Source organism: Nicotiana tabacum, chromosome 13 (assembly GCF_000715075.1).
Source record: "Nicotiana tabacum cultivar K326 chromosome 13, ASM71507v2, whole genome shotgun sequence".
Classification (NCBI taxonomy): Eukaryota; Viridiplantae; Streptophyta; class Magnoliopsida; order Solanales; family Solanaceae; genus Nicotiana; species Nicotiana tabacum.
The window spans coordinates 7014381-7086151 of NC_134092.1; the positions used below are offsets into that span (position 1 = coordinate 7014381).

At 35.5% G+C, this 71771-nt stretch overlaps 5 protein-coding genes and 1 pseudogene across 11 annotated transcripts; 1 reads left to right on the plus strand and 5 right to left on the minus strand.

The window, feature by feature from the left end:
• Window positions 1-6573: 6573 nt before the first annotated feature.
• Window positions 6574-13409, minus strand: LOC142168384 (uncharacterized). Of its 2 annotated transcripts, XM_075229070.1 has the most exons (4): window positions 13292-13409; window positions 12684-12818; window positions 7762-7831; window positions 6574-6920 (listed from the first exon to the last, which is right to left on the minus strand). In XM_075229070.1, the coding sequence occupies exons 1-4, from the start codon at window positions 13337-13339 to the stop codon at window positions 6859-6861; spliced, it is 315 nt and encodes a 104-aa protein (XP_075085171.1). In that variant the 5' UTR covers window positions 13340-13409; the 3' UTR covers window positions 6574-6858. The 2 variants fall into 2 exon arrangements, with proteins under 2 accessions (XP_075085171.1, XP_075085172.1); XM_075229071.1 differs by lacking the exon at window positions 7762-7831.
• Window positions 13410-21129: 7720 nt separating this feature from the next.
• Window positions 21130-24695, minus strand: LOC107828305 (beta-amylase 1, chloroplastic-like; annotated as a pseudogene).
• A 2452-nt stretch (window positions 24696-27147) lies between these two features.
• Window positions 27148-38797, plus strand: LOC107828304 (uncharacterized). 4 transcript variants are annotated; one of them, XM_075227700.1, is made up of 16 exons: window positions 27150-27513; window positions 29186-29338; window positions 29440-29556; window positions 29866-29950; window positions 30030-30138; window positions 30429-30496; window positions 30581-30706; window positions 30781-30832; window positions 30902-31709; window positions 31966-32169; window positions 32304-32364; window positions 33833-33946; window positions 35829-35942; window positions 36048-36134; window positions 37079-37133; window positions 38248-38797. In XM_075227700.1, the coding sequence occupies exons 1-15, from the start codon at window positions 27410-27412 to the stop codon at window positions 37103-37105; spliced, it is 2229 nt and encodes a 742-aa protein (XP_075083801.1). In that variant the 5' UTR covers window positions 27150-27409; the 3' UTR covers window positions 37106-37133; window positions 38248-38797. The 4 variants fall into 4 exon arrangements, with proteins under 4 accessions (XP_075083799.1, XP_075083800.1, XP_075083801.1 ...); XM_075227701.1 differs by having other exon boundaries at window positions 37079-37126; XM_075227698.1 differs by having other exon boundaries at window positions 27148-27513; window positions 30781-31709.
• A 10424-nt stretch (window positions 38798-49221) lies between these two features.
• On the minus strand, window positions 49222-53233 carry LOC107806444 (amino-acid permease BAT1 homolog). Its single transcript, XM_016630604.2, has 8 exons — window positions 52999-53233; window positions 52594-52851; window positions 51775-51793; window positions 51325-51544; window positions 51035-51216; window positions 50209-50498; window positions 49982-50111; window positions 49222-49713 (listed from the first exon to the last, which is right to left on the minus strand). Exons 1-8 carry the CDS (start codon window positions 53091-53093, stop codon window positions 49366-49368), a joined length of 1542 nt encoding a protein of 513 aa, XP_016486090.2. The 5' UTR covers window positions 53094-53233; the 3' UTR covers window positions 49222-49365.
• Window positions 53234-54372: 1139 nt separating this feature from the next.
• LOC107806446 (26S proteasome non-ATPase regulatory subunit 13 homolog B-like) lies at window positions 54373-59768 on the minus strand. Its single transcript, XM_016630606.2, has 6 exons — window positions 59512-59768; window positions 58137-58583; window positions 57020-57100; window positions 55853-56049; window positions 55663-55762; window positions 54373-54910 (listed from the first exon to the last, which is right to left on the minus strand). The coding sequence occupies exons 1-6, from the start codon at window positions 59659-59661 to the stop codon at window positions 54725-54727; spliced, it is 1161 nt and encodes a 386-aa protein (XP_016486092.1). The 5' UTR covers window positions 59662-59768; the 3' UTR covers window positions 54373-54724.
• A 2737-nt stretch (window positions 59769-62505) lies between these two features.
• LOC107806443 (transcription factor MYB78) lies at window positions 62506-64087 on the minus strand. 3 transcript variants are annotated; one of them, XM_016630603.2, is made up of 4 exons: window positions 63921-64087; window positions 63673-63802; window positions 63249-63378; window positions 62506-63002 (listed from the first exon to the last, which is right to left on the minus strand). In XM_016630603.2, the coding sequence occupies exons 2-4, from the start codon at window positions 63800-63802 to the stop codon at window positions 62534-62536; spliced, it is 729 nt and encodes a 242-aa protein (XP_016486089.1). In that variant the 5' UTR covers window positions 63921-64087; the 3' UTR covers window positions 62506-62533. The 3 variants fall into 3 exon arrangements, with proteins under 3 accessions (XP_016486089.1, XP_016486088.1, XP_016486087.1); XM_016630602.2 differs by having other exon boundaries at window positions 63895-64087; XM_016630601.2 differs by having other exon boundaries at window positions 63673-64086.
• Window positions 64088-71771: the final 7684 nt, after the last annotated feature.

Below are 71771 nucleotides of genomic sequence, written 5' to 3' on the forward strand. Positions count from 1 at the left end.
GCTCAAAAATGGAAAAGAATTGAAAATGGGTCGAAACCCCATTTCCAGAACTTAAGTTTTGTTTCTGGAATTTTTACCCTTCGCGTTCGCGAAGGTACTCTCGCGAACGCGAAGCACAAATTTGTGCTGTCTAATTTTTACTCTTCGCGAATGCGAGGGCTACCTCACAAACGCGATGCTTGCCTGGCTTGGCCTTCGCGAACGCGAAGGCTAATTTTTCCTGACCAGTCTCTTTCCCTTCGCGAACGCGAGGCTTCTTTCGCAAAGGCGAAGTTTTGAACCTCAAGCCTTCGCGAACGCGGTCGCTATGTCGCGAACGCGAAGCACAAAACGTGCCAGCCCCAATTTGCTCTTTACGTTCGCGAGAGTACCTTCGTGAACGCGAAGAAGAACACACCAGAAGCCTGAAGTCTGCAGAAAACCAGATTTCCTAAGTCTGAAATCATACCGTAGCCTCTCCGAAACTCACCCGAACCCTCGAGGCTCCAAACCAAACATGCACACAAGTTCTAAAACATCATGCGAACTTGCTCGCACGAACAAATCGCCAAAATAACACTTAGAACTGCGAATCGGATACCAAATCAAAGGAAGTTTTCAAGAAAACTTTAAAACTTAAATTTTTACAACTGGATGTCCGAATCACGTCAAATCAACTCTGATTCTCACCAAATTCGGCAGACAAGTCATAAATATTATAGTGGACCTATACCGGGCTCCGGAACTAAAATACGGACCCAAGGTCAATAAATCCAACATCAGTTATTTCTTAAAAATTATTAAGCTTTCAAGCTTTTACTTTTTCATCAAAATTCCATATCTCGGGCTAGGGACCTCGGAATTCGATTCCGGGCATACGCCCAAGTTCCAAATCACGATACGGACCTAGCGAAATTGTCAAAATACTGATCCGGGTCCGTTTTCTCAAAATGTTGACCAAAGTCAACTTAGTTGAGTTTTAAAGCTCTATTTCACATTTTAATCCATTTTTCACATAAAAACTTTTCGAAAAATTGTACGGATTGCGCACGCAAGTCGAGAAATGATAAATGGTGCTTTTCAAGGTCTTAGAACATAGAATTACTTATTAAATTTAAAGATGATATTTTGGGTCATCACATACATCAACCAACAAAAAATTCAAATAGAGTACACTTGCTATGAACTTCCAAATATAGATATAGATATCATGTACTACATTAACTAATAAAGCAAATTGCTCAAACGTGCATCCTAGCAATGAACTTAAAATTTTTAAATAAATGTATCATCATAATACTTTAAACACATTAAACAGTTGAAGCTAGTATCTATTAGAAACCCCATTTGCTATCCCCTTAGCTACATGCATGGGCGGAGCTAGGGTGTCGAAAGGGGTACATTCAACCCTCATTCGTCGAAAAAATATATTGTATATTTAAGATGAAGATTATTTTTTATATATAAATAGTAGATATTGAATTTACTTGGCTTGTTTGTGGGTTTACTTTTCAATATTCTGAATCTCCTTTTTGTATATGATCCTTTTTTGTAAGCTTGACCTCCCCATTAATCTAAGCAGCATGTGAGCTTTTCTTTGTGTGAGCTTATATACTAGCTATACTCACGTAACGTATGCTGAGAAATGACATAAAGAAAATGGAAATGTAAACTAATACCAATCTTGCAAAGTGCAAGGCTAACCATTTCTCTAACAAACTTTCACGCCAATTTTTGCACTCCCAAATTCTAGCCACTAATTTCTGTATGAGATCTTTACACAAATAACCAGTCGGATTTATGGATCACATTTTCTAGCCGATATATATGAATTATACATTGATTATGTATTATTATACATTATAAATAAATTATATATATATTACACATCTACCAACTATTTTTAATTTAAGTGGTTGAGTGAACGGTTATTTATGTTAATCCTTCTTTTTGTATCAATAGCATACTGACTTTATGTGTTATTTAGACAAATTTAAGTGATCTTTTTTGGTTACTAAAAGTAATTTAGCAATTTTCGTGATAATTGGAGTGGATTCTATCTATCTATCTATCTATCTATCTATATATATATATATATATATATATATATATATATATATATATATATATTATTATAAAAGCACGAATATTTCATGCTAAATGTTGAACGACTAAAATATTCCCGTAATATTGATTGACTTTATTACCCTTAAATATTTATATAATTTAAGGATGTAATTGTAAATTATCTAGTGATAGAAATGGCTGACCCTACAAAATTGATATCGGGTATAATTCGTGGACTGCTAATCATCGCCACATCAAACTAACCCTTGTCTTACACGGCTGAACAAGACCAAGGAATCTTTCTTATTAATTCACTTGGCGATAGAAATTGTGTAGTTTGAAAACGGTAAGGAAATACTAAGTTATAATTTAATTAGAATAGGTCTTACCTTTATGCAACTTCTGATTAAAGAGAACATGGACCCTAAAAAATCTGACGAAATCAACATATATTATTCCGTCAAATTATATAGCACGACAGTTAATAATTTTTTCAATCTTCTTATATTTGCAGATTTATATAGATATAGAGACGACTGCATCATCGCTGGTAATCAAGGATTATTTCGACTACTTTTGATCTATTAATTATTACTGTAGTTTTTTGGTGTTGGTCCTTTTCTATAATGCAAATAGACCCATGGACGTTCTTGCAACCACGTCAAGCGGCACACATTCTTGGAATGTTGGAATACAAAATTGAAAATATTTTTGTTTCTTTTGGAGAAATTGAGGTATATTAAGGAATTAATATTTTATGTTACTTTACAGTTTTTATCTTTAATAGGAAAAAATAAGATATGGAAGGGAGTGCTTATCTCTTTGGAGATCAACTTAGAAAAATAGAATCGATTTGCAATTTTTGATTCCCTTCATGCTTTAATTTTTATGTTGATTGTGTTTAGTTTCTTATGTATTAGATACTACCTGAAGGTGGTTTTCTTTGTTTTATTCTTTTGGTTTTGTCTATTTAATCTTTTGTTTAGTTCTTTTCTAAATGGTTATTAATGTTATGTTGTCTTTGTGTAGGTCAGCACTTTGGTCATAAGATTTTGCAAGATTGGGGCCGACTCCGGGTATCAATATTACAAAAAATAGCTATATTATTTTTATCACACATTTTATTTTTCATATAAAATATTTTTTCATCGAATAAAATAAATGTACTTTAAACTTTCCATTGCTCAAAAACTAGTGCTGCACTTAACAAGGCTAACCTATTCAAATATTAGGTTTCTGCCCGGAATCATGAATTCCTTCAGTAATTCAGATTTCTCTTTTGTAGTGTAAATTTGCTTGAGCTCATGTTTCTATATCTTTTTAGATAACACGACTGAAATTATTAGATTTTATCACATAAAGCTTACTTCTTCTTTTTTAACATAGAAAGCTTTACTTCATACTTATTTGAAGAGAAGTGATTAGAGGTTTGACTTAATCATTCAATCCAACTAAAATAAAGATTGCAGGTTACAACAACAAGTACAAAATTTGAATCATGCAGAGGTGTGGGTCAATCCTTATACATGGTATCTCATACTGTCTTAATGATAAAATTTCATTAACTACCGTACATGTAGTTGAATGTTTAATATCTTTGATAAGATATTTTGTGCATCGCACAAATCAATACACAAGGTCTCTTAAACCTGACATCGACCTTAGATGATGCCAAAAACAATACCATCTTACTTTAAACATCTAAACCCCTTTCCTGCTCATCCGAGCTCATGACATCCTTATTAACACCGAACCGAAATCTTAAATCCTCAACTTTCGAATCCCATGCTACTTAGTGCACTTAACCACGCCAATGCGCAGGAGTACAAGAATTTCATCATAACTCCCGAACCACTAATAGGGTAAACACTTCATCATATAGAAACCTTCTTCTTAACTCATTTCAAGAGAACCATTACAACACGTGACTGCATTCCCATATCCGTAAAAAAAAATACCGAACTCAAGTAGTGGTCTAAATCACCATAACTCTTCTGGGATCCCTATACACATAACATGTCATAATACTTGAATTTCTCCAAATAAAATCAATTACGGCGGCCGTCAAGCCTCGCACGTACCGCCACAAATCACATGCATAATTCAATGCGCTGAAGGAACTGATCATTGCCACCATCGTGCCGATTCAACCATTGTTAGCCGATCTGTCTTTTCTCAATTTACTCTCAACTTGACTTAAAAATAATAATAGCTCCATTCATTATATCACGAACTCAAATCCGCACTCATCCCAAGTGACCTTATTTCACGAGACCACGCTATTTCAAAACCCACTAATTATCTCATATCCCTTCTTGTGCGCACTTTTTACATCTTCAACTGGTACACCCATTCTGATACTTCTTTTATGAATCCGAAATTATTTTCTTCCGTTTCTCTAATACTACACCACAACCTGAAGATAACGCAGAGTACTCCAAGCCCTGTTTCATAATCTGCTGCAAAAGCTCGATACTCAACCATACTATAGACTCGAGATCCTTAGATACCACACTTTAAATTGTTGAATCCACTAGGACCGTTATTGAGAGTCACTTGCTTTGACTTGTTCGAAAACATGATCAATTCCAAGACCCTGCTAGCACATGGACACTTTATCAAGGAAACATACGACTATTTCACTTTCTTGTGCATTACATCTACACGAAGAATAAACTCTGAGTCTTCCAAAAACCTGAATATGAATTAATAAGGCCAAATATGGCACACATTCCCCAAATTCTTTGCTCAAATTACCACTAATATTTTCTTTCCTTAGTTGCAATGACCCACCAATACACCGATAACTAGAAACTGTACAAGTTGACACTACGCAATCCAATCATAGACGGTGGGGCTCTCCTACTTAGCTTGAAGCTACAATTACAAAATTTTGGAATCCACCGAGATTCTTTCTTCATTGTTGACATGATCCTGCACACGCAACTCGCCAAATTTTCTCGAAATCCTTCTATTAACCTTTAATAAATACTCTGAACCACTAGCCACATTTACATATTAAATCTCTTACCGGGTAGCCAGTAGAATTCTTCGCAGAAGTTTTGTCAATACCACGCAACCGCTAACCTGCTCATAGGAGATAACATACATGTGGAAATTACATGCTGACATATTCCAATGTCACTGCACTGGGTGCAATTACTATGAAATCAGTAGATCATCCTGAGTCCGAGCTCATTCACCACCTGCACCAGTCCGTTCACTCCTCATGGACGTCAACTAGAGGTATGACAATACATTCCAATCTAAAGTCATGTTGTATCCTTCTTCATATCAAGCAACTCTCTCCTGTCACACCAAATCTTCCTCAATATAGCAGTCAATATTCCAAATTAAGCCCGTAAACATAGTCACTGTCCACCATGAATCCCAAATCACTTCAAACTTTCCTCAAGCCATGTAGTTATCCTACCACGTAACCCATATGCTACTTTGACACTCTCCCACTTTGGTCAAACCCTTCTCCTTTAAGCAACTACTCGACTTCTGTTTTCTTACACTTGGCCTTCTAGGAACTTAACCACCACAAGACACCTTCCACATGTCCTTTCTCATCCTTCACTGCCCAGTTGTTGCCTTACTAAAAATCCCTCTCTGTAGCACTTGAACCAATAGCTCGTTACCATCTTTAAACCTTTCTGACGATCATCCTTCTCGAGACATCAATACTAGGAACGCTACTTCGATCCTAAATCACTACACACCGCGATCTCTAATGACTGCTTCCCCTATACAAATTCCTAATGCCCCGTCGTGAAGGCGAGTTAAAGAAAACCATAACACTAGCGAACCTTAACACATTTTACAAGGCGATGACACCACATCAAAATTGAGAACTCTACCACCCTCGGAAATATCAAGCTTCGTTACTCCATCAACCCCAAACCTGAACATTCATGGTCCGATTGCCTTTTCTCTGCTGGAACTAAAACATGAAACCTCTGAATCATGTACTGAGAAAACCTTCTTTCAAGTCGTTTGCTGCCCTGCACATAGACGGGCATTTTTCCATTTCATAAACATTGTGCGATAACAACGCACGAATCGTCATAAAAATCAATGCCAAATCTCAAAACCTTAGGTAGTACTGATACTTAATTGTAAATAACAGAGTGGCCTTTCCCAAGGCGAAGACAATAGCCCAATTAATTACACAGGGAGAAACATCCTGTACTACCTCTGTAGTACAACTAAAATTTTCTCGATCCCCAATTTATAACAAGCGTTTCACGTCGCATAAAATTGAATAGGAAGGAAATGTAGGCATAAGCCTCAAAGGAATCGAATCGCACGATGAGGAATCAAAAAGGGAAGTATTCCTAACAGCCCTGTAGCCTCTCGAAGATAAGCATAGACGTCTTCGTACCGATCCTCAAGACTCTACTAGACTTGCTCATGACTCGTGAGACCTACATGAACCTAGTGCTCTGATACCATGTTGTCACGACCCAAAATCCATAAAGGTCGTGATGGCGCCGGACACCGCTGTCAGACAAGCCAACAACAAATACTAAATAAATTTTTATTTTAATATTTTTGAAGTCATAGTTGTTCCCCTCAATTAAATAGCAGAAGATGAAGTTTACAAAATACGTAATAATATCTTTAAAAATTTCCAATACAGTGCAACCCATAATCATCCCAAAACCCGGTGTCACAAGTGCATGAGCATTTACTAGGGAATTAAAAATAAAATACAGCATCTGTCCAGAATATAAATTAGACAGGAAAATATAATATTTCTGAAGGAGACTCTGTTGGCTGCGGATCATAATACAGAATGCAGCTCACCTATGTCCCCACAATTATTAACCACACCTCTGTGCCCACAAGGCTGCTAGACAAATATGTACCTGCACAATAAAATGTGCAGCAAGTGCAACATGAGTACGAAAATAACGTGTACCCGGTAAGTATCAAGCCTAATCTCGAAGAGGTAGAGACGAGATGGCCGACTTTGACACTCACTATGGGTCAATAATATTAAATAATCATCAAAATAGTTAACAATAATTTTATTGATCCAGCGGAAGTAATTAAATTCCTTCAGTTCTAATAAATTTCCAGTTTATTAATTAGCCTCATTTACAGGAATAACAATAATTCCTTAACAAGCAGAGATAATTAAATTCTTTAAATTTCAATAATTTCCAAATTTCAATTGGCTTCACAAGCTAATATAAACTATCAAAGTATCATGTAATTATTATTATTATTAAGCCCGATTTCTGTCGAGGTCATTCGGCCCGATCCAGAGTGTCATGTACACTACTAAGGGACGTGCGACACGATCCATAGATGTATCTATCCTGCCGAGGCGTTCGGCTTTTTATGTACCTCCGGGAATGAGAGTATGTTTATTATAAGATAAATTCGAGAGGAAGAACAATTTCTTTTAACAATTAATTAATTTAAACAGAAAGTCAAGCATATGGGATTTCCATCCTTTAATATCTTTATCTAACAATTCACAATATATTCATATATATCAATTAATATTAATTAAAAAAAATATAATTTACACAAGTAATTCATGCTTTGAGTCCTAAACTATCCGGACTTTAGCATTAATAGTAGCTACGCACGGACTCTCGTCACCTCGTGCGTACGTAGCCCCAGCAATTAGCAATAATTATTTAATTTTAATCCCTATGGGGTAATTTTTCCCCTCACAAGATTAGACAAGAGACTTACCTCGTCTCAAAATCCACTTTTCGATTACCACGTCACGTTGAATTCTCGAGTTGATGCCGAAAATCCAAAACTATCCAAATATTATACAAAATAATTAATATATGCTAAATGATTCAAAATTTATCTATTAAATAAATTACCTTATCCAAAATGGTAAAATTTCTAAAATTCACCCCGGGCCCATGTACTCGGATTCTGGAAATATTCGGATGAAAACGTTACCCATAATCTCAAGAACTTAAATATATAATTTCTACCCAATTCCATAACTATTTTCGTGGTTAAAATCTCATTTTTATAAAAATCTAGGTTTTTTATCTAAATCTTTGATTTCTAAGATTTACTAGTTCTAATCTACCTATAATCTATGTATTTAACTCAAGGGGTGTAGAATTAACTTACCTCCAAGTTGATAGTTGAAAACTCCTCACAAAGAGCTCTGAAATCGCCCAACAATGGATGAAAAATAGAAAGGAATGGACTAAGTTTTCGTTTGTTTTAATGTTTTGCCCAGACAGATTTTTCGCACCCGCGGAAGGAGTACCGCACATGCGGCTTTCGCACCTGCGGAAATTCCTCGCAGGTGCACATTTTCCTTCTTTTCGTGGTTCCGCACATGCGGAAGAAATGCTCGCTTCTGCGCAAGCGCAGGTGCGCCCATCCTTTCGTACCTGCGCATGTTTCCGCTTCTGCGCACAAGGCCATCGCACCTGCGCGTTCGCAGGTGCACCAAATGCTTCGCATCTGCAATGGCTGGGCAGGCTTCTCTCGTTCGCACCTGCGATTGGTAGCTCGCACCTGCGGCTGTCCAAGCGCTGATGCGATTATGACAGTAGCTGGGAGCTTCAGTCCTTGCTCAATTCCCCAAAATTGGTCCGAGCCTCGTCCGGTTAACACTCGGGACCCCCGGGCCCCCGCCCGAACATACCAATAGGTTTGAAATCATAAAATGGACTTGCTCGAACTCTCGGAACGCGTAAAACAACATCAAATCTAAGAATCATACCCTAAACCAAATTGATTCAAACTTAAGAATTTCAAGTTCTTTAATTTACTTCCAATGCACCGAAATATACTTAAACTACTCGGAATGACACGAAAATTTGCGTGCAAGTCAATCACTATACGGAACTATTCCCAAACTCGGAATTCCAAACGGACTTCAATTACTCAAAATCCTACTCCAAACCAAATTTAAAGAATTTTAAACCTTCAAATAGTTGATTTTTACTATTAAGTGTCAAAACGCTCCCGGGTTATCCAAAACCTGATTCGTACATACACCCAAGTCCAAAATCATCATACAAACCTATTGAAACCGTCAAATCCCGGTTCCGGGGTCGTTTTCTCAAAATGTTGACCGAAGTCAAACTTGTCCATTTAAAGCTAACTTAAGGAACCAAGTGTTCCGATTTCACCTCACTCTTTTCTAAATGGTTATTAATGTTATGCTGTCTTTGTGTAGGTTAGTATTTTGGTTATAAGATTTTGCAAGATTGGGGTTGACTCCAGGTATGAATATTACAAAAAATAGCTATATTATTTTAATCACACATTTTATTTTTCATATAAAATATTTTTTCATCGAATAAATTAGATGTACTTTAAACTTCCCATTGCTCAAAAACCAGTGCTGCACTTAACAAGGCTAAAAGGATATTCTATAATTATTTGCCTATTCAAATATTAGGTTTCTGCCCGAATCATGAATTCCTTCGGTAATTCAGATTTCTCTTTTGTAGTGTAAACTTGCTTGAGTTCATGTTTCTATATCTTTATAGATAACACTGACTGAAATTATTAGATTTTATCACATAAAGCTTACTTTTCTTTTAACATAGAAAGCTTTATTTCATACTTATTAGAAGAGAAGTGATTAGAGGTTTGAGTTAATCATTCAATCCAACTAAAATAAAGATTGCAGGTTAGAACAACGAGTACAAAATTTGAATCATGCACGGGTATGGGTCAATCCTTATACATGGTATCTCATACTGTCTAAATGATAAAATTTCATTAACTACTAGTTGAATGTTTAATATTTTTGGTAAGATATTTCGTGCATCGCACGAACATGGGGTTTCTTCTCAACAAAATTTGAGTAACCTTTTCCTTAAAAAATAGTATAAAAATTTATTGACTTTAGTAACGTTAGCAAAAACAAATTGCTGATGTAAGTGGTGATGTATGACGTAAAAATGAGTAAATCCTGAATCTAATTATTTCAAAACATTAAATTTTGATCATATCTCGATTTTAAAACCATTTAATTAGTCAGCCTTGTTTTACAATTGTTGATTTACAATTGTTGAGCTATAAAAACTAGCTGGAGTATATAGAAGTTGACACAAACAAATCCAAAAATTAGTTCCATTATCATGATAATTAAAACATTTTTTATTTTACTAATTGTCTTATATATCATTAACGTTCGTCAAATTATAGCTGATGATAATGGTTTACAGTACGAGTTTCATATCGTTGATGCGCTTCCAGATAATAAAATACCGTTGGAGTTTCATTGTGCATCTAAAGATGACGAACTTGGATATCATAAACCTAAAGTGGGCGATGATTTTCATTGGCGTTTTCGTATGAATGCTATTGAAAGTACTCTCTTCTTCTGTCATTTCTGGTGGGGTAAAAAACAAAGAGCGTTTGAAGTTTTTAATAGGCATTTGGTTAAATATTGTTCAGGTGATTTTCCTACTCATTTTTGTTACTGGAAAGTACAAGCAGATGGTTTTTACCTAGGTGAGACACTTAGTCAACTACAGAAATGGTATGATTGGTCGTAAGAAAAGAGATGTATCAATATATATTGGAATTTGTAAGATTAATATCCATATTGATGTTTTTTTTATAAAAAAATTTAAGCGTTATTTTATGTTTGGATGAAACGCTTATCATCATACCATAAACTATAGATGATAGTATGCACGTATTTTTTTAACCCAAGATAAAGTCCGTCCTTTATGAAAACTTTCTAATACGTAGTAATAAAAAAGAAATATTTACAAATTGCATCAGTTCAATGGTAGTTTGAACAATAAATGAAGTAAAAGAAAAATAAACAAGAAGGGAGTTAAAGATTTACCCTCTATTGAAGTTTTTGTGTTATAGAGAAGTTTGATATATATATATATATATATATATATATAACGTCGTCTAAGTCATAAATATCGATAATAATTAAAATCGAACCGAAAATGGAGAGAAAAAGAGATTGATCGGAACAATTCGAAAAACAAAAAGACTAATTTTGGTCCAAAGGTACTGATTTCAAATCTTAGTTAATCCTTGATGATCATTCCTTCAAAAATAGTTTTGTGATTGTCGTCATATTTCATTAATGTTGAATTACTTTTTCGTTACAAAAATAAAATATAGTAACTTTAGAACAATAAAGTAAAAATTGAATGAAATAATTTTTTTATAAATAAAATAATAAAGAAAAACATAAAGCATAAGGGGCGTAAGTCGCATTACCTGCTCTTGAGATATCCACACCACATTGAAAAGAATGTAAAGATAAGAACAATTGCTAATCTAAGTAAAAAAGAGTAAATCCTGAATTTAATTCTTCCACAACAATAACTTATGATCTTATCTCAAATTTTACAAAAGGCAAAAACCATTTTAATATGATATTCGTATGCTCATTTTAATATTTATTTGAGGGTCTTTTTTTTTTGTTTTTCTAATGGCACAGCGAAATTTGACTTTAATTTTTTGTCGTAGAGCAATTAAGATAAATATCATGAAATGTAAATATATTCAAAAATTTATTCCTTTAATAAAAATAGCTTAACTACATAGAACCTCAAAGTCAGACTACAAATTTCCCTGCTCTTAATCCCTAATCCCTTAATCAAGCTTACTAATCCACTGTCATTGACTAATGGAGGTTAGTGAAATAATGGTGTCTAAGCGAGTTTGTTCATTGGGTTTGTGTATGTCATAATACTCCACATGTATTTGATAATTTTAACCGTAAATAAACGACTTAAAATTGATGGATTTAATCTTTGAGATTTTTTCAGTTAACTTGTATTTAGATTTTGAATAACATTTTAACTTTTCTTTCCACATATTAGTGCAATGGCCAATGAACAAGAGAAAGGCAATAAAAATTATGAATTCCCAATACCAAATAAATTTACTTATAGTATCTTTATTACATAATCATGAGAATTATGATACCATAATCTCAATCAACTGTCACTTCACTAACACCAAAAAGGAGGACTCTCTAATTTATCAAAACCAATGAATTGGATAATCCAATATTAAATCCTAAGTATTTTAGTCAAGCTATTTTTAAATCCTAAGTATTTTAATCAAATGAGAAATCTAACTATTACAAACTAAATATTTAATCAAATGAGAAAATGTTTTAACTTATATACATTTATAGTATACGGAATCTTTGCACTATCAGTGTATTTTAATTTGTTAAAACAAAGTGACTTGTTTTATTTTCAAGTTACTAATCCCAAATTTATGAACGCGTTGGTTATCTAAAAGGATTTAAGTTATACACAATGACAATGTAAATACTTTTACACCATCTTTATAATTTAACATGTTAAAACAGACTATCTACCATTTATTCTAGGTTAACACTCAGTGCTAAGTACATAAAGTTATATGCATCCATTTGTTTGTTCTTTTTTCTCAGATATATGGTCAGAACTTTATTTGGATTGAATCCTAACTAGCGGTCCACTAAAGATTAGAAATTATTGAAGATACAATTACCGTTAAAATGACCTAATTGTATAATACTTTTACCTTTGTAATTATATTTAAGTGACTTGATAATGCAAAAATTCTTTTGTCCTATCGGTATTTAGAAATTAAACAAACAATTGAATATAAAAACCAAAAGAGTTATCTATAATGTGCATTAGATTGATGACCTGTTGGAGCAATCCAGAATTTTGGTCCTTGTTTTGTTCAGCTGTCTCACTAGCTCTTTGGGTAGCATTTTCAGCCTTGTCTACAGCAGAATTTGCTATACTCTTGCCTGAATCTACCCACTGCTCTGTGTTGGCCTATTTTTATAGATCATCAAAAGAAAAATATATTTATTTCTTATATATGAAACTTGAAAGTAACAAGAATGATACGAATATAAATAATTAGTTGTATTTTGAATTAAAAAGGGCAGCCCAGTGCACAAATTATTTCGCGTGGGGTGTGATGTATACAACCTATCCTAATGTACGCATTAATGACTGTTTCCACGGCTTGAATCAGTGACTTATAGGTAACACAAAGATAATTTATATCATTGCTCTAAGACCACCCTTTTTGTACTTTGAATAAAGAGAGTACATAAAGAATTGCCTCATGATGGTCTAGCGGTAAGAGCGTGACACATAAAGTACAAAATTCTTGCCTCAGACAAAAGCCTGATATTTAAATGGAGAAGCATCAAGCAACGGGCGCTCGAATTGTGCGCCACTGACCCTTAGTGATTTCTACATTATCAAGAAAACAAACAACACAATACAGTTTTTATTACCTGAGCTTGGCCATGGGATTCACCAGCATTGTATTGAACACTTGACATATTTATTTGTTTTTACCTTAAAGAAGTTATTTATGTGGTAATTCAGAAAATTTATACTTAACTTGGTTTTTGATATTATGAAAATTGTATGCGTATGGGATATAATAGAGAGGTTACTGATTTAGTTCCTTGATAATGCGTGTGTTGCTGCTTCTGATCCTCCTTCATATGGATATATTTGTTTAGCCTTCCACAGAATATGTTTATCCATGCAATTTATTTTTTTTATTTTTTTGTTGATAAATGATCAGATTTCTCTTTTTTCTTTGATTTCTGTTATTTTAAAGATAAAATAATTCCTAGATACCAAAAGGCTGATTTTATATTGGGTTGGATTTGGTGTATATATCTGACAAACCAACATAGTTAATGTGATCATATTGTAGGTAAATCTTGGCCTAAACAATACCGCAAATACCCCTAATCAACCAATATTTCTCTCTTTTTTTTGTTTCCCCCGATTCAGAACTTGACTAATCAAGATTCGCATCGAAATATCACATTTTAGAGATAAAGTGTTCCCTCTCGAAGGCGACTCAAACCTAAGATTTCTAACTAATATATCTTTTGTTATTCCCGGTCAATATTGCTGTATTTGTAAATATTAATTCTGCAAAATATAAGTTAACGTAATGAAACAATAATAATAAATTCGAGCCCACTGAATTCACAGTGTTTCCTTAAGGAATTTAATCCCCTCCTAGTACCCAAGGTAATGGATTATTTCTTCCCAGGATAGAACGAATAACACACTGGTGTAGCGGTACTTCAAACCCCAGTGTTTCGGCGAACACAAAGTTCGGTAGCAAATCACACTTACAGTTGCTTTGTTTGAAGTTAAAAAACAATGCAGAACGAAGGAGTATATACTCAGAAAAACGTATGGAAGTTCTGAGAGGAAGGAGTGCAATGTATAGCCAATTTGTTGAGCGAATTGTATGTTGAGTTTTTGGTATTTCTTCAACATTTGCTGCTCATATATATAGCAGCCAAGAAGGAGTGCAAGACCAAACGTCCACCCTTCATGGTGGATCAAGCATTACATATTTGTGGAGCAAGCACTTCATATTTGTGGAGCAAGCACTTCATGGTGGGAAGACCATTATCCGGCTGCCAAATTATCAATACACGGATTGAAAAATATCCGTTACAAATACGGATAATCTTACGTTAATATTTACTATTAACAAATAAATTTGGTCCAAAAAATTAATCAATCAATCGATCATTTGACCAAATCCAAATCCAAATCCAAATCCGAAGCCGAAGCCGAAGCCGTAGCCGTAGCCGTAGCCGAAGCCGAGCCGAGCGAGCGACGACGACGACGGCGCGAGGCTTGCTTTCTTCTTAACTCTTTAAGAGCTACAAGAAGAGCAATTATATATATACCCACCAAAAATGTCTTCCACTTCCAATATGGGACAATGTCTCATTGTTAAGAGGGAGAAACTTAAAATTTTACTCAAAATTTCATTTTCCCTCCATTTCCCATTCACCCTCATTTTAAGAATATTACATCTTAAAAAATAAAACCTCAACAATCCCCCACATGAATGGGGAATGGCTATATCACGGAAGTATGCATGAAAAAACTGTGTGATTTACAAGCAAGGATTAATTGCATCTGGATAAGTAGGTTTCCCTTTGAACTTTCCGTAGTAAACTTATGTCGGATATACTCGGTCAATCGGTAGATTTGATATCTTTGAACCGTCGATCTTTGGTGTATACCTAGACAACCATAAGTCACACAATCAACCCTTAACCGTCTTTGGTTCTCATTGTTGTGTTCGTTTCAGCCATGAACACCGCCTGGTTTCATAAGTGCGTAGAGAACTGGCCTTACAAAGTTCTCCTTGAAGCGGCTCACACTTCACACTTAAATAGGTGATTCCTAAACGTGTCATCCTGTAGATACACTATTTGATATACCCCGTATCAAATTTAGAAATCATTAAAAAGTCTTAATGCTTTATCCTTGGTACTGAACATTGTCTCATCACGAGAATGGACTAAAATTTTATTTGACAATGTTGAACCGTCATTAATGACTTTGTTTGATCTCTTTGAACCTAGATCTTGGGATCTCCAGTCTTCTAGGTAGAGTTACCGCCACAATGACTTGTTCTCGGCCATAGCCCCATTCCCCTTGATGATTTCTCAACTACCTCTCTAGTTAGGCCTTTTATAAGTGGATCCGACACATTATCACTTGACTTTACATAGTCAATTGTGATAATTCCTCTAGAGAGTAATTGCCTAACGGTTTTATGTCTTCGTCGTATATGACGAGATTTACCGTTATACATGACGCTCCCAGCCCTTCCAATTGCCGCTTGACTATCACAATGTATGCATATTGGTGCCAATGGTTTGGGCCAAAATGGAATGTCTTCCAAGAAATTCCGGAGCCATTCAGCTTCTTCACCGGCTTTATCTAAGGCTATGAATTCAGCCTCCATTGTAGAGCGGGCAATACATGTTTGTTTGGACGACTTCCAAGATACCGCTCCTCCACCAATAGTGAATACATATCCACTCGTGGACTTAGAATCAGTTGAACCGGTGATCCAATTTGCATCACAGTATCCCTCAATCACCGCAGGGAAATTACTGTAGTGCAATTCAAAGTTCTGGGTATGTTCTAAATATCCCAAAACTCATTTCATTGCCATCCAATGAGATTGGCCTGGATTGCTCGTATATCGACTCAGTTTACTTATAGCACAAGCTATGTCTGGTCGTGTACAATTCATGATATACATTAAGCATCCCAATACACGAGCATAATCCAATTGTGATATGCTTTGGCCTTTGTTCTTTGCTAATGCAAGATTCACGTCAATTGGAGTCTTTGCAACTTTAAAGCCCAAGTGCTTGAATTTTTCAAGTACTGTCTTAATATAATGAGATTGTGACAATGCCAGACCTTGAGGAGTCTTATTGATCTTAATTCCCAGAATTAAATCAGCAACTCCCAAGTCTTTCATATCAAACTTGCTATTGAGCATACGCTTAGTAGCATTTATGTTGGCAATGTCATTACTCATTATCAACATATCATCCACATATAGGCAAACAATGACTATGTGATTTGGAACATTTTTAATGTACACGCATTTATCACATTCATTTATCTTAAAACCATTTTACAATATTGTTTGGTCAAATTTCGCATGCCATTGTTTGGGTGCTTGTTTTAGTCCGTAAAGAGACTTAACAAGTCTACATACCTTCTTTTCTTTACCTGGAACCACAAACCCTTCAGGTTGTTCCATGTAAATTTCTTCCTCCAACTCTCCATTTAAGAAGGCCGTCTTAACATCCATTTGATGAATTTCAAGACCATACACTGCAGCTAATGCTACTAACATCCGTATGGACGTAATTCTTGTAATTGGAGAGTATGTATCAAAGTAGTCTAGACCTTCTCGTTGTCTATACCATTTGACTACGAGCCTTGCCTTGAATTTATCAATAGTGCCATCATCTTTGATTTTTCTCTTAAAAATCCATTTAGAACCCAAAGGTTTATTTCCAGGAGGAAGATCAACCAATTCCCATGTATGGTTGTTCAATATGGATTCTATTTCACTATTGACTGCCTCTTTCCAAAACAATGATTCCGAAGAAGTCATAGCTTCTTTAAATGTTTGAGGCTCATTCTCCAATAAGAAAGTCACAAAATCTGGTCCAAATGAAGTAGACGTTCTTTGACGTTTACTACGTCTTGGATTCTCCTGATTACATGTACTTTCTTTTGTTTCTTCCCGAGGTCGTTTAGATCCTTCACCAAACGACTCACATTCCTTTTTATACGGATATATATTTTCAAAAAACTCAGCATTATCTGATTCTATAACCGTATTATTATGAATGTCGGGATTTTCTGATTTATGAACCAGAAATCGATATGCTTTACTATTTGTCGCATATCCTATGAAAACACAATCAACGATTTTCGGTCCTATCTTTACCCTTTTGGGTTTAGGAACTTGCACTTTTGCCAAACACCCCCACACTTTAAAATAATTCAAGTCGGGCTTCCTTCCTTTCCATTGTTCATAAGGAATGGATTGTGTTTTGCTATGGGGCACTCGATTTAATATTCGATTAGCCGTAAGAATGGCTTCCCCCCACAAGTTCTGTGGCAAACCAGAACTTATCAACAACGCATTCATCATCTCCTTTAATGTGCGATTCTTTCTTTCCGCAATCCCATTAGATTGGGGCGTGTAAGGGGCTGTTGTTTGATGAATAATTCCATATTCTAAACATATTTCTTCAAAAGGAGATTCATATTCACCACCCCTATCACTTCTTATCATTTTTACTTTCTTGTTAAGTTGCGTTTCAACTTCATTTTTGTATTGCCTGAATGCGTCTATTGCTTCATCTTTACTATTCAGTAAGTAAACATAGCAATATCGAGTACCATCGTCAATAAAAGTTATGAAATACTTCTTTCCACCGCGAGATGGTATTGACTTCATGTCACAAATATCTGTGTGAATTAAGTCTAAAGGATTTGAATTCCTTTCAACTGACTTATAAGGATGTTTAACATACTTAGATTCCACACATATTTGACATTTTGATTTTTCGCATTCAAACTTGGGCAGTACTTTCAAGTTAATCATTTTCCGCAAGGTTTTATAATTGACATGACCCAAACGTACATGCCATAAATCATTTGACTCAAGTAAGTAAGAAGAAGCTGAAATATTATTATTATTTTCAACAACCATTACATTTAGGTTGAAAAGGCCCTCGGTGAGGTAACCTTTTCCCACAAATATTTTATTCTTACTAATTACAACCTTGTTGGATACAAAAACGCACTTAAAACCGTGCTTAACAAGAAGTCCAGTAGAGACTAAATTCTTTCTCATTTCGGGAACATGAAGGACATTGTTCAAAGTCATGACCTTGCCAGAAGTCATTTTTAGAAATACCTTCCCATATCCTTCAACTTTTGCTGTTGAAGCATTTCCCATATAAACTGTCTCTCCGGGTTCAGCAAGAGCATAGGTAGCAAAAGCCTCTCTAACTGCACAAACATGGCGAGTGGCTCCTGAATCAAACCACCACAGTTTAGGATTTTCCACCAAGTTACATTCAGAGAGCATGGCACACAAGTTATCAACATCATCATGGTTTACTACCATGTTTGCTTGACCCCTTTTCTTGTCTTTCTTCGGACCACGATACTCCGTAGATTTGTGTCCGGTTTTCCCATAGTTGTAGCAGTTTCCACTGAACCGCTTCTTGCTTGGGTTGTATTTCGGACCAGAAGCCTTCTTCCTCTTTTTGTTAGCTTCAACAATATTTGCTCCCATTATTGTTGAATTTCCACGGCCTCTCCTTTCAGCAGCTTTATTGTCCTCTTCGATTCTCAACCGAACAATGAGATCTTCAAGGGACATTTTCTTTCGTTTGTGTTTCAAATAATTTTTGAAGTCCTTCCACAACGGAGGCAACTTCTCAATCATTGCTGCTACTTGGAATGCTTCGTTGATTACAAGACCTTCAGCAAGTAGATCATGAATAATCACTTGCAATTCCTGGACTTGAGTAATAACAGACTTGCTATCTATCATTTTGTAGTCCAGAAATTTTGCGGCAATGAATTTCTTCATCCCGGCATCTTCAGTCTTATATTTCTTTTCAAGTGCATTCCACAATTCTTTGGATGTCTCCATGCTACTGTATACATTATACAGATTATCATCCAGTCCGCTAAGAATATAATTCTTGCATAAAAAATCAGAATGCTTCCACGCTTCAATCACGAGAAAGCGTTCATTATCTGGAGTTTTATCCGGCAGATCAGGAACATCTTCCTTGATGAACTTCTGTAGACATAACGTAGTTAAGTAGAAGAACATCTTCTGCTGCCAGCGTTTGAAATCAATCCCGGAAAATTTTCCGGGTTTTTCTGCCGGTGCCAACGCCGGTGTTCCGCTTGTCGTTGCGTTGGCAGTCGCCATCGGAACAGCTTGGTTTTCGTTTTCAGTCATCATCTTTTTCAGAAAAGAATGACACAAACAAACGTTTAATACATGTTTTCAAACTGGAGTAAAAATCACGTAGATTTTAATATCCAACAAAACGCCACGAAGGCTTAACTCTCCAAAACGGGAGTACACAAACCACAAAGGTTTTAGTTTGCAGAATAATAAGAATAACACAAGTACAGAAATAAATATTAAATTCCTTAAGATTGTTATTCCCGGTCAATATTGCTGTATTTGTAAATATTAATTCTGCAAAATATAAGTTAACGTAATGAAACAATAATAATAAATTCGAGCCCACTGAATTCGAGCCCCGAAGCCGAAGCCGAAGCCGAGCCGAGCGAGCGACGACGACGACGGCGCGAGGCTTGCTTTCTTCTTAACTCTTTAAGAGCTACAAGAAGAGCAATTATATATATACCCACCAAAAATGTCTTCCACTTCCAATATGGGACAATGTCTCATTGTTAAGAGGGGGAAACTTAAAATTTTACTCAAAATTTCATTTTCCCTCCATTTCCCATTCACCCTCATTTTAAGAATATTACATCTTAAAAAATAAAACCTCAACATTAATATCAGTAGTAATTTGTGGCAACCTAACAATCAATTATTTACCAACTACAATAACAACAACAATCCTAACTACAATAAAGAGACATTGTTTTATATATATATATATATATATATATATATATATATATATATATATATATATATGAATGTATATTCTTTGCTTTGTTCCTAATTCTCCATGTGTTCATTTACATTTCATTTCCTTTATTTTAGTTCCCCGTACTTCACTATTAACTTTAGAATTATCATTTTATATAAATGGAGCTTTCCCTAATTAAAATATTGATGTTAAACTTGGTGCATGAACCTTCGATACGATAAGTCAATAACGTAATTGGCTGGAAAATTTATATATCTACCGACCAAAGATCACCGAGGAACAGATATCTCGAAAAAAAACACAAGAAAACCTTTTAGGCTTTGATAAAATTACTCTCCCCATAACAACGTACCGCCTAACTAAGTTTACGGGATATTTCCTATTTTCCACCGGCACATGTATTGGTTAATTCTGTCCACTAAGGGATCATTTGATTGGGAAATAAGTTATCTCATGATTAATTATCCCGGAATTAGTTATCCCACCTTTCTATAGGGATAAAAAATACTATAATCCCGGAATAATTAATCCCGGGATCAATTATACTACGATTTATCCTTACCAAATGTGAGATAAACTCATCGCAAATTTACTTTCGGAATTAATTATCTCATATCGCACGTACCAAACGAGCCCCAAGGCTTTAACAGACAGAAAGAAAAAAAATCACAATTTCACTTATTTTCTTTTGTTCAAGAGTGAAGTCATATTTTTCTGGATCTAAAAAACATACCATGTGAGGAGGATTGGCAAAACCTAGGCACTTTCCACTATGCTAGCATTGGATCCTGAAAATAGTATAAAAAGAAAAAAATTAGGCTCGTATTCAAGAGAAGTTTGCATTTCTCTGATAACATGGGACACCACAAAGAAAGATGTAATTACTATTTGCTTTTGTCCTTTTCCTTTATCGTTTTCTAATAAACAAATTTTGGTAATTAAATACTGTTACTATACAATTGCTTTGCTTAATAAAATATACTCCTATAGTAAGAACTGACTTTCAATTAACAATTTAATAAACTCCCTCTACGCGTATTTGACTTTGCAAGATCATTTATTTTTTCTTTTTAATTTTTTAGTTTTATTGGGAGAAATTAGTGGAGAAGGAAGTTTGGAGAAATCATTATATTTGTTCGTGCAATGAATACGATTAAGACAAAATACAGAAAAATAAAGTTTTTGTAGTTGTCGGGATGGAAAAGGTCTGGATTCATCCTCAGATAAGTAAATGCACACATTTGTCTATCGTCTGATTGGCTGTCGATATTCAATGAGGATGCTTGGAGGATCTGCTCATGTGCAAACTCATCGTATCGTGGCAAAGCATTCTCGCCAGCTAGTGGAACTTGAGCTTCTCGAGTTGCTAATGCTACTTGCCTAACCAACTTCTCAGGTGCACATTCCGCGTCCTGTGGCTGCTCGTGGTCTCGCATCTCAATACATGTGAAGTTGAAAATAGCATCGTGTCGAGCAAGCATCTGAGCAATTGGAAGGTAACCATCTCGGAAACGGGTGTTGTAGTACCCTGCTGTGAGTTCAGGGGCATGGGACCGGGTTCCATAGTGCCAATGTATGCCTGCAACCTTAACTGATATCTTGACGCCCTTCTTCTCGAATATAGCTTTGGTGGACTGCAATATTCCCTCACCATGATCCAAAAGCATTTGAGAATACCATGTGAGGAAGAACTCACCGTACGGACAATTCCAACCACCACTTTCTTTCTTGAAAAAGGTTGTATCTTCTGGCCAGTTGTTATACTCGCCTGCATCCGTCGGACCAGTGTAACCCCACTCAGGCTTGCCAGCTTCTTCTGCTGCAACCTTTAAGCTGCTGAGCATATACTACAAAACATAAGATTTGTGAGAACAATTCATCAAAGATAAGGCATTCAAAATTTTTTCAAGGAATACAGAACAAAAGGAAAACGAAAGGAGTTAATGTGTACCTTGTCATAACACTGAAAAGCTCCAATACCGGGAAATTTCCATATTCCATCTTTTACAGGGTAGGATGGATAACGTAGCTCTCCAGCTGGACCCATGCCAACTTGAATTTCCTATATTACATTAGCCGTTTAAGAAAAGCTTGAGCTTCCACACACTTGGATAAGCAATTTCATTCAGCATAGCGTAAGGTTAAAAAATGTGAACACTTACCACAATAGTGTCCCCTAGCAGATTCTCAAATCTATCTCTAAATGCTCTCATGAAGTCGGAGTAACATTCAACAGGAGTCCTCCCTTTAAGGACAGGAAGAGTATCACAACCAAGCGAGATATATTCATGATTCCTCCTTCCCCATTGATCCGAATATGCAAGGTCGGGATCCTTGTCAATCTCTTTAACGACCCACCCTGGAAGAGGGATCCTAAAATATCAAAATATCCTAAAATATCAAAATTTACTTTTAAGATAAGAAACCAATAACAGGTGATTACTAAATAGATGGGAGATATTGCATTCTCCAGTTATCACCAAATTTGAGAAGTTAATCCACAATAAAGTGGTTAACAATGTGACTATGAATTTTTTGTGGATCCATATGTTCAGAAGAGCTCTATACGCATACATTCGGCAAGACAGGATTACAACAAGCAGTTTCAAACAACTACTAATATTAGCAGTAGTCATCAAGTCACTAATCAACATACTCTTCCAACTCAAACACTTCATCACCATTCAATATTTCTATACACTGCAAATAACTTTGCGGTGTTGATAACCAAAATATCAATGACTTTTGACGTCTTCATGTTTTCCGACAGACCAAGTTAACCAAATTCAGCCTGCTTGATACATGATTATCAGAAAAGCTTTGTTCAGACTCCTTTTTCAATAAAGCACAGATCTTGACGAAACAACATAGAAACCAATTTGTACTTAGCTTGCTTATTCCATCCTTGTAACATAATGTAACTACCCCTTTAGTTCTAAAGCAAAATAGACATATGAATGAAACAGAAATATTGTTGCATGTTTCCCGGAATGTGTAATTAAACACAAAAATAATAATGTCCTCTTTACTGATACCCTATCAAACCCCCATCAGGATATAAAGGAGATGCTAAATGTTGTTAGTACCTAATCCCACCCAAAGGAGTGCACCAACTAAAATTGATCAGAAGTTCTAAGATTATGAGGATACTTGAACAACTCTAGGCTTTAAACCCCCATTTAAGTTTAAGGACGAGATTGACATGTTTAAGTTTAAATTGTATGATTATGCAACTTTTTGCTCGTCTTCCCCTGTTCCCCTATTCCCCCCTTCCTCCTTCCTCCTTCCTCCTTCCTCGGATCCTATAAATCAGCTATCGAAAAGTACTCCTACTTAAAAAGTAATACATTTACATTATATTATACACTACACTATTAAATGCTTAATAATAGTTACATAAAAAGAAAAGAAAAAGTAAATTAGCTTCTTTAACTAGTTCCAGCTTGAATCCAACATGAAGTAATGTAAGTTGAAAACGTGCTTCAAAATACGGAATCTTCAAGAGAAGATTACAAGAACTAACAATTCAAATTATCTTCAAGTAATAAAGAAATAACAATAGTTACATAAAAAGAAAAGAAAAAGTAAATTAGCTTCTTTAACTAGTTCCAGCTTGAATCCAACATGAAGTAATGTAAGTTGAAAACGTGCTTCAAAATACGGAATCTTCAAGAGAAGATTACAAGAACTAACAATTCAAATTATCTTCAAGTAATAAAGAAATAACAATTCGAAAGAATTTAAGTTGTATACACTAATAGTAAAGTTGAAATGCAATAGCGAGGTCACAAGTTCAAGCTGTGGAAATAACAAGATGTAGAAATTAAGGCTGCATCCCGGAACACGCACATAGCGAGAGCTTAGTTTAACTTACTGTCCTTTACACTAATAGCGTACAGATCTTTTAATACTATCATGAATTTTAACATGCAATAGCATGTTAGAAACTATGTTTAGCAGGTTATATTAATTAATGTTTATCGTGTATAAAACTTAAAACTCATTCAAAATAGTAGTTATTATGCTACTCACGAACAAGAGTCACCGACGTTTCCGCCACACTGATGAAACGACATACACAGCCTGAACTTTAAGCCCTCGCTTTTTCGCCATTTCCAAAACCTCCGCATAACCACCCCAATTGTACTCTCCCGGTGCGTCCCGCTCCACCAATCCCCACCACACGTCCATCATTATCCCTTCAACTCCAGCACTCTTCAACGCCTGTAAACTCGCCTTCATCGCCTTCTTACGATTCACCGTATTATCCGTTTTCACACTGTCCAACGGCATCATCACGTATACCGGTACTCCTTTCCCCAATTTGTGCTCTTTCTTCACCTCCGCCGTCTCCGCTAAAGCATCACGCGCCTCCGTTAGCGCATGACACGTCACCGGACTCAAAGGCGGTGATGGTGACGCTATATCTACTTGACTTCCTGATTTTTGCACCGATACTCGGAGATTTGTTACCGGAGCTCTCCATAATGCTGATGTAGTAAGTGTTGTTTTTGCCGGAGCTTCGCCGGAAACACTTTCAGTTTCCGATGATATTGCCGTTCCTGATAATGCTCCGATTTGATGCGGCAAACTCATTGCCATAAGTAAAATGTATGAAAAATTGAAAGAATATAAGAACAAATTTTGAGTATTTTTTTCTGTGTTTTACAGTTGAGTTTCGAGATACAAGAATAACGAAGGTGGACTATTTATAGTGATAAAGAAGTACGGATAATAAGATTTAGTCAACATAATTATCTTAAACTGGGTTTTGCCACGTGTAATTTAGAAACGTGAGAATAAAATTTAGAATTTAGTTATTTAACATTTGAAGTCCTCTGAAAATTAATACTCACCCGGTCCAAAATAAGTGATTTTTTGAATGTTTTCGCATAAATTAAGAAATTCACCTTTTAACATTAATGAGCAATGAAATTGACCATATTAGTCATGCTACTCTCCTTATCCCCTCTCCAAGTCTCTAAAAATTCACACAAACTCAAAAGAACTAATTTGCTGCTTTACTTTTTTACGCAAAAATAACTTGAAATTTGTACTCCATAACTAAAAAGAAAATATTTATTTTTTTGGTTGAAAAAGAAAGTAATCTTTCTACAACATGAAAATAATATACTCATTTTATTGAAATAAAAAAAAATACTCTTTCTAAATCATGGAAAGAAAATACTCATTTTATTGAAATAAAAAAAAATTACATCATGAAAAGAAAATACTTTTTTTGTTGAAATGAAAAAAATACTTTTTCTACATCAAATAAAATATTTTTTTGTTAAAATGAAAAAATATTTTTTTATATCATGAAAAAATAATACTCATTTGTTGAAATAAAAAAAAATCTATCTATAACATGAAAAGAAAGTACTATTAATAATATTTTTATTTAGGGTTGGGGTGGGGCGGAGGTTGGGGTTGGAGTGGGGTGGGGTTGGGTGGGTGGAGGTGGGGTGTGGGGTGAGGATGGGGAATAGGGTATGGAAGGTTGAGAAGGAGTTTCGGAAAATGTTTTCTCTTTTCTTATTAGGGAAAATATTTTCCTCCAATTTGAGGGAAATGAGTTCATGAGTAAAATGTTTTCCAAAACATTAAGGCCAACCAAACATGAAAAAATAAAAAAATATTTTCCTTCATATTAAACACACCCTTAGTTATTAACATTTGAAGTCCTCTGAAAATTAATAACGTAAAAGGAACAACATATAGGGTGTATTTGGTACGAAGGAAAATATTTTCCATGTAAAATATTTTCCTATAAAATATTTTCGTGAAAATGAGTTTTCCCTTGTTTGGTAGGTAAATGAAAAACTTTTTCCGAAAAATATTTTTTAGTGTTTGGTTAGAGAGTAGAAAATATTTTTTTAGGAAAATATTTTTTTATGGTATTCTCTTCACCCCATTCCCCAAGAAAATACTCATTTTGTTGAAAAAAGAATATTTGGTTGAACTTTTTCTATATCATGAAAAGAAAATACTCATTTTGTTGAAATGAAATAAAATACTTTTTCTACATCATGAAAAGAAAGTATTTTTTTGTTAAAATAAAAAAAAATACTTTTTTATATCATGAAAAGAAAATATTCATTTGTTGAAATGAAAAAAAAATCCATCTATTACATAAAAAGAAAGTATAATTAATAATATATTTATTTAGGGTGGGATGAGAGCGGGGCGGGGGTGGGATCGGTAGATGGGAGTGTGGGGGTTGGTAGAGATGGGGAATAGGGTGGGGAAGGTTGAAATTTTGGAAAATATTTTTCCTTCTCTTGACAGGGAATTGGAGGAAAATGAGTTTATTGGGAAAATATTTTCCAAAACATTTAACTCAACCAAACATGGAAAAATTAAAAAATATTTTCCTTCATACCAAACACACCCATAATCTCTTAATTTCATTTTTATCTACTGCAAAAAGATTTCCACTTTTTATATTTAAATAAATAATTGCTTGACTTTAACATTTGTACTTACCAATATAAATGCTCTTACAAATTTATATTAGTCGATCCAATAATTTTATACAACAAATGCCAAAACACAAGTAAAAATAATCCAATTAATGAATCCACAAGAGCTCGCGTTGGGATAAAATCAAAATCTCACTCAAATTAATATCGGAAACAATATTAAAATATACCTCTAACAAATTTGAAATATTATACAATATATCAAGCCTTTCTTAAAAGTCTAGGTTCAAGATTTTACCTGTTCTCCAACTTTAGTTTATTACCTCATTTTAATGACGTTTTCATTTTTTTAAATATTGAGTAAATACTATAAGTTGATATAGCTTTAGAGAAATTAGATTCCAATTTCTAGAGCTAATTAATTCTTTGCCTTAATAATCATTCTTTAATTTTTAACTTACGATCGAGCATTTCTCTTTTTAACGAGTCTTACATCGTAAATTTAAATTACTCCGGACTTCAATTCAAATATCAAACATGGAGGGGAAACGAAAAAATATATATTCATTCATTAACTTTTTTTTTCCATGTAAGTTTTTTTCCAATTGGATTTTTTAATTTATTTTTTAAGTTAGTAGTGACTTCACGCGCCTTCGAGGATTTTTATCAGCAAATATATTACTGTCCGACGCCGGAAAAATCCAAATCCGAAAGCGACTAAATATTACAGCCCTTCCCTTGTTAACGTCTCCTCCTTCTCCTTCTCATTTCTCCAATTTTCCTCTTCCCATTTTGCCCTTTCACACACTCACCGTCCTTTTCCATTTTTCCGGGGAATTCATCAAAATTTGAGGACATTTTCAAAAATTGAAGTCGCACCTCAATTTTCTTCTATATATACCAATCTGAATTTCCCGATAAAATTTGTTTAAATTCACTGAAATGCGGTGAAATCATGAGATCGTCTGTCTTGCCGGAGAATTCAAGCAGTGCGCCGTCAACTTCGCGGAATTCACATCCTTCTGCGGCGGTGCCTCAAAACCACAATTGTAAACACAGGTCTATCTCCAAAACCCTAATTTATTTCTCAATTTTGCATCTTTAGTTACTTTCTTATTCACAGATCTGAAAATTTAGGTTTTTCTTCATTAACTATCTCTAATGTCTGGAATTGAACTAAGATTTGATGATTGATCTGAAGCGGCAGATGACGGCATGTTGTCAAAATGTGTGCTTTTTGATGATTGCCGATGTTTTTATCTTGTAGTTTCGACAACAATACTACTACTATACCTCAATCCAATACTAGTAGTTTCTATCTCCATTTGGACACGTCTTAATCCAACATTCAATAATTTAGGTGCTCTAATACTAGTAATTCTCTATATTTTTTAGTGACATATAAATCTCCAACTCCTAGCGAACAGTGGACCTAAAGAAGCTTACCAGCGTAACTAAGTCTTAATCTTTATGGCACCCAAGGGTGTGTTCAATGAAGTTGGAGGTGAACTATGAGGTCTCAGGTTCAAGTTCTTGCGGAGGATAAAAACACTAGGTGATAAGTTTTCATCTGCCTAAGCCTTGGTAACTCTGAAGTTCAAATTCTTGCGGAGGATAAAAACACTAGGTGATAAGTTTTCGTGTGCCCAAGCCTTGGTGGAAAGAGTTACCAAGAAAGTGCCGGATTGAATAGTCGAGGTGTGCACAAGTTGGCTCGGACATCATACTCATAAAAAAAGAAGTCTTAATCTTTATTTTGGTACTTTTAGATATTGCTTCAAATGGTGCTATGGACTTGGATTTTGCAATTCTAACATTCTATAGGTAATTTATAGTTCATTTCCTTGTCCCAAATGACGGTAATGATTATAGTTATAAGCTGCCTCATTGACCTATTTGCATTATTCAATTAAAAAAAAATTCTAAATACATTTGTATCGCCAGAAAAGCCAAGCTAAAACTTCGTTTGAGATTTTGTGGTAGAAAGTAACATGTGACTGAGAGGTTTGAGGAAAATTTTGGGAAAACGTCAATGACAATCAGAATTCGACCTCCTCTGCCTGGGAATTAAAGCTCGTAGTTCATCTTTGTTACCTTTTCTCTATGTGGATTGACAAAAATTTAACAATCCTTACATCATAATTTAAAGTTAGGAGAAGGGTGTAATAGTTGTAATGTTGCTATTAATGGGTGCAGTTAGATTCCCGAGCTTTTAGCTTACCATAAGAATGAACACACACACACACACACACTCTCTCTCTCTTGTATCTTCTTGCACGTTGACTAATTCATCGAATACCTACTACCTTTCAGTAGCATAGGTACCAGTAAATCTTTCCACCAAGGCTTAGCTAAGGTAGCTAGGAATAATTTACCTAGTGCCACCTCTATTAGAATTCTCACCTTGATTCCAAGGCTCTTACACAAGCGCTTTGAATGCTAGGTCACATGTTTTGGGCGAGGATTTATATGCTTATGTCTGGTCACTTCAATTTAGCATGAAGGTTTCTATAGTAGGAATGTACAATAATACTTATGATATGGTTTGAATATTAGAATCTCAGGGTTAAATAATTAAACATTCAGCCAAGTAATTTCTGAGCATATGCAATGAGGGAGGTATCTTCTCGAACCAAATGTGCTTGCAGAAAAATTTGTGAGCATACTCAATGAGAGTGCTATCTGATTTTATTTTGGTTGCTGATTTGGTTTATTTTTGTACCTGCTACAGTAATGTCTTTCAGCTGTTAACAAGAAGGGAGGTATCTCCTCAAACTAAACGCGCTTCCAGAAAATTTTGGGGTGAGAACACTAAATGTACTCTTGACTCCTATGGATTAAAACGTGAAGTGGCAAGTGATGCTAGACGGGGACTAATATCATGGTAACTTCATTATCTCTGTTCTCCCTTTTTTCCCCTGTAATGTTTGATAGAATCTTGCCACTTTTGTTTTCTTCGTCAGTCTCATTTAAATAATATTGCAGGGTAGAGGCAGAGTCACTGCAACATTTATCGGCCAAGTATTGTCCACTGCTGCCTCCTCCAAGGTCTACCATTGCAGCAGCATTCAGTCCTGATGGGAGGACACTTGCTTCTACGCAGTCAGTCTCTCTTAGATTACATAGACATGTACAATATGTGATATGTTATGCACTTATGCTAGTTGTCTATCCATCTGTTTTATATTATCGTAGTTGTTATATTAATTGTCTAGCTCTCTGCATCTTGCAAACTTACCTAATAACTAACCATATTTGGATATATGCTAACTTGTAGTGTAGCTATTTGTGTATTCTCCCTCCTTATAGATAAGACAGAGAACAATTTTACTTGTTTCTGGTTGGATTAAACTTAGAATTTTGCTACTTTGGTAAGTTTACAAACATATAATATCTTTTCCCTGGTGGCAGCGGAGATCACACAGTGAAAATAATTGACTACCAATCTGGGAAGTGCTTAAAGGTTTTGAGTGGACATCGCAGGACACCTTGGGTGGTAAGGCTGCCTTTCTTTGCTGAATGTTTTGGCATAACACCTTTGTTCCTGGATCTTACATTCTGGTTCACATCTGTAGGTTCGTTTCCATCCATTGTACCCTGAAATACTGGCAAGTGGAAGTTTGGACCACGAAGTTCGGTTGTGGGATGCAAAAACTGCCGAGTGTATAGGATCGCGAGATTTTTGTAATACTCTGTAATATCTCAGTAGTTAAAGAAGAAAAAAACTGTGTGCACAGAGGGGATCCAGGATTTGAAGTATATGGGGTTCCTAGAAAGATCTCAAGTTAATATACAATAGTAACTGGGTTCACAGACAAATAATTATAGATATTTAGTGGATTTCTTAATACATATATTGAGTCTGGGAAAAAGCTATTGTGCCGTGAACCCATAGGTTACAAGTTAGATCAGCCTCTGTGTGCACTTTACTCTTTTCTTTTGATTATAACTGGTGAAATATTCATCTCCTACAGATCGTCCCATCGCATCCATAGCGTTCCATGCCCAAGGGGAAGTTCTAGCCGTTGCTTCAGGCCACAAGGTAAAGATTCTGGCCTGAGAACATTCTCTTGAGTGATATATTCCAAGCTCTGGTAGTGGGTGCTGATTTTGCAATCAATGACAGCTTTATATATGGCACTACAACAGAAGAGGAGAGGCTTCTACACCAGCAATTGTACTGAAGACACGGCGTTCTCTTCGTGCTGTACATTTCCATCCACATGCTGCCCCATTTCTTTTAACAGCTGAGGTATTACTCTGTGTTTGGTGACTTGAGGTGTGAATTTTGGTTGTTTTAGACGGCATTGCCCCTTTATTTTGTAGGTCAACGATCTGGATTCATCAGATTCTTCAATGACACGTGCTACTTCTCCGGGTAACTTGCAGTACCCTCCCCCTACTGTGTATTTGACTGATGCTCATTCCACTTATCAATCTGCTTCAGCAAATGAACTGCCTATCATGTCTCTACCTTTCCTGATCTGGCCGTCAATTGCAAGAGGTGATCCCAGAATGCCTGTGCAGCAAACTGATATAGATATGAGAACTGACGATGTACAGCACAGAACAGATACTTCATCGTCTGTCCGCCTTCTCACATATTCAACTCCGTCCGGCCAGTATGAACTTTTATTGTCCCCTGTTGAGCAAAGTGCATCTCCTGCACAAGAAGCTCATACTGGTTCTTCTGTTGGGGAAAACGAGAATATAGGTACTCAACCTTTAGTTGATCCTATGGAGACTGATGTGCAGCCAGAAGAAAGAAACAATCAGTTTTTCCCTTTTAGTGACCCAGCATACTGGGAATTGCCTTTTTTGCAAGGATGGTTGATTGGCCAAAGCCAAGCTGCCCAACAAGCAACTCATCCAGACCATAGTGGTACTACCACTAGTCCATCAACTTATGGTGAACTGGAAAATCCTTCTGCTGTTCCCTTGGTAATTTCAAGCAATAATCATCCAAGGTCCGGAAGATCTGGTTCTCGGCAACGTTCTTCACGCTCTCGGGCCATTCCTGTTACTGGAGCTGGTGATGGTGCTGCTTCCCTTAACGTTATGCATGATGAGAGTGATTCTCAAACTTCTATTGGTCGCATCCAGTCAGAGATAGCTACTTCGCTGGCTGCTGCAGCGACTGCTGAATTGCCATGCACTGTGAAACTCAGAATATGGCATCATGATGTTAAGGTTCCATGTGCACCCCTTCATGCTGAAAGATGTCGCTTAACAATACCACATGCTGTACTTTGCAGGTGGGAATGATATCTACTGTTTCAAATCTTTGGCTTGGAAGCTTGATATGGATAAGCTTTTACTGACACTGAGCTATTAAGCTGTCATGATGAGCTAGCTTGGACAATATTTCTATTAGAGTAGTTGATGATTAGCCTCTTAGCCCTATACTTCAGAAAATTTCCCGCCTTTGAGAGTTCCTAATTTTTATGTCAGAACTCAGATATGGTTTTAGATGAACTTTTCTGAATGCTTACTGTGAGGCATTATTTTCAGTGAAATGGGAGCCCATTTTTCGCCATGTGGGAGATTTTTAGCAGCTTGTGTTGCATGTATTCTGCCAAACGTAGATGCTGATCCTGGTTTCCATGGCCATCTTCATCATGATATTATGGCAGCTGGAACTTCTCCAACCAGACATCCAGTTGCTGCCCACCAGGTTATGTATGAGCTACGGATATATTCCCTGGAGGAGGCAACGTAAATACCCAATCACAGTAGCTTCTATTTTTCTTTTATTCCTTTTTCTTCCTTTTTTGTCTATTTTATCCCCATTCTCTATTTCGGTTCCTGCTATGGTTGTTGGTTACTTGATACTCTTTCTCCTTATGTAGGTTTGGTTCAGTGCTTGCATCTCGAGCAATTAGAGCTGCTCATTGTTTAACTTCAATTCAGGTAAATGCTTTATTTGTGTTATTTACATTCATGGCTTTGTAAGATCAAACTTGTTTTCTGGTAGAGAAGGAACATTCTTTATGATATTAAACTCTGGATCTTTTTCTTTCTCTTTGCCTTTTTTTGACTAAGGAAATAAAACTCTAGATCTAATAGTTTTGATCATTTTGTTTTAGATCTTGTAGGAATAGGAACTGGAAGAATATTAGTTCTATATGGAAGAGAAAAGTAGAGGAAAGGGTTCTGTTCTCTTCTGTTTCGTTTAGTGAATGAAAATCTAAAATGAGATTGAGCACGTGATTATGATAAGATCTGTTAGTCCAGAGATGGCACAGGATGTTGATCTCTCGTCGAGAACTGACTTCTGCTTTTTATGTGAAAGTTGCCTTATCTAGTGGTAGATTGACTCTTTCTTGTCTTCCATAGTTTGGAATGTCATAGTATTTTACTGTGTAGCCGGTCCTCCTTTCCTGACAAAAAGTTATATGCAAATTACAAGCCTTTCTAAGAAATGTATCTATTTTTGGTGGTACCAGAAGTGAGAAGGGAGAAAAAGTGGACAAAGATTGAGAGAATTAGGAGATAGGAGAGGTTAATTCATAAAGTGTTATTCATTAGGTCAAGTCTTTATTGAGTTTCATGACATTTTTATATTGTAGATTTCTTTACATCTACGGATAGTATTCTGACTCGTATAATCGAGCTTTCATAGCACTTTGCATATACCCATCAATAGAATAGAAGTTCTGATCCATATTACTCCATACCAGTACCTGGCGAGATATTACCAATAGTAGTCAACAAACAATATGCAAAAATTGAATTTGGCATGACGTCAAGATGGATCTCACAAGTTGTTTAATTCTTCTTTTTTTGAAATTAGTCAAGCATTGACACAGATAGACCCTCGGCTCAAGAAAATGAAAAGAGATAGTGGAGCAGTAGCAGCAGAGGAAGCAAGAAAGGTAACATCAGCAACGTAATAACCAGAAAATAGAGAGAAAAGCAATAACAATAAGCACTAGCAATGACACAGTACTACAGACACAATGGAATAATATAGATACAACAAGAGTCACTAGCATCCTTAGACACTACACTATCGGATTAGCCTCCTACGACCAAACCTGCAGCCCTAAAGAAGTAATATGGACACAACTGAAGCCTCTAGCAGCCTAAGACAAAACACAGGCTAGCCTCCTACCTCCTAACCTACAACCTTAATGCTCGCCCTCCACAAACAAACAATATTTAAAAATTGGATTTGGCATGACGTCAAGATGGATCTCACAAGTTGTTTAATTCTTCTTTTTGTGAACTTAGTCAATCATTGACACATAACTTCTCCAAAAGAAAAAAGGGAGTCAATCATTAACACATAATAATTAACTTTGTATTTTTTGGACTATTCTCTGTTGCTTACTGATCTGAGACATTGATTGGGGCTCCACATCCATTATAATTGCAGTTTTCTCCAGCTTCAGAGCATCTGTTACTTGCTTATGGGCGTCGCCATAGTTCACTACTTAAAAGTGTTGTTATTGATGGAGACACAACTATACCCATTTACACGATTCTTGAGGTGAGAACCATCTTGTGTCGGGCGTAAAAAATTATTAGATTACTACTTTCATGGGTCTTTATAGCTACATTATGTAAACACTTATTGATACTTGTCTTAATTTTTGTTGCACATTTTCTCTTTGGGCATCTAAATATGTTTGATGTACTTATCATAATATTTTTAATAACCTGTAGAAATTTCAAGAAATTAAAGTTCCATGATATAGTGTTTTCTCTATGAAACAATTTTTTTACCAAGTCTTTTCTTTATATTTGAAACAGAAGGAACATGTACCGCACACGAAAAAAGTAAGAAAATCCCATATGAATATTCTACCCTAACGGACAATAAAGAATCAATGCATGAGAATTAAATGATTTGAAAATTGTATCGAGAAGTAATCTTTATGGAACTTCTGACGCATCTATTTGTGTTAGGTCGCAGTCCTGGATATGTAAATGCTCAGGATATCATCTTTTGCCTCCTTATGTAAAAACATCATTGAAAACACAACATATAGCTGGTTTAATGAAACCAATTGATTTCTGTATTTGATCTACTAGCCTTATATAATGAAAAATGGGCTGGAGTCAGTACATAATAGTTAATACAACTGTTAAACAATGCCACTTTGTTTATCCCATTTTGTGGCAATATACTAGAATGTTTGGTGCGCCGAGGGTCTATAGGAAACAGTGAGACTGCCCTTCCAGGGTAGGGGTAAGGCTGCGTACATCCTACCCTCCCCAGATCTCACCTGTGGGATTACACTGGGTTGTTGTTGTTGTTGTATACTAGAATGTTTGGTGCACTTGTGTAATTACAATGTTGACAAGGGTTGAACTTACCCATTGGCTTGGCATGCTCGTTGCAGGTTTTTAGATTCATGTTAAAATGGATGATAACATGAAGCAGGAAACACATGTAGCTTGTGCCTTGTGCTTTGTATGTCTTAATCCTTTGAGGCCTTGGTTGTGGGCCTGCTATATCAGCCAGAGAACTTGAGGTTGTTCAACAACATTAACTGGCTGTATAAGGGAATTGAGCCTTGTTGCTCAAACTAGTAAAAGTCTGAACTTTATATTAACCTTTGTTGCATGACCTCTCTGTCTGGTCTAGTGGGATGTGATTGGAAGGATAGGAAGTAGACGGGCATTGATGTATGATGAGTGAATGTACTAAAGCAGGATGAGGTAGACCTAAAACTATTTGGAGGAAAGTCGTATCTCGAGACTTAAAATTTCTCTAAATTAATACGAATTTGATTAAGAACATAACGTAATGGAAGCAAATGATCGATTAATGTGATATCAACTACTTGGAATTAGTGCTGAGTTGTTTTTAAACTTAACCTAGCAGGGATCGTCTTAGACTAGTTAGAGACTTGTGTGTCTGTGTAGAGATAAGTGTGAGATCTAGAGAACGTCTAATTGCTTTAAAAGATAAACTATTTAGTTATGGTATAAAATATGTCCACATAATAGATTAATGTATTGATCTAATGTACCCCAACAAGTTTGGCGTTGATGCTAGTTGATTGATTGACTAACCCCTAACAAAGTAACCGTGAACAACTTAATTAATGCAAATCAGCCCTTCTTCCTTGCTTATGAGTAAGCATTTTTTGTAATTTCATTAGACATCTGCTTCAAAGAGCTAAGTCGAATACAACTACGTCATGCAAATAAAATAAGCCTTTAAAGGTGAAAGCTGAGAAGTGAAGAAAAACCCTAGAAGTTGAAGGAACCCGGTGGCACTTTAGTTTAATTGGGGCAACTTAATATTAAATTGATCTCTTGAAATTGGATGCCTGTGTGCTGGCAGCTTTAGGAGAGGTTTTCCCCTTCTATTTTTGCATATTCTGTTTTTTCTAGTTTCAACTTGTACGTTTGCGAATCAGGTCTATAGAGTTTCTGATATGGAACTTGTGAGAGTTCTCCCCAGTGCGGAGGATGAGGTTAATGTCGCTTGCTTCCATCCTTCGGTTGGTGGTGGCCTTGTCTATGGAACCAAGGTAAACAATGACTTTTTATGAGCTTTTATGTTTCTTGGTTCTAAAGATAAATCTGTTCTCATCTCTGAACTCTCATCATGATTTATTTTCCTTAAAATTTTGCAGGAAGGGAAGTTGAGGATTCTCCAATATGACAATTCAAATGGTTTGGGTCGCACAATGTCCTGTTCTCCTGTCGAAAACATTGTCGAGGTATTATAAGACCCAAGTTGAATTTGTAATTACATTTTTCGAGTCTTATTGGTCATGACTTTAGTAGGAGTAGAGGTTTTTTTAACCAGCAATTTGCTTTTTAGACAGTGATTGTCATTTGATAGATCAAGTTTCGTTTTTGATTGCGTAGGATAAGTTAAATCGCTAATTTACTAATAAAAAGGCATACTGTGGCTATTCTCCTAGAAATTCTTGTAAGGGTCTAAAGTTCTTTTTGAGAATGCAAATAGCCTTGTTCAGTTTAGCTCCAAATTTCCAGTAACTGTTTTCTTCTGAAGAAGTACGAGTATTTAGCTTGACAATTTCTATTCCAGTATGCCTCTCTATTGCCTCAAATCTTTATGGAAGATGTGTTTGTGATCAAGCACTGGCCATATCAATTATACTTATTCTTATGCTTTATTAAACTGAAAATCATAGTTAACTTCTAATGAAGACTGCTTGTTAAATATTCATGCACAGCCATCTTTCTGGTTGATTGGGACCACTGAGTGACTGATAGGAAAGAGACATTTGTAGGTGAGAACACTGTTAGGAGAAAAGAAAAGACTTAAAGTAAAACATACATTTATACAGCCAATAAAGGTAAGTCAAGTAAACAAAAGAGAGAACAACGAAAACAGAAAGAAATGAAACTGAAGAGTACAGAACTAACTTTGGATTCATCCGGTGGGGGGAAAAACAAAAGCCATTTTTATGCATGCCCCCTCGTCGGTGGTCCTCGAGCAATAGAGGTTCTAGTGACTCCATATGACCACCTTTCCTCCGTATGCCTTGAGAAAATAAGCCAAAGCCATGATGCGGTACAATGAAATTGAAGTGAATATTGTTTTTTTTTTTTTTTGGTAATTTGAAGTGTATATTGTTTGTCTGGGATAACTTATATTTATTACTCACATCGGTATCTTGTAAATTTAATGCAGGTCCCAACGTATGCTTTAGAAGGCTAGTAACTTTGATGATAGGAAAAGGTGATAGGTATATTTCATTTGGCAACAATTCTTGTCTCCTAAAATTTGTTTTGTGGTATGTTGAGATATGGACACTTTCTTCTTTCCTGTAAGTCCTATATCTTTTGCGATTGGAAATATTCAATAGGCTTTTAGAGTACTGTCAGATGGTGCTTTTTCCGTGTTCTTTTGTGCTGTCATTGGGCCGGGTGGGGTGGGGGGGTGGGGGTGCGTTAAAACAAGTAGTGCATGAAGATGAGTCTCTATTGATGATGAAAGTCGGATAAAATGGCATAGAGACCATGAACTTGGAGAAAACCAGTTCAAGTATAATGCTGTCCCGGCGTACTGACAATGTAATTTTAATTTGTAATTGTTTTCACTGTGAATAGTAATCTTGTTGTAAAATTAAAATATCTTGAAGAACTTATTCCTCGCTGAGGATACAAGGAACATAATTTGTCCCCAGCAAGGGCTATTTAAGGACTGAACTAGATTTTCCTAGTGGAACATTTGTTAAATGACGTGTATATTAGCAACTTCAGCATGAGATAAAAGACAGCTCCTTGGTTAGCTTCATGAAGCTGTGGCAAATGGGTGAAAGGGAAATAGGCCTCGTGTCTTATCAGGCTCTTTATCCGTCTGTCTTTGTTTTGATTTTTCTTTGGGATAATGACACTCCGTATTTCATATGCTTTGTGTTCTCTTTGGTATAACATCTTCAGTTTTGGTGAAGATTGTGAGCTGGATTGCCTGTGAATATCAAGCAAACAAGCAAGTATAGTTTTCCCAGAGTATCACTAGTAGGTCATACTAATGCTTTGAATCACTTCAGTGTTGGATTTTAATGATCATCTCTGCCAAATTTTAAAGCGCTCAATAGCTCTTACTTTGTGTGTGGTTAAAGTGCATAGATAGGAGTCATCACTTCACGTGGCTAGGTTAATTGAAATGCCACAAAGATGCATCTCGATTGTGCATTTATTACACTTTATTCCATGCTGTTACTGTATTCGTTCAAATTGCATCATCAAGATAGTGTCTTGCTCCTCAGTGCCTTTTTTTTTCCTTCCAATTTTGAAGTACTTGAGAGTTTCCATTAGTACTTTAAAAGATTTTGCTGACGAGTATTCACTATCCAGGGTCTCATAACAAGATACTAGTCCGGGATATGGTTAGCGGCTGCAACATCGAGTGCTTTTTCTGGTGAAGATGAAACTTCACGTTTTAATGCAATACGCTGAATATGAGAGGTTATTCTTGAGCTTGTCTGACCTACCCGTCACAGATTAAACTTACGGCACTGTGAGGGACCGAAGGGTTCACAGAATGTCTCGCTTCAACAACTACCTGTGTGGCTGCTGGAGCGCCCTGGGGTTCTCTGTCTAAATACTAACCTGACGGAAGGAAGTGCTGGTGGGGAATCGAGGGACCGTTTCTGCAATTTCCCTGAAGATGACTTCAGATGTACTATAGGAGTTGGATTTGAGATGAATTGAATTTCTTACAAATTAAGGAGAAAAAAGGGAAAAGAAGAAAGGTCGTGAGTACATACATCTTTGAGTGTTTTTAAGGGTCCTCTATTTTACTCTTGAAGTACAGGGGTAATTAGTACAAGTTTTTCCCGTTATACATTGTCTGGGTGTTTAAACGAACGCTTTCTAATATGGTTAATTTCAGTTGCCTTTAAACTGATATTTTGGGTGTTTGAACTGCCGTTTCCAACTATGGTTTTTGCTGCCCGTTGCATGAGTTTAAGCATTGAATGCAAATGCTGTTAATGGTTCCCTATCTTTGTAGACTGGAATTTTTCTTGATACATATTTCTTTTCTTTTCTTTTTTTTTTTTTTTTTTTAAAATTGGATGAACGGCTGAAATATATTTGGATTTAAAGTGGACATTACTTATAAATATACTAGTCTCTATGTACGTGGTTTGCATGTATATTTCTCGCTACAATTAAGATAAGTTCAAAAGTAATTTCTTCCTATAACTTCATATAAAGATGTTTTTCGCCTTATTATGTCAAAAAGGTGTCACTTTACCTATCCGATTATTAAGTCATTATCTTATGACAAGGATGAAGGAGTCTATGGTGAAGGATTATTTATTGCTAAGTATTTAAGCATTCTTCCTAATAATACTATAATAGTTGGTAGTATCATCTTTAGCAAAGTCAAAATTAAGATACATTTTGCTTTCATTAGAGAACTTGATAGTCAATATCTCATTTAATAAATAGATATAGATATGTATGTATTTATTTATAAGTTCTCCCAGAAATACTAGGAGTTGGAAATAGAAACCTAGAAAGTAATGGATTGGGAAACTGATATATAAACCGTCTTTGCATTAAAACTTTTGTGCTATCATAAGAAGTTTCTCCGTTAGCAGCGAGGTTAATCGACCCTATCAAGAGCAAAATTCATGGGGAAAAGGAAGCTGTATTCACAAGGTAAATCACAATGACATATACATGATGATTTGCCTGAATTTGGTTGACGGATTCTAATTGGCCTAAAAATTAGTGTATTCATCATATGCGGAGGAATATTAATCATGACATACATCGTTTTTTGAAATTTTGGGGTCATAAGAATACATTACACGCAGTGGCGGAGGCAGTATTTTCGCTGAGGGGTAAAAAAAATTAAAAAAATTTAAAAAATTGTGGCTAGTGGAATTGAACTAGCAACCTAATAAAGATTTTGAACCCCTTTGACCACTGAGCTATGCTTTTGGGCAATATCAAGGGGATTCAAAATATAATATGTAGAGGTACAAACCGAATTTTGCCTTATATGTACAGTGTAATTTTTCGGCAAAAGGGTTTCGTGTGAAACCCCTTCCTCCCCCTAAATCCGCCCCTATCCGCACGACCACATGGAACCTACGCGTGCTATGCACGACCACTTGGATCCTAGCGATGCTAAAAAAGTTGACGGACTACGATTGACCTCAAATTTGGTGGGTCCATCGAAAATTGCCTGGTGACTAATACTCATTGCTTCGTCGTGACTAATATCGTTTTATGGCCTTAAAACGCCAAAAAACGAGGAACATAAAACGCCAAAACACCAAAAAAGTAATAGTCATCGCTTCGCCAGGATCGTTCCTCATTTTTTTTGGCATTTTAGTACCATAAAAGAGGAATTCAAGACGATTCCCAAATTTTCATGTGCTATAGTCCACGCCATTTGCATGAATTCGGGCGACCGGCTCCGCATTTTCTAAATTTTTTGGGCCCAAAACAATGACCTAATGAACAATAGTCATCGCTTTTCCATGACCGTTCCTCATTTTATGGCGTTTTAGGTCCATAAAGTAGGAATTCAGGATGATTCCCACGCCATCTGCTTGAATTCGGGCAATGGGACCCGAATTTCCTAAAATTTTGCGAGCCCATAAATAACGACCTAATGAATAATAGTCAATGCTTCGCCATGACCATTCCTCATTTTTTTTACGTTTTAGGGCAATAAAACAGGAATTCAGGACGATTCCCAGATTTTCGTGTGCTATAGTCCAAGAAATCTGGATGAATTCGGGCGACCGACCCCGAATCTTTTAAAATTTTATGGGCCAATAAAAAATAACCTAATGCACAATAGTATTCGTTTCGCCATAACCGTTCCACGTTTTTTGGCATTTTAGGGCCATAAAACATGAATTCAAGTTAATTCTCATATTTTCGTGTGCTATAGTCCACGCCATTTGTATGAATTCGGGCGACCGACCCTGAATCTCCTAAAATTTTGCGGGATCATCTAAAATGACCTAATGAACAATAGTCATCACTTCACCATGATCGTTCCTTATTCTTTGGCGTTTTAGTGCCATAAAATAGGAATTCAGAACGATTCCCAAATTTTCGTGTGTTATAGAACAAGCCATCTGCATGAATTCAGGCAACCAACTCCGAATCTATTAAAATTTAGCGTGCCCAAAAATCAACCTAATGAATAATAGTCATCGATTCTCCATGATTGTTCCTCATTTTTTAGCGTTTTAGGGTCATAAAACAGGAATTCAAGACGATTCCCGGATTTTCATGTGCTATAGTCCACGCCATCTATATGAATCCAGGCGACCGACACCGAATCATATAAAATTTTACGGACCCTTAAAAATGACCTAATGAACAATAGTTATTGCTTCGCCATGATCGTTCCAAGTTTTTTGGCGTTTTAGGGCCATAATACAGGAATTTAGGATAATTCCTAGATTTTCTTGTGCGACAGTCCACACCGTCTGCATGAATTCGAGCGACCGGTCCCGCATATCGTAAAATTTTGCGGGGCCATAAAAATGACCAAATGGACAATAATCATGGTTTCGGCATGACCGTTGCTTATATTTTGGCATATAAGGACAAAAAGAACCTTGAATTTAAGACGATTTTTAAATTTTCGTGTGCTATAATCCCTGCCATTTGCATGAATCCAAACTACCGGATCCGAATCCCCAAATAGTTTGCAGAGCCTTAAAAAATAACCTAATGAACAATAGTCATGGCTTCGGCATTACCGTTCTTCATTTTATGGCCTTTTGAACCAAAAAACTGAAATTCAGGCTAATTTCTAAATTTTTGTTTGCTATATAGTCCACACCATCTGTATGAATCTGGTCTACCGGATCCGAATCACCTAAAATTTTGTAGTGCCTTAAAAAATGACCTAATGAACAATAGTCATCGCTTCGGCATGACCGTTCCTCAGTTTTGGCATTTTAGGGCGAAAATATTGGAATTCAAGCTAATTTCCAAATTTTCGTGTGCTATGATCCACCTCATCTGCATGAATCTAGGCTACTCGATTCGAATCGCCTAAAATTTTATGGGGCCATAAATGATGACATAATGAACAATAGTCATGGCTTCGGCATGACTGTTCCTCGCTTTTGGCATTTTAGGGCTATTAAACAGGAATTCACGTCGATTCCCAGATTTTCGTGTGCTATAATCCATGACATCTGCATGAATTCAGGCGACCGGCCCCGAATCTCTTAAAAATTTTCGGGCCCAAAAAAAATCTAATGTACAATAGTCATCGCTTCTCCATCACCGTTCTTTATTTTTGGCGTTTTAAGGCCATAAAATAGGAATTCAAGATGATTCCTAGGTTTTCGGGTGCTATAGTCAATGCCAACTACATGCATTCGGGTGACCGACATCGAATCTTGCAGGCCCATATAACCGACCTAATGAACAACAGTTATCGCTTCACCATGACCGTTCCGAGTTTTTTTGGTGTTTTAGGGCCACAAAATAAAAATTCATGACGATCCCAAATTTTCTTCTGCTATAATCCACGTCATCTGCATGAATTCGGGCGACCGGTCCCGAATATTCTAAACTTTTACAGGCCCATATAAAATAACCTTATGAACAATAGTCATTGCTTTACTATTACCGTTCGCATTTTAGGGCCAAAAAATTAGAATTCAGACCGATTTCCAAATTTTCATATGCTATAGTTCACGTCATCTGTATGAATCCGGGCTACAGGATCCGAATTGCCTAAAATTTTACGGGGACATAAAAAATGACCTAATGAACAATAATCATGGCTTCGGCATGACCGTTCCCCTTTTGGTATTTTAGGGCAAAAAATAGAATTCAGGCCGATTTCTAAATTGTCATATGCATAGTCCATGCCATCTGCGTGAATCCTAGCTATCGGATACGAATCGCCTAAAATTTTATGAGACCATAAAAAATGATCTCATAAACAATAGTCATGGCTTCGGCATGACCGTTCCTCATTTTTGGTATTTAGGGCCAAAAATTGGAATTCAGGCTGTTTTCTAAATTTTTATGTCCTATAGTCCACGCCATCTGCATGAATTCGGACTACCGGACGAATCACTTAAAATTATACAAGGCCATAAAAATGACCTAATTAACAATAGTCATATCTTAGGCATGATCGTTCCTCTTTTTTTGGCATTCTAGGGCCCAAAGATTGGAATTTAGGCCGATTTATAAATTTTTGTATGCTATAATCCATGCCATCTGCATGAATTCGGGCTACCGAATCCGAATCGCCTAAAGTTTTGCGAGGCCACAAAAAATGACCTAATGAACAATAGCCATGGTTTCGGCATGACCGTTCTTCATTTTTTGGTATTTTAGGGCTAAGCAATTAGAATTCAGGCCGATTCTAAATTTCCTTGTGATATAGTCAACTCCATTTGCATGAGTCCATGCTACCAGATCCAAATCACCTAAAATTTTGCGGGACCATAAAAATGACCTTATGAACAATAGTCATGGCTTCGGCATGACCATTCCTCATTTTTGGCATCTCAGGGAGAAAAAATTGAAATATGGGCAGATTTTTAAATTTATGTGTGTTATAGTCCACGTCATTGGGCATGAATTCAGGGTACCGGATTTGAATCGCCTAAATTTTTACGGGGATATAAAATAAACTAATGAACAATAGTCATGGCTTCGGCATGACCGTTCCTTGTATTTTTTATATTTTAGGGTCAAAAAACTGAATTCGAGCCAATTTCTAAATTTTCATGTGCAATAATCCACATCATCTGCATGAATTCGGGCTACCGGATCCGATTTGCCTAAAATTTTGCCGGTCCACCAAAAATTACCTAATAAAAAATAGTCATGGCTTCGGCATGCCCGTTCCTGATTTTTTGGCATTTTAGAGCCAAAAAACTGGAATGTAGGTCGATTCCCAAATTTTCGTATGTTATAGTTCACGTCATCTGCAAGAATTCGGTCTACCGGATCCGATTCACCTAAAATATTGCGAGGCCACAAAAATAACCTAACGAACAACAGTCATGGCTTCCACATGACTGTTCCTCGTTTTTGGCATTTTAGGGTCAAAACATTAGAATTCGGGCCTATTCCAAAAAAATTATATGCTATAGTCCACGTCTTCTGCATGAATACGGGATACCATATCCGAATCGTCTTAATTTTTGTGAGGCCATAAAAATGACCTAATGAACAATAGCTATGGTTTTGGCATGTCTGTTCTTTATATTTTGGCATTTTAGGACCAAAAAACTGAATTCGGGCCGATTTAATATTTTTGTGCGCTTTAGTCCACGTCATTTGCATGAATACGAGCTACTGGATCTGAATTACCTAAAATTTTTGCGGGGCCATAAAAAATGACCTAATGAACATGGCTTTGGCATGACCGTTCCTCATTTTTTTTGGCATTTTAGGGATTCACATGAATTCGCGCTACCGAATCCGAATAGCTTAAAATTTTGGTGGGCCATAAAAATGACCTAATAAACAATAGTCATGGTTTCAGCATAATTGTTCCTTATTTTTTGATATTTTAGGACATAAAAACTGAAATTCGGGCCGATTTCCAAATTTTCGTGTGATATAGTCCATGCCATATGCATGAATCCGGTTACTGAATCCGTATCGCCTAAAATTTTGGGAGGTCTTAAAAATGACCTAATGAATAATAGTCATGGCTTCGGCATGACTGTTTCTCGTTTATTGTTATTTTAGGGCCAAAACCTAGAATTATGGCTTATTTTCAAATTTTCGTGTGCTATAGACCACGCCATCTGCATGAATACGGCTACCGGATCTTAATCGCCTAAAATTTAGTGAGGCCTTTAAAATGACCTAATGAATAATAGTAATCGCTCGGGCATGACCGTTCCTCGGGTTTTGACATTTTAGGGCCAAAAACTAGAATTCTGATCGATTCAAATCGCCTAAACTTTTGCGCTGCCATAAAAATGACCTATTGAACATTTATCTTGGCTTCAACAAGATCGTTCCTCGTTTTTTGGTATTTAAGGGCCAAAAAATTAAAATTCGGATTGATTCCCAAATTTTCGTACGCTATAGTTCGCGTCATCTATATGAATCCGGGTTACCGGATCCGAATCGCCTAAAATTTTGCGAGGACATCAAAAATCACCTTACGAACAATAGTCATGGCTTCGGCATGGCCGTTACTCTTTTTTGGTATTTTAGGAAAAACACTAAATAATTCGGGCCGATTCCCAAATATTTGTATGCTATAGTCCACGTCATTTGCATGAATCCGGGTTACCGAATCTAAATCGACTAAAATTTTGTGGGGCAATAAAAAATGACCTAATGAACAATAGTCATGGTTTCGGTATGACCGTTCCTCTTTATTTTGACATTTTGGGGCCAAAATATTAGAATTCAGGCCGATTTTAAAATTTTCCTATGCTATAATCCACTTCATCTACATGAATTCGGGCTGGCCCGAATCTCTTAAAATTTTACGGGACCATAAAAATGACCTAATGACAATAGTCGTGGCTTCGGTATGACCGTTATTCGTTTTTGGCGTTTTAGCGCAAAAAACTAGAATTCGGACCGATTTCAAAATTTCCGTGTGCTATAATCCTCGTCATCTGCATGAATCCGGGCAATCGAATCCGAATAGCCTAAAATTTTGCTCGTCCATAACAATGGCCTAATGAACAATAGTCATGGTTTCTGCATGACCGTCCTCTTTTTTGGTCTTTTTGGGCCAAAATATTGGAATTCAGATGTATTTTTAAATTTTCGTGTGCTATAGTCCACGCCATCGGCATGAATCCGGACAACCAAATCTGAATCGCCTAAAATTTTGCTGAGTCATAAAACATTACCTAATGATCAATAGTCATGACTTCGACATGACCGTTTCTCGTTTTTGGGCATTTTAGGGCCAAAAACTAGAATTTGTGACGATTTTTAAATTTTCGTGTGCTATAATCCACTCCATCAGCATGAATCCGGACTATCGGATCCGAATCGCTAAAACTTTTGCGGGGCTATAAAATAACTAATGAACAATAGTCATGGCTCCAGCATGACCATTCCTCATTTCTTTGAAATTTTAGGGCAAAAAAATTAGAATTCAGGCCGATTTCTAAACTTTTGTGTGCTAGTCCACGCCATCAGCATGAATTCGAGCTACCAAATCCGAATCTCCTAAAATATAGTTTCTCTTTATTTGGAATTTTAAGGCCAAAAACCTGAATCCGTGCCAATTTCTAAATTTTTGTGCGCTATAGTACATGCCATCTGTATGAATCCGGTCGAGCGGATCCGAATCGCCTAAAATTTTATGGGGTCATAAAAAATGACCTAATGAACAATATTCATGGTTTCAGCATGACTATTCCTCGTTTTTTGGCGTATTAGGGCTAAAAAAAAACTGGAATTCAGGTCGATTTTTAAATTTTCGTGAGTTATTGTCCACGCCATCTGCATAAATTCGGGCTATCGGATCCGAATCGTCTAAAATTTTATGAGGCCATAAAAATGACCTAATGATCAATATGCATGTATTTGGTATGACCGTTCCTCAGGTTTTGGTATTTTAGGGCCAAAAAACTAAAATTCAGGTCGATTTCCAAATTTTTGAGTGCATAGTCTACATCATATGTATGAATTCGGGCTACCGGATCCGAATCGCCTAAAATTTTACGGGGCTATCAAAAATGACCTAATTAAAAATAGTCATGGCTTAGGCATGTATGTTCCTCTTTTTTGGCATTTTAGGGCCAAAGATTTAGAATTCGGGTTGAATTCAAAAAAATTATTTTCTATAGTCCACACATATGCATGAATCCAGGCTACCCGATCTGAATTGCTTAAAATTTTGCGTGGCCATAAAAAATGACCTAATGATTGTCCTTCATTTGTTTTGTATTTTAGGACCAAAAACCTTTAATTCGGACCGATTTCTAAATTTTTGTGTACTGTAGCAAGCAAGAGATAAGACAAGTAGGACATTGTGAAAATAGATTAATGATGATGAACATAACATGTTAAGATAACTCAATTAAGGCATGAAAGGAGTCTACGTAGCTAAAATTGATAAATTTTTATATTTAGCCCGTGTACACAATTGTGACCTTGTGTACATGGCTTCCACCATCACAATTATCAAAAATAATACCAATCCTAATCGTCTGAAATTTTGCAGGTCCATAAAAAATGACCTGATGAACAATAGTCATGGCTTCGACATGATCGTTTCTCATTCTTTGGCATTTTAAGGCCAAAAATTAGAATTCGGGTCGATTTCTAAATTTCCGTGTGCTATAATCCATGTCATTTGCATGAATCCAAGCTGTCGGATCCGAATTCCCTAATAGTTTGCGGAGCCATAAACAATAACCTAATGAACAATAGTCATGGTTTCGGCGTGATCGTTCCTTTTTGGCATTTTAGGGTAAAAAACTAAAATTCGGGCTGATTTTTAAATTTTCATCTACGCCATTTGCATGAAATCGGACTACAGGATATGAATCGCCTAAACTTTTGTAGGGCCACAAAAATGACCTAATGAACAATAGTTATAATTTCGGCATGTCCGTTCCTCATTTTTTGGCATTTTAAAGGCAAAAAATTGAAATTCGGGCCGATTTCTAATTTCTCGTGTGATATAGTCGACGCCATCTGCATGAATCCGGGTTATCAAATTCTAATCGCCTAAAATTTTACGGGGCTATCAAAAAAGACCTAATGAATGAACAATAGTCATGGCTTCAGCATGACCGTACCTCTTTTTTTGGCATTTTAGAGCCAAAAAACTGAAATTCTGATCGATTTGCAATTTTTTGTGTGAATAGTCCACGCCATCCACGTGAATCCGGAATACCAGATCCGAATCACCTAATATTTTGCGGGCCCATAAAAATGACCTAATGAACAATAGACATGGCTTTGGCATGACCGTTCCTTATTTTTTGGTATTTTAGGGCCAAAAAACTAAAATTCAGGCCGATTTTTAAATTTTCGTGTGCTATAATCCACGCAATCTGCATGAATCCGGGATACCGGATCTGAATAGCTTAAAATTTTGCGAGGCTATAAAAAATGACCTAATGAACAATCATCATGGCTTCGGCATGACCGTTCCTTATTTTTGGTATTTTAGGGCCAAAAAACTAAAATTCTGATCGATTTCCAACTTTTTGTGTGTTATAATCCATGCCAGTTGCATGAATACGGGCTATCGGATCTGAATCACCTAATATTTTGCGGGCCAATAAAAAATGATTTAATGAATAATAGTCATGACTTTGGCATGACCGCTCCTAATCTTTTTGGCATTTTAGGGCCAAAAAATTTCAATTCGGGCCGATTTCTAAAAAATAATTGTGTTATAGTCCACGCCATCTGCATGAATCCAGGATACCGGATCCGAATCATCTAAAATTTTGTGGGGCAATAAAAAATGACCTAATGAACAATAGTCATGGTTTCAGGCATGAACGTTTCTTGTGTTTTGGCATTCTAAGGCTAAGAATCTGGAATTCAGACCGATTTTCAAATTTTTCGTATATTATAGTGCACGCCATTTGCATGAATCCAGGCTACGGATCTCTCCACTCTTGTCGTAGCCTCATCAGCATAAATTGGATTCCCTAGCACACTACTGATCCTGCTTAAGGTCTCCATCTCCCAACAATTTAGAGGCCAATTTGGGAATTTCACCTGTATTGGTACCACTTTCGGCACTTCCTCATAGAAGTTAAAATCTGGTTCCTATGCATTGATTATTATTGGTTTGTTTATTGTTTGGGGGCAGAATACTTGCATTCCTAAATTACTTGCATTGAAAATCTGCAGAGTTGCATTTATTTTATTCGCTCCATATTGTATCTGTTTACTTGTCTGAATAGATTGAAGGAACACAACATTGGCCTCTTTGGGGCATATTTACATCGAATAAGAACACATGCAAGATTTGTCCATAGGGAAATTTGTGAATAATTTAACAATATAATGAAGATAGTAGCACGTCTTGCTAGTCCGGAAAAACTTATGAATAATTGAACAACACAGACAAGTTTTGCTCATCTGACACGATTTATGAACAATTTAACAAGATAAGTAGAATGAAGATAGTACTAAGTCTTGTCAGTTCGGCAAAACTATGTGAATAATTGAACAACACGGGCAAGTTTTGCCGGCCTATGTCGGCAAAGGTACGTAATAGTTGGAGTATATACTTGAACATTGTGCAATACAATTACACGAATAATTGAACAACACATACAAGTTTTGTCATTTCGACACGACCTATGAACAATTTAACAAGATAAGTAGAGTGAAGATAGTACTAAGTCTTGTCAGTTTGGCAAAACTATGTGAATAATTGAACAACACACGCAAGTTTTGCCGGCTTATGTCAGCAAAGGTACGTAGTAGTTGGAGTATATACTTGAACATTGTCCAATACAAGTAAAGGAATCAGAGTTTAACACTTCCTTAGTTGAACTATACTTCAATATTTGTTATAGGGCCTTTAAACCAATGCCTAGCACTGAAAAACCAAGAAGAAAGAAGAAGAATAAGAAGGCCACCAACTGCAACAGGAGTATAGTTGAGAGTTTGATCAGTAATAGGGTAAGCAACAGGCAAAGAGAAGAGCACAGAGATGACTGCAACCCACAACACCGCGATCCAACCAACAACGACTCCATAGCGTCCCAAGTTGAACGGTCCTGGAGTGAAAGACTTTCGAGCCAGAGTCACTCTAAATAAGGACGGTAAGGCATACGCGATATATAGCCCGATTGTTGCTATTGATGTCATCGCTTGAAATGCTACCAAGCTTCCAAGAGACTTTAATATGAAACCACCACACACAAAAAAGTAGCATACTATTATATTAGCATTTGGAAGGGAGTGAAATAAACAGAACAGAATTAGTAAAACCTTTCTATAACAGTCTCGTTTGCTTAGGACATTTTTTGGTTGTTATATCGAAATGTTGCTATAGAGAACAAGTATCATAACATAACATGAAAAATTGGTTTCAAAGAAAACTTGGCCGTTATAGTGAACTGCTATAGAGAAGTTTGACTGTATATGACACAGTCAGTAGTCATACCGTCAATGCCATGCAAAATGCTATAAGCGCTGACATCCAGACTGCGTTTATTGGAACCTCCTGCTCATTTACTCTGCGCCAGAATGGCGAAAATGGCATTGCTCCGTCTCGGGAGAATGCATAAGCCATCCTGCAAACAACATTTTGCTAATTTGTGTCTAGTCTGAAGAGAGCTTGCTTGAATTATACAAAGGAAAAACTCTGGTCAAGCTTAGCATACTTAATACCTAGAGTTGCTAGTCAGGGAGCTCATGCCACAGAAGAATACAGCAACAGCAATTACGCCTAAGCAAAGAATTCCACCAACACCACTTCCAAACCTGTTTTTAAATGCATCATAAAATATTTGTGCAATTGCATAACCGCCCGTGTCGTTGTTTTTATTCAACAGATGAGGTATGTCTGCAACTGCAAAGGTTATACCAAGTATATATGCCCATCCAACAAGTAGTGATATGCCAATGGCACCTACAATCCCTTTTGGCCCATTTTTATCTGCATCTTTTGTTTCCTCTGTCTGCAAAGAGAAGTAATCACAGACAAGACAAAGGAAAAATTCTATGAAAACCACTTTGAAGAGACAATGACAGCAGGATGTGATTGAGTGATAGAATGACACATCATTATCAACCAACCTCAAACCGAGAAGCCTATGGAATTTGCTCTATAGATACCATCAAATCCCAGTTTCCGACCTTGGAAACAAGAAGTTCTTGTTTGGGGGGGTGTAATATCAACTACTTGACGCCCATCCAGCGCATCCGTTATGGTTATCTCATATCCCCCTTTGTCTTTTCGTATGATTTTTCTTACTAAAGAATTTCTCAAAATAGTACATGATCATTAGGTCTAAAAAGAGATGTTGCAGCATTCAGATGACATGCTATCTTTCATCGATAACAACAACAACCCAATGAAATCCCATATGTGGGATCTAGGGAGGGTAATGTGTACGCAGTCCTTACCCCTACCTTGAGAAAGTAGAGAGTTTGTTTCTCATAGACCTTTCTTTCATCGATAGAGAAGTCAATTTTAGAAAGAAAAAGGATTCACCATATGAGCAGAAGCATCATAACCTAACAATGTATACTGGCTCATGAGAAGTCCAAGAACAAAGATGTACACTTTATTGCCAATGCCACCTTCATTTTCAGTATTGAAGTTAGTGAATACAAATTTAGCGCTGGCTCGTTCAGTTGCAACCACGGGAATCAGTATCATAAGAAGAAAAACACCTGCAATATTCCTCAAATCCATCAATCAGAGCTCATAAAAGGCACAATGGTAGCTGTTATATATCGATAAAGATAAGAGTAGATTTACTATATATGAAATAATAGTACCTAAAACATTCCAAGCAGCAGCAAATTGTCCAAAGAAGGACAGCCAAGAGATAGGAAGACTATTCAAAAAAACATGTAAGAGCAGAATTCCAGCATGTAAGGCAATAACTACATATTTAGAGGCCTGATATCCACCTCCATTCACTCCACCTGTGCTAAGGAGTATTATCACTTGAAGTAATTGTGCCAATGAATAATCTGCACTTGTTGTGACTGTCCACTGCAATTCTTTCAGCGATTATATTACAACAATGACAACAATAGCTAACACTTCAGTCGCAAATAAGTTGGGATCGGCTATATGAATTCTCACTCTCCATTTTAGCTCAAATCATGTCATCATCAGACGAAATAAAATAGTGAAAATTAAGCTAAATATATATAAATGAGAAATAAAATAGAATTGGTCCCTCACTAATTTACAATTTTCTAGTAGTGTATTCATGATACCTGACCAACAATGTTGAACGTGCAAGATGAATTGAAAAAAAGACCATTTACTGTATGAAGCAATATGTATATCGAAGTTAGTCATATCAGCAATCTTTGTCTAATTTCATGGTCGAATTAAGAACTTTGACTCTCATACTCCAAATTAAGAATTGAAACAGAGGGAGTATAAGTTATGACAGGTGACTGCTATAATACAACAAAGAGAAACATAAGCTAAAGGATGCAACTTTTTCTTACAAGATAATGCCACCATAAGTTTAAGTTTTATGCGCTGACGGTAAAACGTATTAACACAACCAGGTCACTCAAAAGGTAGCAGGTAATTGTATTTAATAATATTGATCGATAATCCAAAATAAATGGTAAGTAACCTATTATAACAGGTTAAATTGCCCTAATGCGTGAATAATTAAATACATTATTGGTGCATGCAATTTGAATCAGATTAAGAAAACAGGGCAAGGCAATACAAGGCACTGGAATGTTTGCATTAAGGGAATTAAGTCGATTAATGACAAATGGTACCAATTAGACTATATATGAAATATCACATAAAAGGGCAGCCCGGTGCACCAAGCTCCCGCTATGCCCGGGGTCTGGGGAAGGGCCGAACCACAACGGCCTATTGTACGCAGTTTTACCCTGTATTTCTACAAGAGGTTGTTTCCACGGCTCGAACCCGTGACCTCCTAGTCACATGATAGCAGCTTTACCCGTTACGTCAAGGCTCCCCTCCATACTGAGTATATGACATGATTTACTTAAATTTAGAATAGAAAAGTAATTAATTAGTGAGATTAATTAAGATTTAATTACCAGCCAGTAATCCAAGAAGCAAAAGGAGCCCAAGTTGGACCAGCAAGCATAGCACTCCAATAATAAAGACCACCAGAAGTTGGATAAGATGAACAAATCTCAGCCATTGATAAACCAACCATAGTAAATAAACCAGTAATTAACCATCCATATACATAAGAAATTGGCCCACCAAAACTCAATCCAGTTCCAAACAATGTGTTTAAACCAGTAAGCACTGATATTATAGAAAACGAAAACGTAAAGTTCGATAACACCCTGCAAAATTATGTGACTATAAATGATCTCATTAAGGATAAGACGTTTGAGGAAAGTGTGATATTTTTTGTCGATATACTAAAAAGAAAAAGTATGTCACGTAAAATGAAACGAAGAAAGTATATTAATATGAAGGTGGAGTTTTACGAAAGATCGCGCTTGAGTTCTTGTTTGTAGCCAAGTTCGTGAAGACGTGCATTGCCTGAATCAATGGCACCTTTATTGCATTCTTCAATATTCATACTTTTTTTCCTTCAAAATTTTTAGAGAGAGAAATAGACTACAGGCTAAGCAGCTAAGAAGAAGTGTAACGAGCGAGAGTTGCTGAAACTAGCATAATAATTATCAAAAAGAGAGATAGCAACCAATAGTAGTACATTTCTGCAAATAATTTGGTTATTAGTTAAATGATAATTTTTTTGTGGTTTTGGTTGTTAGTGATGTTTGAATAGAGAGTTGAGTATGGACAAAGGAAATTATAGCGCCTCTGAAAACGCAATAACCGGGCCATTCTTTTTTATTACATTTCACTAAGTGACAACTGACAAGTTGACACTAATCTTTTGTTTTTTCCTTTTTTTTGCCCCCATTATGTACAGAATTTTATTTTCCTTTATTATGATTAAAAAGTCTTAAAAAGGAATTGAAAACTTTTTAAATTTGTGTTCTTAAACATGATTAATTTTCGTACGGCTATAAATAAAAAATCTAAATAAATTATTTTAAAATGTAGAAAAGAAACAGTCTTGTTGTAATGAACTAATAAAAAATATTAACATTTATTGAAACGGAGGGAGTCTAATTTAAGCAATAATCATCGTCTTTCTTTATACACGCTCAAGTGTGGTATAAAAACAACAAGTAGTGGCGGGTGTTGATTACACCACTTCGCCAGAAAATTATACAGTATTGTTAGATAAATTTTTTGTTTTATGTATATTTACCATGCGTTGACTCCCTTTGATTTTTCGATGTATTTAACTTTTTATATTTTGAAACCTCCTAGTGAAAATCTTAATTCCACCACTAAGGACAAGTAGTTGGTATTTGAAATGGTTTTGCCACAAAAACTAGAGTTATAACTAATATAGAAAAGATGAAGATGTTAGGTTAGTATTCTGAAAAAGAGGAAAGAATTGTGACAAAGCTATGTAACCTTCCAATGTACATATATAACAAAGATATATGGAAGAACACTCCTCCTAGAAAAGGAAATATATAATCTCACATACTATTGACAAATCCAAAAACATGTACTTTTATTTAGAGTACTGCAATAATGTTACGTAATTGTTTTGCTATAGCAATGGGGAGAATTACAAAATTCAACTCAGAAAGAAAATGTTATTTAACTAAACATGACAAAACAATTGTGCGGCTATAAAAGTTTGTTAAAACTTTTCTCTGATTGAAATGACAACATCAAATGCCTTTATCACTCTTAAGTCTTCAGATGAAATGGACAGGTTTTTGACTTTGGTGTCAATAATGCATTTTTGCTTGGTGATTTTGACCATGAAATTTATATAAAAGTCTATTGGCTCTGTTTAGTTGTAGTGCAAAAGAAGGTCCAAGAAATAATAAAATTCTAACAGTCGTAAAAATAAGCCATATCACAACTTGGCTCCAGTTATCCCCTTTGAATGTCATCACTATGAACTAGAAGTAATCGAATACAAGAACAACCAGCTATCTGAAAAAATATCAATAATTTCTCAGCATAAACCGGGACATACAAGTAAACGCCTAAGAATACTAGAACAGTGTCCCTAGTTTCTCAGCTGTATTACCAGCTCTTTTCGGAAGCAAAACAAATATAAAGATGAGGCGGGGCTATTACAGAGACCGGAGAAGGCACTGGGAAAACCAAGGATTATGTAGCAACTAAATCAGGAGTTTCAGCCTCCACAGATAACAAAGCTGTGTGTACTTTATCCACCCAATTGTCTAGCCGATCCCTCAATGACTTGATTTGTGTAATTCCCAAAACTCTTGGTTGCACCCAGGAGACATGAACTGTCCCTTCGACTTGATCAATTATTCCCTCAATGAGATGCACCTACACGAGAACAACATTAAACCAACCGTCAAAAGACATGAACCACATCAAGAGGAAGACAAGCAGCATCAAGACTGCCCAAGTGGAAAATTCAGGGGACGTGGGAAAAGTATAAACATTCAGGATAAGTGTTAATTGCTGATTACTAACATGTCTATCGTTTGTATTAAGATCCACAAAACCCGGCATAGAAACTAGAGTTAACTAATATAGAAAGATAAAGATCTTAGGTTACTGTTCTCATAAAAGGAAAGAGTTATGACAAAGCTATGTAAGATGAAATAGTGAACGTAAGGGGAAGGAAAAAGCATGAATGCAACACTGAACAATAAACATCCAATAACCTCTTTCCTCCTTTTTGAATAAATGGCCTAACCAAGTACAAATATAACAAAGATATCTGGAAGAACACTCCAAGAAAAGGAAATATACAATCTCACATTCTATACGCAAATCCAAAAGGATTAAGCATTTTTCCATCTCATATAAGAATGTTTTAGTACAAGGAAATAGTATCGAAGCACTGCCCATATGGAGGAGCTTGCACTCATTGCTTAAATTAGTATGGCACAATGAACAAAAACAAAAAACACAAGGGCAATAGAATATGTTTCTCAACCCATAGAAAAACAAAAGATGCTGATATCAATTAATAATACAATAAAAGATGCACATTGATTATGCTGTCATGATTCAAGGAAGTTGGTGAGAATAACAGAGGTTAAATTCTAATTTAACTAAAAAGAACTTACAGAAAGGCTCTTCATGAGTAGATATTCTACATCCTCCACATTTAACTTTGTGCGCTCTGCAATCACACTCAGAGGGATAGTTCTATCGTCTGCTGGGCGACTGCATGCAAATGTATTGTCCAAAGCTTTAGTATCAATCCTAATGGCATAAGTAAATAAAACTCCATTATCTGCGAAATTGCCACAGTACCTGAAGATAATTTCCATCAAGCAGAGAATGTTGACCTTCTCGAGAAGCTTTTGCTCGTTCTGCACCAATGCTGGTTGAGCACTCAAAGCAGCTTGATGGACATGGCATAATTTTTGATAGCGAACCAAATCACCGGTGTTAAAGGCTTCAAGAATATAATAGAGCCACTCAACCTTAGTCCCCACCAGACTCTGTATCTGTAACAAATTAGAATAAGTCATGATAGATTGAACATACACAATCTTGTAAGCACATAAATCTAGTCCGTCCCATGCAACTGAAGCCAATATAATGGATAAAAAGGAATTTATTGTGATTTCAGTGAGTTCTCAGATACAATGCCTTAGTAGTTAGTTTATTGTCAGTTTGATTCGGGTATCTCTTAGTCCTTGTATACATGGTCTCAACCTTCCCCCATACTATATCAACTAAATGCCTTACGAGAAGGGAAATTCCATCCATCCATGTAAAAGTATGCACTAAAACTCAGAAAACTAAATAGAAAAAGATGGCTATTTGGGACCATTAGAGGAACACAGTGGAACCAATGAGAAGAACTATATTTCTACAAAAGCAAGAAAAAGTAAGGAATAATCGGCAATGACTAGGGCACAACTTTGCATCCATACGTATTGGGTCAACATTATACTTATCCCAGGACCAACATCGTCACCAATAGGGCCGACTCTTACTTCATAGAAAGAATCCAATACTTTTTTTTTTTTTTTTGCCCCAGAAGGTTTGAGGGGGTAGGTGGAGAAGAGTTGCAGACTCATAGTGGAGGTCCACTATCTTGTTTAATTGTTCTCAGCAGTGAACAAAAAAGTAGAAGCAGACTCATAATGAAGGTCCAATAATCATGTTTAGGAGTTTCCAGATGTGAATTGAAACCCTTGGAGCAAGAGACAAAAAGACAGAAAAAAGCAGAAAAACAGACGATCCTGCTTACTGCGGCTCCCTATTCATACTACAGATGACAACACGATAAGACCTGAAGACATATTCTGACAGCTGGGAAGGACAACAATAGTACACTCCTTGAATGGGCAGTCCACTTAGCCATTTCCACAAGAAAGAAGCGCTAGCAGATAATATCCAGCTACTTGAACATAACTCTAGCACATGGAAAGCACAGAAAAAAAGAGGGAATCTGTCAAATAAACTTACAATCGGATGAGCAAGTAGTTCTCCAAAGTTGTATATGTTGTCTCCCAGCAATGCTGATAGGGACAAATCGAAAGCCAAATCCTAAACAAAATAGAAGAAACAGTAACCGTTTTCAGATGCATTATAATTAAAAGACTGAAATTGCAGAAAATACTGCAAATCACATAAACAACTAACAAGTATTTCTACTCAAAGGCTAAAGCAGCTGTTAGAAAAGACCACCTCAACACTGATGCATTAAGCAATTAAACAATAACGCTTTCCTTTTTTCAGCATTTGATTGATTAGCAACTGTCAAAGTACTGAATTAATGCTTAAGCCCATAGCACTGTGACGTCTCTAACTTAATACGAGGATGTATGGGTAAATCATGAAGAATCTATGCAGAACTTGGGAATGATGAGGAGCATATTAGAGAATTTAGATCCAATAGCAAATCATTATTAAAAAAAATTAAAACGAAGACCTTCAAAAGATTCACTAAACTGTGTGAAGCTTCCTCTGTTAGGAAAGAAAAAAAGAGCATTCCTTTACACATCCTTAGAGATGATACTGCAGTCAAGGATGAGAAGACAACACCATCCATCTCTACTCTCAAATACAGACTAAATACTCGGAGACACAGTAAACTGTGTCCGCAATTAAATCAAATATCACATTTGGGGGGGGGGGGTGCAATTTCATTTTTAAATTGCTTTCATTCTCTTGCTAGTTAACTGATTAAAAGGAGAGTATGGTGACTACAATGTGACAGGGATTCATGAAAATTCCACACCAGTGATTCCATCATATACTCTTGAAAATCAAGTAGCATAGACTGTAAAAGACATCATATAAGGTACCGCTTGAGCCTTTAACTCATTTCTGTCGAGAACCAAGACTAAGTAAGAGGCTCTTCTAAATGCCTAAAATAGTTGTGGTTTCTACAGATATAATCCAGCCAAAGAGATGTACTACAAATATTTCCCAGTCTCACTATCTTCTCAAAGATACCAACAATTTACCATATTTAAGTAAGATAATTTAATAAATGGACAATTGATACACAATTAGCTAAGTAATACAAACAAGCAAATTGGGCAGGGACAGGTTGACAAAAAAAGAAATGACAAAGTACCAGCTTAAATGATTCAGAAAGAGATTCCACTGAAGTGTAAGCAAGATAAAGAAGAGAACTCTTGTAGAACTCGGCGAAGTCCTGGCGAGCTTTATGATACTGAGACGAAACCCAATAATAGCTCGCATAAACAGATGGATCAATGTCAGTCATACTGTCAAGTGTAGTCTTCCCTTCATCTAAAAGTTTCTGGCACTCCTTTTGATCCCCTTGCTCAAGCTTAAACAGGGCAATCTGCATCTTAATATAAAGAATCGGCTCCTCTATCCGTGTCTCTTTAGTATTACGAAGTTTCTCAGTCACTCCTTCAAGGTAACCTATAGCAGCCTCTTTTTCGGGGTATTGCCGAGAAACAATGACCGCAAAATGTGCAAGCTTGAGAAGATTGATCTTTGTCTCAAAATCAGTGATGAAGTTGTCATACAACTGTATTAGTGCGTCACCAGCCTAAAGGGAGAAGAGAAGTGTTAGATGCCAACACAACAAAATAAAACAAACACCCGTTTACGTAACGTTCTTCAGAATCAATCATGCACAAATGTAGCACGGTACAAATAGATTGTCCGAAGCAAAAGGTGCAAACTTTCATGCAATAAAGACACATATAGTAGTAATACAGTCTAAGCTCCAAAAACATCACCATTCCTGGAGAATGGACCCCCAGTGATAAGATTTATTACTAAAATATGTTAGTTTTACCAGCTCGACTTCAATTTACACCACGAGTACAGGACAAGGATAACCGATAAAGCACCCATTTAGATGATTGAGCATTTCTTTTGGGGAATATGTAATTGAATTGTGATGATTTAAAATAACACTCCCTCAATCCTAGTGATATTCTTTCCTTTTTGGTCTGTCCCAACAAAGAACAATAAATTATATATTTTTAAACAATTTAACTTTAACCGTCTTATTTTACCTTAATGAGATTGATTTATAATCACACAAATATCTATGGCTTATTTTAGACCATATGTTTCAAAAGGCTATATTTCTTTCCCAAATTCCATGAACTGTCAAACATCCTCATATAAATGGGGACGGATAGAGTAGATAAAAACACCTTACACTTGACTTGATAATCTATCTGCTTATTTTGCCACTAAGTTCGGAAACAGGGTCCTAATTAGTTCCATATAAGCTAATCCAGATGCAATTGCATTCCATCATTAGGTAAATTATCAACATATTACATGCCAATTCATGCTACATGAAACAAATGCAAATAAGAATAGAATTCAATTTAAAACTAAACCCTCCACAAAACCCTAACTTTTACACACCTAAACCCATTGCATTCACCCCAAAAAAGGTCTAAATACGATTAAAACAAAACGAAATTCACAGGTATTAAATGGAATTGAATAATGACCTGAAAAAGGGGAAGTGAAACGAACTGGTCAAGCTTGAGAGTAAGCTGGTGCCAGAGCTTTCTTTGGTACAGATCTGATAGCGTAGTGTACCAATCGGAGAGCTCGTGATGGGCATTGCAAAGCGATTCCAGGTACTGTAGAGCCGCCATGGCTGAAAACTCGATGCAAGACGAAGCAGCTGCTGTGTGTGTGTGTGTGAGAGAGAGAGAGAGAAAACTAAAACCTTTGGCTTGTTCTCAAAGAAAAGAATACATATGGGAAGGAATATGGAGTTTTTAATCCAAATAAACCCTTTTAAGTTTAGAAGTAAGTTCATTTTAGTCTCTAATTGTTTACATTAGATACATGTGACCCATTAAGTTTACAAAATTTAAGCACTTTTAGTTCAATTGATGGAACTCCCAATACCCAAATAAGTCAAGTTAAAATTAACAGAAATGTCATATTTTCCATGTATATCCAAACTAAACAACAATCATGATTGAAATTTTTAGCTTTTTTCTTCTTTTGATTTTACGAATACAACGATAACCAACTCGGTAGTTTCTTACAAATGGGGTTGGGGAGTGTAAGATGTACGCAGTCTTACCCCTACCTCTAGAAGGGAAGATAGGCTGAATCCGATAGATCATCGGCTAGAGAACGACGGAAAAAGAAAAGGTAATTTCAACAAGTAGGAATAACAGCAAGATGAAATAAGATTGAATCCAAGAATGCAGTCAAACTCTAGGTAGTGATAGCCGTTATGGATAAAAGATATGATACTAACATTAATGCTAGCAAATTGAGTAAGACAGAGAGAAATGCTCGACTAGTTACGAACCTTCTACCTTAATCTTTGACCTCCACACCCTCCTGTCTACGGTCATGTCCTCAATCAGCTCCAGCTGCGCCATAACACGCCTAATAAACTCTCCGGGAGACTTCTTAGGCCTACCTCTACCCCTCATGCTACCCACCGAGGCTAACCGCTCGCACCCTATTAACATGTCTGAACCATCTCAACCTTGACTCGCTCGTCTTATCCTCCCTTATTTTACAAGTGATTCTCCTTTTTGTACTTTTTGTTGTATAACTAGTACCGAAATTAGAAAGAAAAAAAACACGAAATTGTGGAAGAATACCTCGGATATTTTGTACTCTAGTCACGTGCAAAATACGTGATATTTCCTTATAGTTCGTTTTGGATGTTTTATCTGTTGGACTAAAAGTGTTTAGTTATATACTTGTTTTATGTGTCGATACAAAATCAATTAGCTGAGTTTACTGTTTAAGGTGGAAATTTATAAGCATTCTTATAGGGTTTTTATCGATCTCTATACAGAAGGTGAATTCCATCAACTAATTATAGTTTTGACAAATGTATATTATCATCATCCAATTTATTATATATGTAGATCCACAAGAGAATCTCACTTCTTAATATAGTAAAACAATAAACGTTATACATTGCTCATAATAATTGCGTAGATCAAATTAAGAGTATCAATACATTTAATGGAATAAAATTTTATTATATATAGTCAGTACAAAAATACTTTTTTTCATTTGGTCTTGTTCAAAACAGACCAAATATACTAGTGCAAGAAATTAGAATTATACTATTTTCATAATCAAGGAAAATTATCTTAATCTTGTGCTAAAATTATACCGAGTGTCCAACTCCATTTTAGATTGTGATCCAAACTTTAACTTACAAGAACCGATTGTTTAATCTTCCGTGTATAAGCTGAATTTTATATACTAAATCATTTTACTATATAAGTAAAGAGACATGAAAAATATAATATATATATATATATATATATATGTAAAAGATGGGGTAAATTTCACAAATGGTCATATAATTATGACTTTTTTTCACCAAAGTCATATAACTTTGTTTTCTCACACAAAAATCATATAACTATTACTTTTTTCACCAAAGTCATATAATTTTATTTTCTCACACAAAAATCATAAAACTTTCACTAACTCACACAAAAATCATAGTGGTCGGAAAATAAATTTTCCGATAGTATTTTCTTATTTTACGTTTGTTTTATTTTTTTCAGTCTACTAAATAATTACCCAATTAAAATAGAATAAATATGAGTATATTTTTAGCCAGCCCGACCCAATACCCATATACGTAAGTTAAAATAATATTAAAAGTGAATTCTTCCCCCATAAAAAATTTAGTTCGGAATGCATGAGATTCTGACAAAAAAATAAAGAAATAAAAGGTATAATTAGAGAGCACTTGAAATAAAAATGCTATCAATCTGAATAAAAATCTTGAAAAAAAAAATAGAAGTATCATATTTTGAAAGATTTACTCTTCACTTTAGTATTATTTTAATTTATATATATGAATATTGGGTCGGATGGGCCAGATCGGGTTGAGTCATTCCTATTTTAATTGGATTATTATTTATTAAACTGAAAATAAAAAATAAAAACCCACAAAATAAGAAAATACTGCTAAAAATATATATTTTTCGATCACTATAATTTTTGTGTAAGTTAGTAAATGTTTTATGATTTTTGTGTGAAAAAACATAGTTATGTGACTTCGATAAAAAGAAATCATAATTATATGATTTTTGGTGAGAAAACAAAGTTATATATGACTTTGATGAAAAAAATCATAATTATATTATATGGTTTATTAAAACCTGGATGTACCAGAATGATGTACCAGAATGAAGAGATTTAAAAGTTTATTAAAACCTGGATATTATATGGTTACATTACAATAATTCTAAAATCCAGAACAGATATTTGTAAGCTGAACCTTCTTTGGTTCCCAACTTGCTAGAAGTGCAATAGCATAATTAGTAAATTAAAAAGTACTGAGTGTAGTAGGATGTACAGGCTCTTTCACTCTAAGTCTCGGTTCGAGCTTTGTGAATGGAGAAAATCTTATTAAAAAGTATTTGGATCTAAATTAGTCGAGCTAGTGAATTTTGAATATCATATGGTTAAACCAAAAAAAAAAAACTCTAAAAAGAGGCTTAGAAAGAGGAATTTATTCCGAGTTCAATAGAAAGGAGTAGCCAGAGTTTGCATACAAGGTAAACTATTGTAATAAACTCCAATTTTTAAATTGGCATTAAAATCATCCAAATTCCATAAGCCATAATCCCATATGATGTCTTCATATTTTGATGAGGCCTTAGTGGAGTAGAAAAAACCACCACCTTGCTCTTGATTAGCAGTGTTTTGGTACAAAAATGCCATTTCTTGCTTCCCTTGAGAATACAAATTTGGAACTCTATTATTCTCCTTTTCTTCAAATAAGGATACGAGTCTTTTCATGTCGTTTTGATTGTTTAGTTGTTGTTGTTGTTGTTGCTGTTGAAATTGTTGTCTTTTTAAAAGACGGGCTTTAGTCTTTTCAGCTTTATCAGTACTTGATTTCTTCACCTTTTTCTTGAAATGAGTCCTCCAATAGTTCTTGATCTCATTATCAGTTCTCCCTGGCAAGCCTCTAGCAATTGTCGACCATCTGCATATATTTTAGATGAATTAACCTAAATAGCCGCTTAAAATAAATGTATAATATATGTGTAGTACATGTATAATGTGTAAAAATATATAATTTATGTATATCGGTTAGAAAAATTAAACAGTAAATTTGTCGGGCCATTTTTGTAAAGATTCCTATTTCCTCATGAGGTTATTGATATTCATAATCATATTTAACAATAATGAAGAATTATAAAGAATATCCAAAATTACTTCAGACAATTACCTGTTACCCCATATAGCATGAAGTTCAAGAATGATCTTCTCTTCATATGGAGTTATCTGCCCTCTCTTAAGGTCTGGCCTTAAGTAATTTACCCATCTCAACCTACAGCTTTTTCCATTTCTTTTCAATCCTATATAAACAATCAAATGCTAAGTAATTAAGGGAGGAAATTCGAATTTTAAATTCCAAGAAACTGCACTATTATACAACCAAAGGGAATAGTCCGCCTCTGAAATTATCCTAAAGGATCGAAACGTTACTAATGTTGCTAATAAGCTATTTCTTTGGAAAACTCCTACTAAGATAATAAATTTTTCGATAAAGCTGCTAGTAGCAAGTGAACTTATATTGGCCAAAATGGAAAAGGAATTAAAGAAATAATAGAGAGATTTGGCATGAGTTAAAATAAAACTTATTATATTACCTGCAAATCTAGCAACAGAATTCCACCTGCCTTCACCATGTAAATTTACATATTGAATGAGCAATCTGTCTTCTTCAGCAGTCCAAGGGCCTTTTCTCCACTCTTCTTCTATAACTCTCCAATTTCCCATCTGTTCACCCATCAGAGATATTTTTAAAAGATACGGGAGCGATAAAAGACTGAATCTCACTGGATCGTAGAGATATTTTAAAAAAGACGTACTAAAACGATAAAGAATTGAATCTCACTGGATCGTGATAGTAAGGCCGAAGGGCTTAAGGGGACTATCTATTTAACTCTCTAATATTCTGTGACATGCATAATCAGCAAGTTGTGTTGCTATTTATATTTGCACCAAAGCCTCGTGTATTGGTTCTTCTCATCAGTCCATTTTTATGCCCTTTTACATCATCAATTTCCTTTCTTCAACAAGCTAAACATGACTCTATTATTAGCACTAATAAAATATTAATCGTCCTCATCTATTTTGTACTTTTTTCCTAAAATAGTTACTAGTTACGTACGTGTACTTCTTAACGTTTACTACTCTGGAGAAATCAAAGAAAGCATTCAAATTTTTATTTTTTTGACAATCAAAGAAAGTTATAATATAACACGTGTAAATTTTCAGACGTGAAATTACAATTTGCTAAATAAACTTCAATTCACATAGTTAAATTCAGCTCTATATTTTATGTATCCTAATAAATTTTAGTTTTCAGTCTAAATGAGTAAGAAATGGCGAAATAAAAGATTAAAATGGGGTAAGAAATGGAAAAAATGAAGAAGAGATGACACATATTGTGAAGTGAATACGAGTTTGATGGGTTGATGATGTGCAATACTTGGGTTAAATTTCACAAACTCATATAACTATGAATTTTTTCCACCAAAGTCATATAACTTTATTTTCTCACACAAAAATCATAATAATTATGACTTTTTTCATCAAAATCATATAACTTTGCTTTCTCACACAAAAATCATAAAACTTTTACAAACTCACACAAAAATCATAGTGATCAGAAAATATAATTTTTCAGTAATATTTTCTTATTTTGTAATTTTTTATTTTTTATTTGCAGTCTAATAAATAATAATCCAATTAAAATAGGGATGACACAACCCGTCCTGGCCCACCTGACCCAATACTCATATATATATAAATTAAAATAATACTAAGAGTGAATAGTAAATCCTTCAAAACATGATATTTCTATCTTTTATTTTTTTTTTTTTCAAAATTTTTATTCAAATTGATAGCATTTTTATTGCAAGTGCTTTCTAATTATACCTTTATTTCTTTATTTTTTTTGTCAGAATCTCATGCATTCCGAACAAAAATTTTTATGGATGGAAAATTCACTTATGGTATTATTTTAACTTACGTACGTATATGGGTATTCAGTCAAGGTAGGTTGGGTCATTCCTATTTTAAGAAAAAAATATAAAATTAATCGATTGTCCGAAATTAATTATATTTGCTAGCCAAAATTTTATATATATATATATATATATATATATATATATATATATATATATATATATTATCGGCTATTATTTTTTGGGAGAGGCTAAAAATATACTCATATTTTTTCTATTTTAATTGGATAATTATTTATTAGACTGAAAATAAAAAATAAAAAAAAAAACTTAAAACAAGAAAATACTACCGATTTTTTTTTTGACCACTATGATTTTTGTGAGTTAGTGAAAGTTTTATAATTTTTGTATGAGAAAACAAAATGATATGACCATTTGTGAAATTTATTCGGCAATACTTATTAAACAATGTTATCTTATTGTAGTTTAGTTGTAATTTAAGTTGCAAGGTTAATGATGTCTAACGATTTTCATTTTATTGAAACACAGACATATTTTATTAATTTGTTACTAAATTTCGTTTCATGACTTTATTTCAATTTTCAACTCGATGATATCTGTAAAATTAACATAAAAATGATTAGCCTTAAAAGAGGCTAGAAAGGCCACGTATAACCTGGGGGTAATGAATCTAGACAACTAATACACACTTAAAAAGCCTTAAAAAACTATTTTTCTTTTTGATTTTTCTGCAAATTAAGTACAAAAATTAGTAAACTAATTGGGTGGCTAATCGTTCAATGTGAAAGCCACTGGCAATCCAATAAGAAAGAACCAGGTGTGGATTTCTTACTTCTTAAGGATATAGGTGCAAGATAATCACCATCATATTATAATTAATTATAATTTGTTGGATGCAATTTTGGGTATTGGGTTTCATTAGAATACAAATATTTCCACTTAATATATTAGCTAAAGCATGTTCTTAGTACGTCATTTTGGAACAGGTGTGTTGCCTAGATTCTTGCTTTTCTTAGTTAATTTTTTTTTTGTACTTTTAATTTTTTTTCTTTATGCAAATGTATATTAATAATTTTGAGGATCAATTATAGGCTTAGTTACAGGACCTTATATTAAAGAAGAATTAACCCAAATAGCCGCTCACCTCATCACTTAAAAGTATTTGGCTAAATTCATAGACAACCCTTAAAGTTATTATCAATTTTATTTAGACACTTTAACTGAGGTTGTTACTTATTAAACACATGATTAATGCATAAATTGTGCCTATTAAACCCTTGAGCACTAACTAGTAAGAAAAACTAAAAGCATGAGCTGCTCTCGCGATAACCTGTCAAAACTAACAAATGAAGCGAAGCAATGTGGCTTTTTAACAAAGCTAATACTGCACTGCAACATAAACCAGAATTCCAAATCTTTGTTCCAACACCATAAATATTTCAGTAGCATATGCAGAACTTTTCATAAGCGATGTCATAATTCATGGGTAGACGGTGATAACCTTCGGTAGAAAAATTAGTTGCTAGATCACTCGACTGAGAACTAGATTTGTGTAGTAGTGTCACTTTACTTTTATTATACGTTGTTTTGTTTTTGCATATAATCTACCATAAACGAATTTAATTAAATTTTTCGACGAAGCGTGACACCGCTTGGGCCTACGTGCATCCGCCCCAACCATAAAAATATAATAGGAACCTTACTCTATATTTTTCTACACCAGTCAACAGCCGACGACCATCCTTTCCTTTCCTTTTAATAGGCATGCTGCAAACTTTATGCATAGATAAGTGTTCAATTAACAAACTCAGTGTCTAAATAGAATTTAGTGACAACTTTAGGATGTTGGCTAAAATATTTCTTTAGAAAACTTCAAAAGTTAAGTTACAACTAATGTCACAACCTAATTTAGGATTATGACCGGCACTTAGGAGCAAGTGCCCCCAAGTAAGCCCCATCGGTATTTTACAGAAAATCGGACAGAGTTTTCCCTATTTTTGAACTATCCCCAAAAATTTCTCTATCTCAAATCAACAACCAAACACCCTAATATCAATTCAAACAACAATGACTTTACCAATTAACCAAAACAAATATCTACCATTTATAGTCCACCCACTAACAACTAAAAATACTACTTTATCTCCAACTTTGATAAGAATTAGCGATACTCAACATAAGTCTATAATAACAAAAGAATATTCAAGACACTAAAAGAATGACTATGGAGCGACTCTAAGAGATCAAAGAAATGACCATAACCATAAATAGAATCTTCGTCCACATAAACAAGTGCGAGGCTCACCAAGAACTATCAATCTGTGTGCTCTAATTAACGAAATTCTCGCCTGCGTCAATTGTTGTCTCTGTAAAACAAATTAGCGGGGAATGAATCGCTAGCTCAGTAAGTAATAACACTTAACCACAACCATTTTTATTGGGGACAAGTCAGAAAACATGCAAGTATGTTAAACAGAAAATATCAGAAAAATGCCCTTTCAGAAACAATAAATAATTTTCAGTCTCATCATATTTTTCTTGTAGTATAATACAATTAACAATTCAGTAATAAACTCGGTGACCACTGTATAATACTAATATTCACATTTGGGAGGTTTCAATGAACGAATCATGTAATTGGTTTAACTGTGGACTTACTCGCAAGAAGCCAAATATAACGGTAGTCCCTACTCAAGGGAAATCAGTAACGGAACTACCGTCGTTAATTACAAGGTGCACCAGGTCTAACGAACCCGACGTTAGCTACGGGATACTTCAAAGTTTACTCTCATTTATACTTGTCTATGTAATCCGTATATACTCATAAGAAAATATTTTAAAACAATATAGGGTATTTCGGTTCTTATCAAATCATGTAATTTCATTTCGATAACCGTAAATTTAAGTAACGGTAAAATATATCTAGTGACAACAAGAATTTTTAAAACAACGGTAATCATCTCAAATAACTATTTCGGTATCATATCGAGTAAAGAGACTTGTCCCATATGCAACTCAAAATAATCGGTAACATATTCATATTAAAAATCATGTGTAAATCATGCAAGTTATGAAAACACAAATTACAGTAAGGTTACTACTCACAGTACTCGTGCCGAAATACCAAATGCTTCACCTCGAGCAATTCGTACAACTTCCTCCAAGCAATCTATAATTACATAATATTGATCTCATGTTAATTTCCTTATTTTAGCTAATTCATAGCTAATTTAGAATACACAATCCTTGGATTTCATGTTTGACTCTTAATTCATCGATTTATACTTACTTACGCTACTCGTAGTTGAGAATACTTCAAAATCAAATACAACCTATTCATATGATATACCCAATTAATTCACGGAAAAGTCTCATGAATTTTTCCCAATTTCCTTAACTTTGTCTTTCAAATTCTTAATCCAATTCCAAAATTATATCTACTCAGCCCTATCGGAATTATGTATATAAAATTCTATTGTCTTAAAAGAGGAAGAAATACATGTAACTATCTAGAGTGTATTGGTGAAATCCAAGGAATTGTATGCCAAAGATTAAATGAAACACGATCTTCGGTGCTAAAGAAACACGGAGACTCTCTTTCTTCTGTTTTTTCTGTTTGATGCTTTCTTTCTTTCTTTCTAAGGGATTTTTTTTTTCATGAAACCTTCTTGCTTCTGTTTGTCTTAGCAGCAAGTTGCGTTCCCCCTTTTTTTTTTCCTTTTCCCCTTTCTTTTGGCAGATATGTTTCAAATGGGCTTCAACCCTTTTCTTTAAATTCCTTATACCTTTTTTCCTTTTTGTTTTGTTTTATTAGTTAGTTTCTTATTCTTATTATTATTATTATTATTATTATTATTATTATTATTATTGCTAATAACCAATACACTCTTACGAAAAAATATAGGATATTAGATCTTCTCCACCTTATGAAATTCGGTCCCCGAATTTACAACAAGTGCATACCCGTAGACTGAAATAAATGGGAATACTTCGCTTGCATATCTTTTTCTACTTCCCAAGTAGCTTCTTCAATGGTGTAATTTCTCCATAAGACTTTCACGAACGTAATTTTTTTTTACCGTAGCTTCCTTACTTGTCTATCAACAATAGTCATCGGCTCCTCCTCGTAAGACAACTTCTCATCAATCGGTATAGTAAGTACTTCAAGCACCTGAGATGAGTCTGATATACATTTTCTTAGCATTGAGACATGGAACACTGGATGAATAAAGGACAACTCAGGAGGAAGTGCCAAACGATAAGCCACAGCTCCTACTCGGTCTAGTATCTCATACGGTCCTATAAACCTATGGCTCAACTTGCCTCTTTTCCCAAACCGCATCACACCTTTCATAGGAGAAACTCGTAGGAATACTTTGTCTCCAATTGCGAACGCTAAGTCTCTTTTTCTCTTATCCGCATAATATTTTTGTCTGCTTTGAGCTGTAAGCAATCTCTGTCTGATCAACTGGACTTTGTCCATAGCTTCTTGTACTAAGTCAGGTCCCAATAAATTAGTCTCACCAGCTTCAAACCATTTGATAGGAGAACGACATCTTCTACCATACAATACTTCGTACGGTGCCATTTGAATACTGGACTGGAAGCTATTGTTGTAAGCAAATTCATCTAAAGGTGGATAAGCATCCCAACTACCTCCAAACTCAAGAATGCAAACTCTCAACATATCCTCCAAGATCTGTATAGTGCGTTCAGGTTGCCCGGATGTCTGTGGATGAAATGCGGTGCTAAGATCTACTCGTTTACCCAATGCTTCTTGAACAGATTTCCAAAAGTGTGAGGTAAATTGTGATCCTCTATCAGAGATGATGGATATTGGAACTCCGTGAAGTCGGACAATTTCATTCATAAATATCTGTGCATACCTCACTCCACCATATGTAGTCTTCACTGGCAAAAAATATGATGATTTTGTCAGTCGATCTCCAATCACCCATACAGAGTCATAACCTATAAGGGTTCGTAGTAGCCCAATGAAAAAATCCATAGTAATTCTTTCTCATTTCCACTCCGGAATCTCAATCTGTTGTAATAGTCCTGCGGGTCACTGATGCTCAGCCTTGACCTGTTGACAAGTCAAACAGTTAGAAATAAAGTTAGCAACATCTCTCTTCATACCTTCCCACCAATAAAATTGCTTCAGGTCATGGTATATTTTTGTGGATCCAGGATGTATAGTGTATCTAGAGTTGTGGGCTTCTTCAAGAATAGCTTGTCTCAACCCATCTACGTCTGCTACACATAGCCTGTTACCCATTCGAAGAACACCATCACTTTCAACAATCATATCCTTGCTTTTACCAGCCAAGGCCTCATCTCTATATTTGCATAATCGCTCATCCTCATTTTGGGTGGCCTTAATGTGCTAAACTAATGAAGAATTAACCTGAGCACAAGCCAATAATGCCTCTGAATTTCCGACACTAAATCTGATACCTGTATCTTCTAGTCTCTGAATATCTTTGGCTAAAAGTCTCTTTGTAAGAGCTATATGTGCCAAACTCCCCATAGATTTTATGCTCAAGGCATCAGCCACCACATTGATTTTTCCAGGATGATACAAAATAGAACAATTATAGTCTTTGAGTAGTTCCATCCACCAACGCTGCCGAAGATTCAGATCTCTCTGCTGAAAGATATACTTCAGACTTTTATGGTCAGTATAAATCTCACAAGTTTCGCCGTATAGGTAATGCCTCCAAATTTTTAGAGCAAATAACAATGCAGCCATCTCCAAATCATGTGTAGGATAGTTTTGCTCGTGCTTTTTTCAATTGTCTCGAAGCATAGGCTATAACACGACCATTTTGCATGAGAACACATCCTAATCCCACCCTTCATGCGTCACAGAACACCGTAAATCCTCCAAAACCTGATGGTAAGGCTAACATTGGTGTAGTTATCGAATATGTTTTGAGTTTTTGAAAGTTATGCTCACATTCCTCCGTCCACTGAAACTTTGCATTTTTTTGTGTTAGCTTGGTCAGTGGCGTTGCTATTTTGGAGAAATCCTACACAAAATGCATGTAATAATCTGCTAAGCCTAAAAAGTTGCAAATCTTTGTAGGAGAAGTAGGTCTGGGCCATTTCTGCACAACTTCCGTCTTCTTAGGATCTACCATAATTCTATTTTTGGATACAACATGCCCCAGAAATGATACTGAGCCTAGACAAAATTCACACTTTCAGAACTTAGCATAAAGCCAATGTTCTCGCAATGTTTGCAACACAGTCATCAAATGATTCTCGTGTTCACCTTGGCTACGAGAATATATCAGGATATCATCGATAAATACTATTACAAATCTATCCAGAAACGGCTTGAACACCCTATTCATTAAATCCATGAATGCAGCTGTAGTATTAGCCAGCCCGAATATATATATATATATATATATATATATATATATATATATATATATATATATATATATATATATATATATATGTGTGTGTGTGTGTGTGTGTGTGTGTGTGTGTGTGTGTGTGTGTGTGTGTGTGTGTGTGTGTGTGTGTGTGTGTGTGTGTGTGTGTGTGTCAATTAAAGTGACAAACTTGAGTATGGATTATTTTATTTACAGAGTCGCCACTTGGAATTGATTTTTCGGTGTTCCAAGTCACCTTTTATTTGAATCCCTAATCAAATGAATATTTCTATTATTAATTGGTCTGCGAAAATAAAGTTCGAGTAAGAAATTCTGTTGACCGGGGAGAAGGTATAAGACATTCCCCGA

Excerpts from the sequence above, each read along its gene's own strand:
- LOC107806444 (XM_016630604.2), bottom strand. The coding sequence starts at position 53,093 with ATGAATATTGAAGAATGCAATAAAGGTGCCATTGATTCAGGCAATGCA. Across the intron at positions 52,852-52,998 it reads GAACTCAAGCGCGATCTTTC|GGTGTTATCGAACTTTACGT; the intron begins GTAAAACTCCAC and ends ATAATTTTGCAG. Across the intron at positions 50,499-51,034 it reads ATGATGCTTCTGCTCATATG|ACAGAGGAAACAAAAGATGC; the intron begins GTGAATCCTTTT and ends TTCTCTTTGCAG.
- LOC107806443 (XM_016630601.2), bottom strand. The coding sequence starts at position 63,814 with ATGGGTGAACAGATGGGAAATTGGAGAGTTATAGAAGAAGAGTGGAGA. Across the intron at positions 63,379-63,672 it reads TTCTGTTGCTAGATTTGCAG|GATTGAAAAGAAATGGAAAA; the intron begins GTAATATAATAA and ends TTGTTTATATAG. Across the intron at positions 63,003-63,248 it reads CATGCTATATGGGGTAACAG|ATGGTCGACAATTGCTAGAG; the intron begins GTAATTGTCTGA and ends AAATATATGCAG.
- LOC107806446 (XM_016630606.2), bottom strand. The coding sequence starts at position 59,661 with ATGGCGGCTCTACAGTACCTGGAATCGCTTTGCAATGCCCATCACGAG. Across the intron at positions 58,584-59,511 it reads TTTCACTTCCCCTTTTTCAG|GCTGGTGACGCACTAATACA; the intron begins GTCATTATTCAA and ends TTCTCCCTTTAG. Across the intron at positions 55,763-55,852 it reads TTGATGGAAATTATCTTCAG|TCGCCCAGCAGACGATAGAA; the intron begins GTACTGTGGCAA and ends ATTTGCATGCAG.
- LOC142168384 (XM_075229070.1), bottom strand. The coding sequence starts at position 13,339 with ATGTCAAGTGTTCAATACAATGCTGGTGAATCCCATGGCCAAGCTCAG. Across the intron at positions 7,832-12,683 it reads ATTCTGGATTGCTCCAACAG|TTTTGGATTTTCGGCATCAA; the intron begins GTCATCAATCTA and ends ATATTTGGATAG. Across the intron at positions 6,921-7,761 it reads AAAGTGGATTTTGAGACGAG|GTACATATTTGTCTAGCAGC; the intron begins GTAAGTCTCTTG and ends TTTATTGTGCAG.
- LOC107828304 (XM_075227698.1), top strand. The coding sequence starts at position 27,410 with ATGAGATCGTCTGTCTTGCCGGAGAATTCAAGCAGTGCGCCGTCAACT. Across the intron at positions 27,514-29,185 it reads AACCACAATTGTAAACACAG|TAATGTCTTTCAGCTGTTAA; the intron begins GTCTATCTCCAA and ends TACCTGCTACAG. Across the intron at positions 30,497-30,580 it reads CCGTTGCTTCAGGCCACAAG|CTTTATATATGGCACTACAA; the intron begins GTAAAGATTCTG and ends AATCAATGACAG.